This window comes from Lontra canadensis, unplaced genomic scaffold (genome assembly GCF_010015895.1).
Source record: "Lontra canadensis isolate GAN:19392208 unplaced genomic scaffold, GSC_riverotter_1.0 scaffold16, whole genome shotgun sequence".
Classification (NCBI taxonomy): domain Eukaryota; kingdom Metazoa; phylum Chordata; class Mammalia; order Carnivora; family Mustelidae; genus Lontra; species Lontra canadensis.
In genome coordinates, this window is record NW_022631010.1 from 687,779 (window position 1) to 752,636 (window position 64,858).

Sequence of the window (64,858 nt, forward strand, 5' to 3'; positions counted from 1 at the left end):
GAGTCTGCTTCTCCCTCTCCCTCTGCCCTCCCCCCTGCTCATTCTCTCTCTCAAATAAATAAAATCTTTTTTTAAAATTACATATAAAAGTGAGGATTCGTAGTAGTATTAACTGAGATTGGATGAAATAGCTTCCTTTCTCAAAAATCAAGAGTTCATTCTTTCATCCAGCCATTTGTTGTCTATCTTCCAAATGTGGCTATTCTAGATATTAAGGACACAAAGATGAACAAGGTTAATATTTCCCTAGAGGAGGAAATACATAACCTATTTAGTTAGCCCATAGAATTAAGTTTAACTTCTTAGCATGCCATACGTAATCTGGTACCCAGGTGTCTCATCCCATCTCCCACATTTCCTTGCATAAACTTAATTCAAAGCAGCCATATCAGACCATTTACCGTTCCCCAAACATACAGGGCACTTTCATCCCCTTTGCCTTTGTGCTGTTATATCAGTCCAGAATCCACTCATTATTCACTTACCAAACAAAGACATACTGGGCTCTTTCCTTATATGACGTAATATACTAGGTGTCAGGAACATGTTGATAAATAAGACCTTATTCTTTCCTCAAAGATCTTAGCCCAGGAGGAGAGAAATCTCTTTCCCCTCTTCACCTAGTAAAATTCTCTTTCTTCAAGGCTCAGATGGAAGATATGGCCCCTGTGTAGCTTTCCCTGGTCTCTTTTCCTCAGTACATAGCTTATAATCACTTTTTTACCTTTTTCATTTCTTCTGTGCTCAAACGACGTGGTTTGTATGCCTCTTCCTCCAGACCAGGAGCTCCTGGGCAGGGATCATGTTTTACCCCTTTCTGAATCCCTGAGAGCAGTTAGCACAATGCTTTGCATCAAACAGACCTCAGCAGTAGTTGGCTGAACTGGGTACAAAACCCTGAACCTCAGGCCAGCTGGCAGGAGGCATCTAATCATGAGACACACGTTGAATTGAATTAAAAAGTGGAGGAATCAGGGGCACCTGGGTGGCTCAGTGGGTTAAAGCCTCTGCCTTCGGCTCAGGGTCCTGGGATTGAGCCCCGCATCTGGCTCTCGGCTCAGTGGGGAGCCTGCTTCCTCCTCTCTCTGCCTGCCTCTCTGCCTACTTGTGATCTCAGTCTGTCAAAAAAAAAAAAAAAAAAAAGTGGAGGAATCAAAGTAATCCAAGCCACCCAGTAGGAGATTTTTAGGATACACTAGAGAGCCTCTTGTTTACATTTATTCCAGATTTGTTTATTTCTTGTGTAAACTCCAATATGACCTCCCGTGGTCTGTCAGGGGACAGGCCTAAGCCAAATATTCTGAGGTCATTCCGAGAATAAGAAGGGTACTTCTAGGACACTTAGAATTACCCAAGCACTAGCAGTCTGGGCTTAGGAACTTAGAATCCTAATTCTTAGACCTGGAAGATATTTTTAGAAATTATAAATTCCCTTTCAGAGAGGGGCCTCTGACTGATTATCCAAGGTCACACAGCTATTCGCAAACCGGCAGATGAACTTTCGATTCACTCTCTCCCCTGTTGTAGAACGTCCTGGAAATGAGGATCATACCTCTAAAGGACCAAGAGTTACCCATCCTACTGTTTTCCCTGACGCTTTTACCTCTCCTGGTTTTGGATGTGGACAAAAGCTTTTCAGAGAATCCTGTTACTCCTACAACTTGGGACTCTTGCCTCTCCTCCCCCCAGGACACAGTGTCGCAGCAACAACTCAGGGACTCAAGTCAAAAGCCCCAAACTCTAGCACCAGCTCTTGTCCCAGCCAACTGTAGAACCTTGGACATGCTGCTTAGTCCTTCCCAGCTTCAATTGCACCATCAGGACAAGTGCGTTTGCATCTAATATTTTGTAATTTTACCTCCTTATTCTACTTGTGGACACAGTGGAAGATTCATCAGACCGTGGACTGAGAAAGTATAAAGAGAGAATGTATCTCTCCCAACCTAACTCCAGAGGCTCACTCTCTCTCTTTTTAATAATTTTTTTTAAGATTAAAAAAAATTTATTTATTTATTTGATAGAGAGAGAGAAATCACAAGTAGGCAGAGAGGCAGGCAGAGAGAGAGGGGGAAGCAGGCTCCCCGCTGAGCAGAGAGCCCCATGCGGGGCTCGATCTCAGGACGCTGGGATCATGACCTGAGCTGAAGGCAGAGGCTTAACCCACTGAGCCATGCAGGTGCCCCCATCTTTTTAATAATTATTAACATTTTTAGACAGCCACTGATTTAAGCAGCCATTGCTTGCTTTCTTCATATTCAAGATTGTTTTCTCATGACCCCTTTGTAACATCTTTATTGAGATATAATTCATATACCATAAAGTTCATCCATTTAAAGTATGCAATTCAGTGGGTTTTTTTTCTAAAGATTTGTTTATTTATTTTAGAGAGCATGTATGCAAGCAGCAGGGAGGGGTAGAAGGAGAGCGGGAGAGAGAATCCCAAGCAGACTCCCCACTGAATATGGAGCCCAAGATGCGGGGCTTGATCCCACGACCTTGAGATCATGACCTGAGTTGAAATTAAGAGTTGGATACTCAACCCACTGAGTCGCCCAGGCACCCTGCAATTCGGTTTTTTAAAGCTATATTCAGAACTATGCCTCCATCATCATAATGTACATTTAGAATATTTTCATCACCCCAAAAAGAAATCCTGTACCCTTTAGCAGTGACTCTCTGCCACCACTCCATCCTCCCAGCACTACGCTCCACTACTCTATGTTCCATATCGATGGATTGCCTCTTCTGGAAATTTCATGGAAGTGGAATCATATAAGATGTGATTCTCTGTGACTGGCTTCTTCTTTCCCTTACTACGTTTTCAAGGCTCATCCATGTTGTAGCATAAATCAGGACTTCATTAATTCTCGGCCAACATGAGATTCCATTGTATGAACATACCGCATTTTGTTTATCTATCCATCAAGTAATAGACATTTGGATTGTTTCCACATTTTGTTTGTTATGAATAATGTTGCTATGAACATTCATGTACAAGTATTTGTGTAGACATGTGTCTCCCATTCTCTTGAGTATGTAACAGGAGTGGAATTGCTGAGTCAAATGGTAACTCTATGATAAATTTTTAGGGACTGTCAAATGTATTCCAAAATGGCTATACCATTGTACATTCCCAGCAGCGCAATAGGAGGGTTCCACTTTCTCCACATCCTTGCCAACACTTGTTATTGTCTGTCTTTTTTATTGTAGCCATTCTTGATGGTATGAATTAGTATCTCATTACAGTTTTGACTTGCATTTCCTTAATGACTAGTGATGTTGAACATCTTTTCATGTGCTTATTGACCTCTGGTGTATCTTCGAGAAGTGCCAATTCAAATCCTTTGCCTATTTTTAATTGGGTCCTTTGTCTTTTTATTGCTGTGTTGTAAGAGTCCTTTATATATTCTGGATACTAGATTCTTTTTTTTTTTTTAAGATTTTATTTATTTATTTGACAGAGACAGAGATCACAAGTAAGCAGAGAGGCAGGCAGCGGGGAAGGAGAAGCAGGCTCCCTACTGAGCAGAGAGCCCGATGGGGTCTTGATAACAGGACCCTGAGATCGTGACTGGAGCTGAAGGCAGCAGCTTAACCCACTGAGCCACCCAGACACCCCTGGATACTAGATTCTTATCAGATATGTGATTTACAAATATTTTCTTCTATTTTGTGGGCTGTCTTTTCACTTTATTAATAGTGTCCTGTGAAGCACAAAAGTGTTTTTATTTTGGGGAAGTCCAATTCATCTATTTTTTTTTCTTTTGTTGCTCGTGCTTTTTGTATCATAGCTAAGAAACCATTGCTTAATCTAAAACAAATATTTACATCTATGTTTTCCCTTAAGAGTTTTATGGGTTTTTTTTCTAAGATTTTATTTTTATGTAACCTCTATACCCAACATGGGAGCTTGAATCACAACCCCAAGATCAAGAGTTGCATGCTCCACCAACTGAAACAGCCAGGTGCCCCAAGCGTTTTATGGCTTTAGATCGTATATTTATGTCTTTGATCCATTTTGGATTAATTTGTGTATATAGGGTGATGTTGGGATTCCAACTTCCATCTTTTGCTTGGTGATGACTAGTTGCCCTAGAACTACTTATTGAAAATATAATTCCTTTTTCATCAAATTTTCCTAGCATCTTGTAGAAAATCAACTGACCACAAATGTAAGGGTTTATTTCTGGAGTCTCTGTCCTATTCCATGTCTGTCTTTATGCCAATAAAACACTGTGTTGATCATTGTAGCTATGTGGTAAATTTTGGCAACAAGAAGTGTGAATCCTCAACTTTTTTTTTCTTCAAGATTTCTTTGGGATCTATTCTGGATCCCTTGCACTTCCATATGAATTTCAGGATCAGCTTATCAATTTCTGCAAAAAAGGCAGCTGGGATTTTAATAGGGATTGCAATGAATCTGTAGATTAGCTTGGGGAGTATTCCTGTCTTAACATATTAAGTCTCTGGTCAATGAATACAGGATGTTTTTCCATTTATTTAGACCTTTAATCTCTTTCAATAAGTATTTATATTCAATGTAAAAATCTTACACTTCTTTTGTTAAATTTATTCTTAAGTATTTTACTTTTTCATTCTATTGTAAATGGTTCTCTCTCTCTCTTTTTAAAATAGGCTAAATACCCAGTGTGGATCTCAACATGGGGCTTGAACTCATGATCCTGAGATCAAGAGTCAGATGCTTGGGATGCCTGGGTGGCTCGGTCAGTTAAATGTCTGACTCTTGATTTCAGCTCAGATTATGATCTCAAGGTCATGAGATCAAGCCTCACATCAGGGTTCGTGCTCAGTGCCCAGTCTGCTTATCCCTTCCCTTCCCTCTGATTGATTCCTCTCTCTTTCTAAAATAAGTAGAGAAAAAAAAATTTTTTTTTTTGAAGAGTCAGATGCTTAACCAACTGGGCCACACAGGTGCTCCTGAAATTCTCTTTTAAATTTCATTATTGGGTTGTCCATTGCTAGTGCATAGAAATACAATTGATTTTTATATATTAATATTGTATCCTGCAACCTTACTAAACTTGTTTATTAAATCTAATAAATAAGGTGGGGTTTTATTGGTAGCTTCTTTAGGGTTTTTTATATACAAGATCATGTAATTTCAGAATAAGTATACCTTTACTTTTTTCTTTCCAATCCAGATGCCTTTTATTTCTTTTTCTTGCCTGAGTGTGCAGGCTAGAATCTCACATATAATACACAGTGAAATTAAGTAGAAAGAGCAGAAATCCTTGTCTTAGTTCTGATTTTAGGGGAAAGTTTCAAGCTTTCATCATTAAGTATGATGTTTGCTGTGGGATTTTTTTCCAAAATTACTAAATCAGTCTCTTTACTTGATATATATATATATATCTATTTAGAGTTTCTATTTCTTCTGCATATGTGTCAAGCATGGATGTCTATCTAGGAACTTGTACATTTCATCCAAGTTATCTAATTTATTAGGCATATAGTTGTTTGTAGTATTCCTTATAATCATTGTTATTTCTTTAATGTAATTTCTTTTTTTTAAGATTTTATTTATTTATTTGACAGATAGAGATCACAAGTAGGCAGGGAGGCAGGCAGAGAGAGAGGAAGGGAAGCAGGCTCCCTGCCGAGCAGAGATCCTGATGTGGGGCTCGATCCCAGAACCCTGGGATCATGACCTGAGCCAAAGGCAGAGAGGCTTTAATCCACTGAGCCACCCAGGCACCCCCTAATATAATTTCTGTAACATTTTTATAACTTGATCTTCTCATTTTTTAAATTGGTAAGTCTACCTAAAGTTTTGTTAATTTTATTGATCTTTTCAGCAAAAGAGGTTTTGTTGATTTTCTTTACTGTTTTCTGGTCTCTATTTTACTTATCTAATACTTATTCTTTCCCCTTTTCTGTTTGATTTAGGTTTGGATTATTCCTCTTTTTCTACCTTATTTAAGTGAAAAGTTAGGTTTTTGATTTGAGGTATTTCTTCTTTTTAATATAGGCACTTAGAACTATACATTTTCCCCTAACCTTGCTACATCTCATAAAATTTCCCTTTTCCCCTCTTTCAGCTAAGGCAAAGGCAGCATGATTTAGGCTTGGTCATTTGACACTCTCATCAGGACTTTGAATCTTGAACAAATAGTGTAAAAACACAGGGACAGAGCAGAATTAATTTACGATGGCAGTATCATAATGATGCTCATGATGAAAGCAATGGTTCCAGCTGTGGCCCCCTTACCTAGATCATTCCTCTGTTGTGACATTGGCTGATATTCCTGGTTCTATTCTCTGAGCTTAATTAGCTAACCTTCCTATCAAACCGAGGATTTCTTGATAACCTTCCAGTATGTTTATTTCTTCCTTAAGTTGGTGGAGTTGGTTTCTTTTGCTGGAAACTAAGAAACCTGGCATACTATTGAGGTAAGGGTTAGGGAGAAAGAGAAAGCATAGGTCTTTCACTTTTCCCTTTGCAAAAACTTTCTTTGTAAATTTCTGTGTTGCTAGCATTGTCATATTACTTCTGTTATTTAAAAATATACTTTTAGGAGCGCCTGGGTGGCTCAGTGGATTAAAGCCTCTGCATTCGGCTTGGGTCATGGTCCCAGGGTCCTGGGATTGAGCCCCACATTGTGCTCTCTGCTCGGCGGGGGGCCTGCTTCCTCCTCTCTCTCTGCCTGCCTCTCTGCCTACTTGTGATCTCTGTCAAATAAATAAATAAAATCTTTAAAAAAAAATCTTTAAAAATATACTTTTAGGGTGCCTGGGTGGCTCAGTGGGTTAAAGCCTCTGCCTTCAGCTCAGGTCATGATCCCAGGGTCCTAGGATTGAGCCCCGCATCAGGTTTTCTGCTCAGTGGGGAGTCTGCTTCCCTTCCCCTCTCTCTGCCTGCCTCTCTGCCTGCTTGTGATCTCTCTCTGTCAAATAAATAAATAAAATCTTAAAAAAGATAAAAAATAAAAATAAAAATATACTTTTAAAATCGAGAGCCTAAAGCACAGTGTGGGGAAGAGGAGTGGTAGGATGTAAATATGAAACTCAGGATGAGGCCAGATTATACAAGGCCTTGAATATCATTTTAAGGATTCTGATTTTAGCTCAATAATTACTCTGCTTTACAAAGTAGAGCAACGATGACATGAGAGATCTTTGTTTGTTTGTTTATTGCCATGTAGATGGATAAGAATTCAGAGAAATTAGAGGACAGGAGAGTAGTCAGAAGGAGGCTATTGCCATAGTCCACATACAATATTGAGCAAATCTCTCAATCTAGAGAAGGAGGGAGAGAGAAAGAGGAAGGAAGGAAGGAGGAAGGAAGGAAGGGAGGGAAGGAAGGAAAGGAAGGAAGGAGGAAGGAAGAAAGAAAGAATAAAGATTATCAGTCATAGGCTGGAGTTTTCTGGAAGCAGATGCTGAGACAGTTGAGGTAGAAGATACTAACTGGGGAAAGGAAGCAGGGTTGAAGAGGAGAAGTCAAACTACAGTGTAGATATGACAATGACAGAGACCCAGCCCCCCTGGCAAGGAGCTCTGGAGTTAATACTGCTTATCAGAATTGTCCTGCAGTGGGCCAGAATGGCTGAAACTTTGCATCTTTGCTTTGCTCAGTCACCAGATGAGTACAGCCCCAGGAGGAACGTGACCTCCTGCAGGACTGTTCTCTGCAGGTGAGGCCAACAGGGAAGGAACTGAAGCAGCTAGAGGCTTGCTATCTGCTGCCTCTACGCCCTGTAGCTAAATGGCTAGACTTTCCCTGAAGGTAGGACTGAGTGGTACACCTCCCGGCCTGCCACAGAGAAAGACATGAGGGACCGTCCGTATCTTGGGGAAAAAAAGCAAGAGAGTGGAAAAAGTGGATTAAATTCTACAGATACTCTATTTTCTAGGTAGGGATGAAAAGGGAGTAAATAAAGGTTAACACTGAGATCTCTACACTGATATGATTTGATAGTAATTCTGTTTAACTGACAGCAAACAACAGAAGAGAGAAAAGGTTTGGGGAGAAAGATAAGGAATTTAATTTACAACATGTTGACTCAGATATGTCTGCAAAATATTAAGGTAGAGATGATTTCAAGAATCAATGTAAATGGGGGGTCTGGAGGTCAGCAGCGAGTGCTTTATATCTATATTCTTTTTTTTTTTTAATTTTGAATGCACTTAGTACTTCATTTATTTTAATTTACATTTGGGGAAAATGTATACCTAAGAAGTATATAAATTTAAAGGAAAACAGTACATAAATAGTCAGGGTGTGATGCTATAGCAAAATCATGAAGGTGGGTCACACATGACCAAAGTCTGAGAAACCCTGGAGTGGCTGTCCTTGGATCCAGTGCCCACCCTTAGACAAATCAGTGTTCATGGAAGTAGGGTTGCCTGTTATGGGATGTGGCTGCCCAAGTTCTGGCTCTTCTCCAGGGACTGAGGACAAAGCAATTTCTTTGGGAAAATTCTGTGGGCAGGGGCAGCTTGAGGTGTTACTATGGACCTCTAGGTTGAGTTGTAACTCTGGGGGCCACCCTCTGGGAGTGTCTGAGGTGGGCGTGTGGTTTCCAGCTTTCTGTGACCTTACTCTGAGGGGAGGTTGTGAGAATTGAATGTGATCATTGATACAAAGGTGCTTTGAAAATCAAAGCAAGGAGACGGTAGGCAACCTCCCTCATCTCTCCCGACTGTCTCTTTATGGGACATATATCTATATTCTTACTTCATACTGTAATGCCGCAATGAGGTAAAGGCAGGTGTTATTTTTATTATACTCTTTATTTATGAAGAAACTGAGACTTGAAGAAGTTAAATTCCTCAAAGTAGTAAAACTCAAGTCTGACGATAAAACACTGGCTTTTAAAGACAAGATTATATTGTTTTCCATGGAAAACACCGCAAGTAGATGGCATTTGAAGCCATAGCAGGTCATCCACAAAGGGTACAGTTCAAATGGGAACAAAAAGAGCCAAAAAATGGAATTCTAAGGAAGCCACATTCCCAAGGCAAATGGAGTAAGATGACAAAGGCAAAGGGATTGACTGAGTGGCCAGAACAGTTTCTAAAAATTAGAAGTATGGTATCTCAGAAGTCAAGGTTCTAGTCCACAAAGGAAAATGTTACAGATATCATGTGGGATGAAGCATTTACAATTAGAGGTCACTAATGATCTTAGAGCAGTTTATAAGGAAGTCAGTTTGCAGTGGTTTGGGAGTGTACAGAGGATGAGGAAGTAGAAGCAAAAGGTAAGGCTACTTTCCCACAAGTTTTGCAAAGTAGAGGGAGAAAAAAATAATGTCGTATACATAAGTAAGGAATTTATTAATAATATTATTAAGTAATTAATAACTCTTTGCTCCCATATTACTTATATTTTACACTTTCACCATTTCTATGGTTATTTCTGTCTACCTCTATTATACCAGCGTCCCTTCCCAAGTCTGATGTGCCCAGAAGCACCGAATGTTGTTTATTTTGGTTGTGGATGGACTTCTTGTATTTGTTAGGTGTTTTGAATGCCTCAGGTGATTCTGTCCTTGAAGGATGTGCCATAGACATCCCCCAGCCCCACCCAACTCCATCAACTGTTTTCCACAAAGATAGATAAGCATTCGCTTCTCAGACCAATTCAGCAAAGCATGCAAGCTCTTAGGTGCTCAGCAAACCAAAACCTCTGTCTACCTAGCTTCCTCCCTTCCCTTCCCCTCCCCCAGACTCTGGGTGGGCAGATCAGAGAGAAGGAGCAGCCACTCCAAACCTTCTGGGATGTAATGTCCCAGGTGGGGGACTCTGTTTGGTTTTGTCGTGAGCTGAGGTCTTCCCTTGCCAGCCCACATCAGTCCAGCCCTTTCTCAGAGGGGGCTGGAGAGTAATCAACACCGCCGTCCACCTGTGCACAGAAAGATGCCTACGGCCACACCAGCGATGATGAAACTGCCCACCAGGACGCCCAGGACCAGCGAAGTGTAGGAGCGGCCTGTTTGGCTCCCTGCAGAACACGCACAGAGTTAGCCTGAGGAACCTACCTCCAACATTCTCGTCCATGCTCTGAGTCACACCCTAAGGGATTCCCACCCCCAAAGGAAGGAGCTAATTCACCAAGTGATGGAAGTTGGGTATACTCTGTCCCAAACCCCCAGCCGGGGGCCTCCTGTTGCTCAAGGCACCCATCCTTCAGGTCCACCCATTTGCCTGGAACACACCCTATACCCAGCCCTTCCCCCCTTCCCATCCTACCTTTTGAGTTTTTCAAAGTGACATACTCCTGCATGTACTGCACACAGAGGTCCCGCAGATATTCTTGCAGTTCGTACCGAGTACGATTGTAAAAGTTGAGCTGATGCACAGTGAAGGTGACCACCTTGGACGTTGCCTGGGGCCCTGCCACCCATAAGGCCGTCTCTGGCTGGTAACTCACAAAGGAGCTCCCATTCATAGTCACTTCGAAGAAGACACGGGCTGGAGAGCCCTCAGGAGGCTGCTCACAGCCCAGGAAGCAGCGAAAGGTCAGAGGAACTGTGGATGAGGGATTCAGGGTGAGACAGCTGTGTGGAGAGGGTGTCAGGTGTGGGAGGATGGCCACCAGGGGGAACATGAACTTTTGGGGTTTAGGATGGATCAGGGACAGGACGTCCCAACAGGGTCTACCCCGAGGTCATGCCAGCAAGAAGAGGGCCTGACCGAGGGTCCGCAAGTAGGACTCCTCTTCAGGCTCAAGCTCCCACCCAGCAATCAGCAAAGGCAGGTACCCTGGTGCCCTGACACCTGGGCTCTTCATGAGCAGCCCGCTCACAGAGACCCCTCCAGGAACCCCGCCTCTTCCTTACGCCCCTCCCCTTTCTCCAAGGCCCGCCCCCACCAAGTCCCTCCCACAGGCCACGCCTCCTAGCCGGAAGGCCCACCTTCGCCGGCCCCGCCCAGGCTGCACCAGTCGCGAGCGAGCGCCACTCACAGGTCAAGTGCCGCTCCCCGTGCACCAGCTGCACCAACATTTGGAACTCTCTCAGGTATGTCTTAAGGCGTTCCTCTGTGTGCACCCAGCTCTCGGGCGCCTCCAAGGGCTGCAGCTGGATGATCGTGACGTTGGTGCCCTGGCCTTCCAGCACGTGCGTCGTCAGTCCCCCCAGCGACGCGTTGCCCCGGTGCCACACTTGATAGGGGTCACGGAAGTAGGAGATCTGGAGCATGTGGAGGCCTGCAGGTAGGTGTCCGCGCGTCAGCTCTTGGGCCAGCGTGAAGCTGGAGATAATAACCCCCTACCCAAAGGCCGGCCGCCCACCTTCCTGGCTGCCCATAGTTATAGTTTTAAAGTGTGCTTTCACCCTTCCTCCCACAACCCTGTCCGGAGCGCAGGACAGGGATTATTATCTCCGTTTTACAGATAAGGAAACTGAGGCTGGGGAGAGCAGAAGCCACTTGCCCCAGGGTAATCCAGTCAGTGGAAGAGCTGCTCCGATCTTTCTCTATCTCACCCCTAACTACCTCCATTTCCGGTTGGTCAGCACAGGCTGACCCACAATAAAATCCCTTCCCTCTCCAGTACTCGGCCTCCCCCGCCAATGCCCTACTTTAGGCCTCATAGGTGCTCATCTGGACTGGGGTAGTAACTTCTTTCCTCATCCCCCCGTCCTCATTGTTCAGTTTCACTCCTTCCAATCTGACCTCCATCTGGCCCAGAAATAAGATTATGCCCTTCTCCTACTTAAAATGCTCCAGTGACACATTCGCCTATCAATAATAGTAATAATTGCTGTTAAGTACTTATGATGAACCAAACAGTGTACCTACACACATTATCTTATCTGTGCTTTCCTCCCACTAGCTCAATGCAGTGGCTGCTGTTATTAACCTCAGTGCATAAGGGAAGCAGGCTAAATGGTACAGCAGAACCAAGGTCTGAATGTAGGCAGTGTGAGTCTGGCACGTTTAGCCACTCAACCATACTGTCTTCCCATGGGATGTCTGTCCACAGAATGAAGTCCAAAGTCTTTTGCTTGGCATTCAAGGCTGCAGGAGACCAGGTCCCAACTGGCTTCTCTGGCCTCTTCCTGTCCTTAGATACAGTGAGCTACTTGGAGTTGCTCGTGCTGCCTTCTGGCTGACATGAATAGCATGTCCAGGTTGCTCTGCCTCCAGGCAAACTTCTTTTCGTGCCTAAAGACCCAGCTCTGTTGCCATCTCCTTGTAAAAGTTTTCCTAATGCCTCTCCTCTTTACCCTCCCTGACACAGGGACGCCTGGGTGGCTTAGATGGTTAAGCGTTTGCTTTTGTCATGATCTCATAGTCCTGGGATTGAGCCCCACATCAGGCTCCCATCTGTTTCTCCCTCTCCCTCTGTCCCTTCCCTGCTTGTGCTTTCTCTCTCTCTCTCTCTCAAATAAATAAATAAAATCTATAAATAAATACTTACATACCCTCCCAGACACAGTGGGTCTGTTTCAATGATCTCAGATTTCACTTAACTGTCTTCAAATACGTAACTGTCTCCGAAAATACAGACTACACTGGGCTCCACTAGGCTATAGAATTGTGTTTGGTTATCTGCCTTCTACATCTATTAAGGGCCTGGCACAGAGTTGATGTCCAGAGAATGTATGAGGAGGGGTGGGTCTGGGGTTGTCAATCTGTGGGTGTGTGGTGTGTGTGTCTCGTCCACATTTGCATATGAAAAGTGCTCTGCGTCTGCAGGTATGAATAAGTAGGTCTGTGTGGGTAACCCTAGATCAGGTTCTTAACTGCCCTGCACCCAGTCTCCTCTGCTGTAAAATGGAGATAATCATATTGCTCGCCATAGAGATATCGCGGGGGTTAGATGCGTCACTGCGTGTATTAACGCTCGTAGAATAGTGAACGCTCGTAGAATTCTGGTGATTTACTCCCTCTCTAAGACAGGAGTTGGTGGGGAGGGGGAGTCTATAGCCTGGAGATTGTAGGAAAGGAGAGAGGAGGTCCCTGTGCAGTCACAATACAGAGCAATAACTCCTTTCTCCACTTAAAGAGCCACTTAAGGCAGCTTGACCCCTGTATGTCCACCCATGGACCACAGCTTCCCTTTCCCCAGACTTTCCCTCCTGCCACCCATCTTCCACCTTCTCCAGTCTCCTATCTGCCTTGCTTCTCTCAACCCCAGTCTCTCCAGTAGCTTGCCATTCCTTCCATCTCTCATCTCTTCTCTGAGTCTCTTCCCATCTTCCGTGGACTCACCTCTATCCACATTACTCTCAGCACTCCCTCTCCAGACTCACCCCCTCTCCCCCGGGCTAATCCCCTTACCCTTTCTACCCATCCCTTTCCGTTTCTCCAGTCCTGTTCCTCCAGCCTCTTCCATCACCCCCTTTCCCAGGCAAACTGTACTTCCTCACCTTGGCTTTGGGACACAAATCAGTCCCCAGGACCCTGCCTGCCCCATAGAGAGATCTGGCTGGCTGCAGGCACAGGCACTGTGGGAGAAGTGCTCCGCTCGTCTTCCCCATGTGCCCCAGACAAGCTGAGAGTCTCCAGAACCATCCCGAGGAAGGAGATGTGCCCCTGACTCACCATCTGAGGCATCCTGGCTACAAAAGGCCCAGCCAGGCAGGAGCAGTAGACGCAGCAGTGGCAGCAATGTCGTCAACATCCTCGGGCTGAGGTTCTTACCCCACCTGGGCTCCTGGCTCCGGCAGGCTGGGGGCTCTGGCTGGCTGCAGCCTAGAGGGAAAAGAAGTGAGGACTGTCTGGAAGGGGAGGAGGCTGAACGGAGGAGGTTGGAAGGTGGCCAGAGGATAGGAGGAGGAAGAAGGCGGCAGGCTTATAAAGTGTTATTCCTCCCCTGTCTCATTTCCTACTAGGGGGCCGGCCTCCCTCTTGCCCTTCCCTTGCCCCGCCCTGCATCAGCCCTCTTGCCCAGACCTGCCTTTTCCCTTTTCCCTGGGCCTCTTCCAAACAGGGAGCGGAAAAGGGGGAGTCAGATTCAGAGAGAAGTTCTGCCCTCGCTGAGTCAGGGGGTGGGGCATCTGCTTTCAACTTGGAGCACACTCTAGGGTGTAGCGATCAGCAGGTTATTGATGGGGAAACTGAGGCCCCAAGAGGTGCAGGGACTTGCCCAATGGAAGTTTATATGTCATGCTGGTAACCGATTGGGATTAGAGTTCAGTTTTCCAGCATGCTGGCTACGTTTTATCAGGATTATAGTAATTACACAATCAAGGATCTTGCTCTCAGAAATACATAGTTACAAAATGAGTATAAAACAGCTCACTGCAGTGCTCTTTGTAATAGGAGAGAATTATGAACAATCTAAATCTCATTAGGGGATGGGTCACTTAAAGCAGTATTTTTCAAACAGGTCACAGTCTACTCCTGGATGATGAAAACAGTTTAGCAGATGATGACTAGCAGCAGTTTTTTGTTTGTTTTTATGAACTGGAACAGAATACAAATTTTCAGTGCCTCCTTCTGGGTCAGAGTAAGCATTATTTTATGAAATAGTTGTTCAGTTGTACACATGCCCGTTCCAGTTTTGTGCATGTATGTTTCCGTGATGGATTTTGAGTGGCAGTTTAAAATGTATTTCTTACTCCAGGAAGCAAGTGGAAAAATTTGGAAGACACTCCACCCAACTATGGTAATCCTATAGAATTACCTTATTAATCCTATAGAATTACCTATGGAATACTATGTAGTAGTTAAAAAAAAAAAACACCTCCCCTGCCTAATCTCCACTCTATTTCTATATTACTTAATACTACCTGAAATTATATTACTTACTCATTTACATGTTTCATGTCTGAATGTCCCACCAGAATGTGAGCCCCTAAGAGGTTGTCCGTCTTGTTTGCTCCCTTGCTTGGAAGGGAGCACATAATAAATACTACAATCCATAATCACTATCAGCTAACAGGTGATTGAGATAGTGACTCAGTGATCGCTGACTGAGACAGTGAAGATATGCATAAATCTCAAAGAGTAAGTTGCAGGACATCAGGTTTAGAACCATGTATGTATCTGCCACACACTAAACAACCTATTTCTTTATGGAAGGAATCTGGAAGGATGTGCATCAAATATAACAGTGATTTATCTCCAGTGATTTATTATCAGGGAGGATCCCGAGGTTAAAGGTATACGGATGTGTATGTATATGTGTATGGGGTGTGTATGTGTGTAAGCACGTGTGTGTGTGTCTGTGCATATGAATGTGTGTGGGCACGTGTGTGGGCACATGCGTGTGTGGAATGTGTGTGTGTGTCGGGGCGGCAGTCTTTTTTTTTTTGAAGATTTTATTTATTTGACAGAGAGGGATCACAAGTAGAGAGAGAGAGAGAGGAGGAAGCAGGCTCCCTGCCTAGCAGAGAGCCCGATGTGGGACTTGATCCCAGGACCCTGAGATCATGACCTGAGCTGAAGGCAGAGGCTTAACCCACTGAGCCACCCAGGCAGCCCTCAGGGCAGCAGTCTTGTGGAAGGCCTTTTCCATCTATTTTGTGAAGGGTTTTATCACTCTATCTATATTGTTTGAAAAGTTTGTCCCTAACATGAGATGATATATCTTGTGTGGAATTAACAATAAAAGTTTAAGTAATAAACTATGGGGGAAGAAGGTGGCAGATCACGTGAGCTGACGTACTGACATGAGACATTGATAAGTGAGAAAGGGGAGTGTGAAATTATATGTACAGGATAATTCCATCTAGTTTTAGTTCAGAATGATACTTCTGTCTGAGTAATACACCTGTATCTGTAGGAAGAATACCAGGTGCGGGATGTCAAGAGAGATTAGCTCTGGGAAACGGGATTAGATAAAGGGCTGAAGTGGGGGTTTTAACTTCCTTATTTTATATACTGTTCCTTGGAGGGAGAGTTGATGTCCTAATGGTTTCAGGGCAAACCCTGAACACATACCAGCCTCCAATTCTCTGAACTGAATATAAGCAAGAGTGTCTGTGCCCACTCCTCAGTCATTGTAGGTAAGCTTAGAAATAACCAAGTGTTGGGGCGCCTGGGTGGCTCAGTGGGTTAAAGCCTCTGCCTTTGGCTCAGGTTCTTATCCCAGAGTCCTGGGATCGAGCCCCCGGGTCCTGGGATCAAGCCCAGCGTTGGGCTTTCTGCTCAGCAGGGAGCCTGCTTCCCCCTCTTTCTCTGCCTGGCTCTCTGCCTACTTGTGATCTCTGTCAAATAAATAAATAAATAATCTTAAAAAAAGAAAAGAAATAATCAAGTGTTTTTCCAGCTTGCCAAAATGGTCTAGTCAGGAGGCAAATGGGGGCCTTGTTTTCCTGGACTGGTACTTAGGAAGAATGGACGGTCTTAAATCACTGCCAGTTAACACTGTTTTGGCTTTTATAAAATATGATTATGAAATATTCCATATTTGAAGAATTTTTTTCATGGCTGAAGAATTTTATTACAAACCTACTTGTCCTCACTACCCAGGGGAAGAAATAAAATATTACCAATATAATTGAAGACCCTTAAACTCCCTGACCATGACTTTCTCCCCCCTGCCCTGTCACCAAAGCTACCACTAATCAGAATTCACCATTTCTCTGGGCTCCTGGATGGCTCAGTTGGTTAAGCGTCTGCCTTTGGCTCAGGTCATGATCCTGGGGGTCTGCTTCTCCCCCTACCCCCTACTCATGCTCTTTCTCTCAAATAAATAAGTTAAATCTTTTTTTTTTAAAGATTTTATTTATTTATTTGACAGAGAGAGATCACAAGTAGGCAGAAAGGCAGGTGGGGGGGAGGGGGAGTAGGCTCCCTGCTGAGCAGAGAGCCTGATATGGACTCTATCTCAGGACCCTGAGATTATGACCTGAGCTGAAGGCAGAGGCTTAACCCACTGAGCCACCAAGGCGCCCAATAAGTTAAATCTTAAAAAAAAAAAAAAAAAAAAAAGAATTTACTATTTCTCATTTCCTCATTTCTGGATTCTCTACTATATATGCATATATCCTTAAGCAATATGTAATGATGGTTTGCATATTCTGAGCTTTGTATAAATAATATTGAAGTGCGTGTATTCCTCTGCAACTTACTTTTTTCACCTAACATATTAATAAGATTGATCCATATTATTATATGTAGGTCCATTAATTTCCCCAGCTTTATAATGCCATCTTATGAATATACCACAATTTATTTATTCATTCTTCTGTTAAAAGTCCCTCCCCCCACCAGATTTTTTTTTTTGCTTATGCAAAGTGCTGGTATGACTTTCTTGTATGTGTTTTCTTGTGCGTACGTGGGAGAGTTCTTGTAGGTGCAAACATGGGAGGAGAATTGCTGAGTCATAGGTATATTCATCTTCAGCTTTACTAAAAATTGCCAAAATGTTTTGCAAAATGTTTGGGCCAATTTACATTCCCAACAGCACACGAGATTTCCCTCACTCCAAATCCGTGCCAGCCCTTGGCATTGTCAGATGGGTATAAAATGGCACTACATTTTGGTTTCGCTGTGCTTCATCTGATTCCTAGTGAGTTTGTGCATATTTTTACTTTGCCTTTTTTTCCTCCCTTGAGGACCTGAAAGCCACCTTGGGATGGAGGGTAATAAAGTATATGATTGGACCAGTTTAGAATTGGGTGCTGTCAGCCTGATCTGTGCAGGTAGGACCTATATCCCTGGGGTTAAAGTGATCCACACCTGCATCCGCAGAGCTAATCCCAGATGGGCCTTTCCCACCAAGCTAAGATCTGTCATAGACAGAGATGACAACAGCAATGGCTACTTCCCAAGCGTCCTCCTCACACACCAGTGCCCCAAAAATCAAATAACAGAGATAACAATTATTATTATAGCTAACATTTATAGTGGGCCAGGAGCAGTGTTAAGCTCTATACACAAATAATCTCATTTTATCTGTGTGCCAGTCTTTCGAGGTGGTTTCATTAACATCACCGTTTTCCTAATAAACGGAGGCTCTGAGAGGGTAAGTGACTTACCTAAGGTCACACAGCAAAAACTATAATTTGAACCCTTGTTTCTCTGATGCCAAAGTTTGTGAATTTAGCCACTACATAGTGTCTCAAAAGTTTTGGGGCATCACTCTCCAGCAATACATTTTTGAACACATACTTCCAACACTCCTGAATATTGATGTTATATATAATATAAAATATGCCCCAAATTCATACTGTGTCCTAGGCCTTTCTCATTTTCTCTGGGGAGGATAGCACCAGGCTCAATGTCTCCATGTTGCTGATGAGAGAACTCAAGCCCAGAGAGGCTAAGTAACTTGCCCAAGGTCACACACCATGAAAGTACAGAGCAGGGATTTGAACTCAAAAACAAAGGGGTATGGGTTGGGTACAGGGAGTATGAAGAGAATATTGGGGTGGGGAAGGTGGTGAGTGGGGACAGCTTGAGGGGCATCCTCATGTCCCCTTCTAAACTCAGGGCTGGGACGGGAAAGAGAAAAGACAGGTTGTGATTGGAGCCAGAGCCTGTGCTACATGGGGCCTGGGTGGACGAGGGATAGAAGATCACAGAGCATAGTGGGCATAGGGCCAGCAGCTGCAATTTGACTGAGATCTAAAGAATGAAGGTCCTGTTGAGCAGAGGGAAGTGAAGGAAGCCAGTAGTAGCATTTCCCACTCTAGAGAGCACATGCCAAGAGAAGATAAGGGAGACAGGAAGCTGGGCAGGGGCCAGTGCCGGTGCAGCCCCAGTGGGCGAGGAGAGGCTGAGCTGAGCCAGGGACTGGCGGTGTGCCCAGCGGGACTTCAGAAGACCAGCGCTCTCCTTCCCCTGTTAGCTACTGGAGAGTAGCTAACAGTTTAACCAACCAGACCCAACTCAGATAACAACGGAGTGTGGTCCCTTCAGAGATCACCTCCTGCTTACGATGCGGACTAGTAACCACACATCGAGAACTTACACATGTACTGGGCCCTGTATTAAGCAAGCAGAATACATGTGTTTTATTCTCACTAGTGCCCTATGAAACTTATAAAGAAACAGCCATTATTCACACCTCATAGATGAGGAAACAGAGGCAGAGAACAGTGATCGGACCTGTTCACCTGAAACATACTTTTGTAACTATCAGACCGTCCCATAAGGATAAATGAGGTTACTTTTATACAAAGTGCCAGGACAGAGTGTGAATTCAGTAGGTGGGAGAGGTAAGAAAGGGGCTCGGCTTTGGGTGGGGGGCAGCAAACGGAAGTGACCCTGCAGCAGGAAGAATGACCATTGACTTTAAGTATGATCCTGAAGGGGAGGCAAGGAAGATATGAATCTTCCTCAGAATTTTCCCCACGTAGTCACTAACGCACCCCGATTTAGGGAAGATGAAAAGAAGTCCGTAACGTCAGAGTGATTCCCGCTCTTGCCTCCTCAGTGGAAGCCTGGTATGTTCCTGGCTCAGCTCCTGCCTATCTTCCCAGCCTTATCTTTCCATGTACTCCAGTCTCAGCCAAATCTGCTCCTCCTGATTTCCTGAACACAGAACACACAAATATTATCTTTTCACTTTCCTTATCTTCTTTTTAGATAAACAGAAGTTCCTAATTTTAAGATGGTCAACGTTATAAATCTTTTCCATTAGTTCATGCTTTTTGTGCCTTAAGAAATCCTTCCCTATCCTGGGGTCATGAAGATGTTGTCCAATTTATCTTCCAAAGCTTTACAGTTTAGCCTTTTACCTTTAGGTGTATGCTGTGAAGTATAGGTCAAGATTAGTTTCCTTTATGTGGGTATCAGTTTCCCCAACACTGTTTATTAGAATTCTGCCCTTCCTCACTGATCTGCAGTGATATACCTGACAGTAAATGTGTTTATTCTGTTTCAATAGCCTATTTTTCTCTCCCTGCACCAAGGCTGTGTTATCCTAATTGATATGGTTTTATAATAATACGCCTTCATATCTTGGAAATCAAGTCTTCCCACTTTGTTCCTCAAGAGTGTCTTGGCTGTGTTTGTATGTTGAACTTCTATACATAAATTTTAGAATCACTTTATCAGGTTGATAGGATTTGGTTGGTATCCCATTAGATGTGTTAATGGTTTGGGGGAGAATTGACGTCTTCAGGATATTAAATCATTCAATGCATGATAGCGTCTATCTCTTCATTTATTTATATCTTCTTTGGTGCCTCTCAGAGTTTTATAAGTTTATCTCTAGACATCTTCCCCACCCTTTGACAGATTTTCCCCCCTAGGCCTTTCATATTTTTTTAAGAGATTTTACTTATTTCTTATGTCAGAGAAAGAGAGAGAAAGAGCACAAGCAGCGGGGAAGCACGCTCCCTGCTGAGCAAGGAGCTTGATGTGGGACTCCATCCCAGGACCCTGGGATCATGACCTGAGCTGAAGGCAGACTCTTAACCGACTGAGCCACCCAGGTGTCCCTGGGCCTTTCGTATCTTAAAATGTTACTGAAAATAGTATTTAAAAGAAATGCCATGTTCTAGCAGCTCATTGCTGGTATAAGAATATGATTATTTTGTTGCATTGATTCTGTATCTAGAAACTTTAATAAACTCTTTTATTTATTCCAATAATTATAGATTCTTTTGAATTTTATATATGCATAGTCATATCACTAATACATAGTGACTTTTATTTCTTCCTTTCTAATTTTTATAGTTTCTTTATGTGGGGGGGAGGGGCAGAGGGAGAGGGAGAGAAGGAGAGGGGGAATCCTAAGCAGGCTCCATGCCCAGCACAGTGCCTGATGTGGGGCTCAATCTCACAACCCTGAGATCATGACCTGAGCTGAAATCAAGAGTCAGATGCTTCCCCACCTGAGGCACCCAGGCGCCCCCATAGTTTTCCTTTTCTTAAGTTATTGTTCTGGCTAAAACCTCTAGTACAATGTGAATAGAAATAATTTTTTATTTTTTTTTAAGATTTTATTTATTTATTTGACAGAGAGATCACAAGTAGACAGGGAGGCAGGCAGAGAGAGAGGAGGGAGCAGGCTCCCTGCTGAGCAGAGAGCCTGATGCGGGACTCGATCCCAGGGCCCTGAGATCATGACCCCAGCCCAAGGCAGCGGCTTAACCCACTGAGCCACCCAGGCGCCCAGAAATAATTTTTTAAAGTATTCTTATAATTTTCTTGGTTTAAAATGGAAATTTTTCACCTTTTTACCATTAAACATGATGTTTGCTGTATTTTTTATGGATACCCTTTATTATATTAAATAGGATTCCTTTTATTCCTAGTTTACTGAGTTTTTATCATAACTGTTTTGAGTTTTTCAAATCCTTTACCATAATCTAATGAAATGATCATACAAGTTTTAACCATCTTTAACCTGTTAACATGGCAAATGCTTTAAGTTTATATTATCAAACTAACCTTGCGTTACTGAGATGAAACTTCTTTATGAGGTGTTATCCTTTTTATGTATACTTTACTCTTTGGTTCTTTTTCTCCAGACGTCTCCAAATTCTCCCCACTCCTTCAAAGCCCTGCTGTGGCACCACCTCCTTCTGAAAAGCCTTCCCCAATGTTAGAAATGACCTCTTACCCTTCTTACAAAACCAATAGAATTTGCCTCTGGTTGTAGCTCCATTGTCACCTTCTTTCCTTTGTCTTCTCTCCCGGACTCTAAATCCTGGAGAACATCCTTGTGTTCTCTTCTCAGCCCACTCCTACCTTCCAGGACCCAGAACAGAGGAGGTATGGAGTGTGACCTAGGATGAGAACATGAGCTTGGGTAAAGCTGCCTGGATTTACATCTCCGCTCTGCCACTTGCTAGCTGTTAGACTTAGGGGATGCCGTTTGGCCTCTCTGAGACCATCAGAAAAACAGGAAGAACAATAGTACCTGCCTCACAGAGCTGTTGTGAGAAGGAAATGAGCTGGTATAAGAGAATTACTTAGTACAGCTCTGGGCACATATTATTTCTGTTAGCTCACTCAGCAGTCATTACCACTACTTTATGCTTCGGCTACTGTAAGCCATTCACAATTTATTTCTAAACGCTTCTGGAGCCATCTTCTTTTCTTCCTTTATTTCCTCTAACGTGGTTCACCTGATGCTTCCTTCATTCTTTTATTTAATGGGCATTTATTGAGCACTTACTGTGTGCTAGGACCTGAAACAGATAAGATTTAGAAAGAAGGAAGGCAGGCAGGCAGGCAGGCAGGCAAGAAAGAAAGAATATAACAGGCTTGAGACATTGGTAGTACTTAAGGATGGCCAAAGCAGAACAAGTGTTGGGGAGTCAGATGTGATGTGAAGGGGGAGGCTGGAATCTGACGAAGAGGCTTTCCTGCTTTATTAAGGAATTGAGACTTTGTCTTGAGGTGATACTCACCTCCTTCTTTGGCCTCCCCAACACTTATTAGAGTAGGTGCCACCTACTCCAAGAAGTCTTTTTTTTTTTTTAATATTTTATTTATTTATTTGAGAGAGAGATAGCAAGAGAGAGCATGAGTGGGGGTGGGGAGAGAGAGAGAAGTAGGCTTCCCATTGAACAGGGAGCCCCATGTAGGGCTCGATCCCAGGACCCTGGGATCATGACTTGAGGTGAAGGCAGATGCTTAACCGACTGAGTTATCCAGGCGCCCCCCCCCAGGAAGCCTTCCCTAACTTCATACCCACAAGTCTGAGCTGGCAATTCCTGCTGTTCTACTATAGCTCTCTCTTTTCACTCTTCATAGCTCTTAATTATTGCCGTGATAATTGTCTGTTTAAGCATCTGTCCTCCACACCAAAAGCTGTAGGAGGGCAGGGAATGTGTTTTAACATTTCTGCGTCACCAGGCTAGCAGAGTACTTGGCACAGAGTAAGTGTTCAATTGATGTTTATTGGGTGAATGAACAAATAAATAGGACATCCAGGGAAGGAGAGAAAATTGTGACTCACAAAATGCCTGGCACGTAATTGGCCCTTAGAAGATTATCTAATCTTTTTTGGGGTGCCTGGTTGGCTCAGTCGGTTAAGGGTCCGACTCTTGATTTTGCCTCTGGTCGTGATCTCAGGGTCCTGGGATCGAGTCCCGCATCAGGCTCTCTGCTCAGCAGGGAGCCTGCTTCCCTCTCTCTCTCTCTCTGCCTGCCTCTCTGCCTACTTGTGATCTCTCTCTGTCAAATAAATAAATAAAATCTTTTAAAAAAAATCAATCAATCTTCTTAAAAAATAAAATTATCTGATCTTTTTTTGTGCCTCTGATTTCTCAGCTGGAAAATGGGGATAAAACAGAAATTATCCCAAAGGGGTGTCATGGGTCTGTGAATTGCTTAATCACAGATCTTATACAGTGTCAAGGATAATTCTCAGTATGCTAAAAACATCATTCTCATACAAACAGACACTGAACATGGGTCAAATTTTCATTTAGCTCATTAATAAAGGGACTAGCAGGATGGCAAAGCTAGTTCAAAATAGAATATAAAAACTGAAGTTTTCATAGTCAATGAAAAAGAAAAACATTGAAAAAAATGAGATTGCTAAATTATATGCAAAATGGATTAATGTCTTACAGGGTAATAAAACCATAATCTTTGGGATTGTCTTCACTACAGACGGGAAACGAAATCATCACAGTTTATCATTTTACAGAACTGTAAAGTGTCTGGGCCCTAGCCAGTTGTGTAAATAATGTTAAACTTCTCTTTACAAGCCGATGACTCTTAAGTAGACTTGCTGGTCCATGCTTTATTATGACACTAAAAGGTCTCATGGGGGTGGCTGGCTGGCTAAGTGGGTAGAGCATGCAACTCTTGATCTCCTCTGGGTTGTGACATAGAGGCCCACTATGGGTGTAGAGATTACTTAAAATATTAAAAAAAAAAGTCACACAGTCATCTTTTTATTTTAGTAACATGTTTCAGATAATTTTTCTTAACACTAATAAGTTTAATTATAAATACTGTTGTTGTTAAAGTTCTCAATAAATGTTTGCTGAATGATTTTCATTTGATTAGATTTTTTTCCTTTTCTCCAGCAGCAGTTTAGGGCCTACAGAGCAGGTTGGCTGAGAGGGGAAACCTGCAGGATACCTATGCTCTTCCCTCCCTCAACTTGGGGTGCTATCTGGCTAATTCTGTGTCACTAAATAGGCAGAGGGGAGTGTCTGCTTTGGATATCACAGAGGAGACACCCCCATCCCTAAAAGGACATACTTCCTTTGAAGGAACTGGATGTTTCTGAAACGCAGTTAAGTAGACACCATGGAAAAATCAGAAATGTGTTGAACCACTATCCGTTTATTTTTTCCTTTTTTTTTTTTAGTTTAAAAAATTGTGATAAAATATGTATAACACAAGATCTACTATTTAACCATTTTAATGCACAGTTCAGTGGTGTTAAGGACAGTCACATTGTATAACCATTACCACCATCCATCTCCAGAACTCTTCATCTTGCAGAATTCAAACTCTGTACCTGTTCAACAGTAACCCGTTCCCCTCATCCCAAGCCCCTGGCAACTACCCTTCTACTTTTGTGTCTCTATGCATTTGACTACTCTAGGTGCCTCATCTAGGCGATATCATGCAATATTTGTTCTTTTGTGGCTGGCTTATTTAACTTAGCATAATGTCCTCAAGGTGTGTTGTAGCATGTGTCAGAACCTCCTTCCTTTTGAAGGGTGAATAATATTCCATCGTATTTGTATCACATGTTGTTTATCCATTTGTGGATCAGAGGACATTTACACCATTTCCATCTTTGGCCTATTGCCTCCATTAATTTTATAGTATAGGATTATTTTTGTTTTAAATTGCACATGAGGGATGGACACCATTTTCAAGGCTTGAGATATCAAAGACTGTAATCTGGCCCAAGACCTGGGACAGACCAGATCATGAGACCATGTGTGGTCTCTTCTTGATTCTACACTTTTGCCTAAATACACCCAGGATGGCTAGGTTTCTCTAGGCAAGTTGCCATAGGTCCAAGTTTACTTGGAACATGAGCACTGTAAAACACGTTCTGGGGCTCTGTCCAAGGATCATTGTTCTAAATGCATGGACATGCTGGAGACGGGGGACATTCAAACATTTCTACAAAGCAACAGATGGAAACTTTCCCAGGAATAAACTAGTTATTTCTTGGCAGTCACAAAATATGTAGCATACAAGTTCTGCTCTGGGAAGTGGTTGAATCTGCTTGAACCACATGGCCCCCAGATGCTAGAAAAAGAATTCCCAGATACTTCCTTGCTAAAAGTAGTCAAGAGAACTGGGTCAAAGGAGAGTTACAGTGCCTTGACTTCCAGCTTCAGGGAACTGAACTTTTTACTCTGACTTTCCAGCAAAAAGAAAGGGAATGTTGAATGTAGAATTATATGCAGCTAAAGCCAGAGGACACTGCAGAAGTCAATCAAATCTCTACTTTTGGGGTGCCTGGGTGGCTCAGTGGGTTAAGCCGCTGCCTTCTGCTCAGGTCGTGATCTCAGAATCCTGGGATCGAGTCCCGCATTGGGCTCTCTGCTCAGCGGGGAGCCTGCTTCCTTCTCTCTCTCTGCCTGCCTCTCTGCCTGCTTGTGATCTCTCTGTCAAATAAATAAATAAAATTAAAAAAAAACTCTACTTTTTAAATTCTGTATTGGCCTTTTATCTAAACATTTATCATTAATTTCATCATAGACTGGCACCAAATCTTGGCTCTACCCCTCATTCAATTTTTAAAACCTGTGCTTCCATTTCTTTTAAATCTGTAAGATGATACTAATAATACTGTTCCAGAGGGTTGTGGTGAGGATTAATGGTGTTGATACCTGTAAAGTACTAAGAACAGTGTCTGGAACATAGTAAGTTGCTATATAAGTACTTGCTATGATCAATATATCTTGGCCATTTTCATATTAGCATTATTATGGTTATTATTCAGATGGAAAACAGTCAAATTTAGAGTGTTTTCCTATAGTTTTATTTGGCTTCATGATTGTTTCTGGGGGAAAATTCTGCAGTTGATATGTGTGGAATTCTGTTTTCTGGTTGTTTTTGTTTTTGTTTTTATTTTTTTTTTTGCAATAACTCTGCATGAATCTGTTAATATTTTCCTTGTGTTGAGAGGCAGTCTCGTTCTCTCACTTTCCAGATATGGAAACTGAATCCCCACAGGGGAAAACTGCTTACCCAAGATCACACAGAAATGATGGCTAAACCAGTAATAGAACCAAGGGCTTCTGACCACTAGTCCAAAGCTCATTCTGCTTGTCACAGAGACCAAGAACTTTCACCTTGGGGACTAACACAATCTGAGCATCCTCAAACTCTGTTCACCCACAAGAAGACTTGACCCTCTACGGTTCCAGGTATTTTCCAATAGATGTCTTTCATTTTTATCAAAATTGCAAGCACTTCAAAGGAAAGGATTGTGGCCTGACTACTTTGGAATTTTGATTGTATGCCATGCACTGTCCATCAGACTCTCAAGGGCAGAAATTATTGCCTACAACAACACATTTAATTAATAAGGGCAGATGTTCTGGTACTAAACACAGAATACCTGAAAGACTCCCCCCTAAAAAACTGCTACAACTGATAAATTCTGTAAAGTCACAGGATACAAAACCAATGTACAGAAGTCTGTTGCATTTCTATACATCAGTAATGAAGCAGCAGAAGGAGAAATTAAGAAAACAATCCCATTTACAACTGCATCAAAAATGATAAAATACCTAGGAATAAACCTAACCAAAGAGGTGAAAGATCTGTACTCTGAAAAGTAGAAAACACTGTTGAAAGAAATTGAAGATGACACCAAGAAATGGAAAGACAGTCCGTGCTCATGGATTGGAAGAACAAATATTGTTAAAATGTCTATACTACCCAAAGGAATCTATATATTTAATGCAATCGCTATCAAAATACCAAAGGCACTTTTCACAAAGCTAGAACAAACAATTCTAAACTTGGTGTGGAACCAGAAAAGACCCCAAATAGCTAAAGCAATCTTAAAGAAGAAAAGCAAAGCTGGAGGCATCACAATCTCAGGCTTCAAGTTATATTACAACGCTGTAGTAATCAAAATAGCATGGTACTGGCAAAACAGACATGTAGATCAATGGAACAGAATGGAAAACCGAGAAATGAACCCACAACTATGGTCACTTAATCTGTGACAAAGTAGGAGAGAATATCCAATGGGAAAAAGAATGTATCCTTAGTAAATGGTGTTGAGAAAACTGGACAGCAACATGCAAAAGAATGAAACTGGACTTCTTTCTTACATCACGTACAAAAATAAATTTAAAATGGATTATAAGCAGTAACTTTTCTTTATTTTTGAGTAGACTCTATGCCCAATGTGGGGCTTTAACTCATGACTCCAAGAACAAGAATCATGTGCTCCACCAATTGAGCCGGCCAGGTGCCCCAGGCAATGACTTCTTCTTCTTCTTCTTTTTTTTTTTAAGATTTTGTTTATTTATTTGACAGAGAGAGATCACAAGTAGACGGAGAGGTAGGCAGAGAGAGAGAGAGAGAGAGGGAAGCAGGCTCCCTGCTGAGCAGAGAGCCCGAGGCGGGACTCGATCCCAGGACCCTGAGATCATGACCTGAGCTGAAGGCAGTGGCTTAACCCACTGAGCCACCCAGGCGCCCCGGCAATGACATCTTTGACTTTAGTAATAGTGACTTAATCTTTCTAGATATGTCTCCTCAGGCAAGGGAAACAAAAGCAAAAATAAACTATTGGGACTACATCACAGTAAAAATCTTCTGCACGGGGGCACTTGGGTGGCTCAGTCTTTTGAGCACTGCCATTGGCTCAGGTGATGATCTTGGGATCCTGGGATTGAGCCCCAGATTGGGCTCCCTGCTCAGTGGGTGTCTGTCTCTCCCTCTGCCCTCCCACCCCTGCTTATGTGCTCATTCTCTCTCTCTCTCAAATAAATAAAATCTTTTTTTCAAAAAGCTTCTGCAGGGGCGTCTGGGTGGCTCAGTGGGTCAAAGCCTCTGCCTTCAGCTTGGGTCATGATCCCAGGGTGCTGGGATGGAGCCCTGCATCCGACTCTCTACTCCACGGACAGCCTGCTTCCTCCTTTCTCTCTGCCTGCCTCTCTGCCTACTTGTGATCTCTGTCAAATAAATAAATAAAATCTTAAAAAAAAAAAAAAGCTTCTGCACACTGTGTGTGTGTGTGTGTGTGTGGTGTGTATATGTGTATACACACCACACACACACACACACACACACACGGGATATTACTCAACAAAAAACCAAATATTTACTAAAAAATCACATTTCGCAAATGTGATTGAGTTGGGGAGGTTGTTATCTTGTATTACTCAGGTGGAACCTAAATGCAATCACAAGTGTCCTTATAAGAGATAAGTGGAGAGAGTGGTGAGACACACCCACAAGAAGGGGGAGATTGGAGTGATACGGCCACAGGCTAAAGAATACTGCAACTTTCTCTTCTCCAGGAGAAGCTGGAGAGGCAAGGAGCTTATTTTCCTCTTGAGATTCCAGAGGAATTTGATCCAGTGAAACTGATTTCAGACTTCTGGCCTCCAGAACTGAGAGAGAATCGGTTTCTGTTGCTTTAAGCCACCAAATGTGCGGTAAGTTTTTAGAGTAGTCACAGGAAACTACTGCAGTGCACCTGTGTTGTTATCTAAGTCTCCTGCTGTCCTCTGTCTTTAATGCTTATACGGTGGTTGAAAAAAATTATGTATTTAAAGTGTTCAATACAGTCGTAGCACACAATAAGTGCTCAACAAATGCTGTTACTAAGACATTAGTTAATTATAGTATCTGTAGTAGCCACTGTTTTTCAGCCACGTTCATTTCCACTTCAGGGACTGTATGTCCCAAGATGCTCTTTGCCTGGATTCCACCTCCCATTATATTCTGGGACTTGTAGTCCGGAAGTGGGTAACTGATTCATCAGCGCGCAGGCGCAGGGGCGCGGATTCCCGGAACAACCAGCAGAGGTTCGCAGGATGAGCGGGTGGCGGTGGCTGCTGCTGCGGCGGCCGCGCTGACAGGACACGAGCTCTATGCCTTTCCGGCTGTTGATCCCACTCGGCCTCCTGTGCGTGCTGCTGCCCCTGCACCATGGTGCGCCAGGCCCGGATGGCACCGCGCCCGACCCCGCTCACTACAGGTGAAGGGGGTCAGGCTCCTAGCCCTTCCTTAGTTGGGGAAGGGGAAGCTCACACCCGGTCCCTTTCCTTTCCCTTGGTCCCAGGACCCGCCACCCTGACCTGCTCGGACCCCGCCACTGGGCTCAGGTGGTGATTCCCCACTTTCCGCCCTATTTCTTGTCCTTTTCCCTGCCTCGTTTCGTTTTGTGGCCCCCTGACTTATTTCTTGTACCGCTCACCAGGGAGCGAGTCAAGGCCATGTTCTACCACGCCTACGACAGCTACCTGGAGAATGCCTTTCCCTACGATGAGCTGCGACCTCTCACCTGTGACGGGCACGACACCTGGGGCAGGTAGCGCGAGTGGAGGAGCGAGGGGGGCGGCTTGGGTGTGGCAGCCCAGTCCTGGGGGGCGGGTCTGCTGGCTCTGGTGGCTTCACGGTCTCCTCACCAGTTCCAAAAAAGCTCCTAGCGAGGGTAAGGCCACGTTCCCTCCCAATTCAGGCCAGCACCACCGGGATCCACCCAGCCTCCTGGAAAGTTGGTTCCCACCGTGGAAAAAAGCCTGAGTTAGCCTGGTGGACTGGACCTCTGGGCTCCAGCCACGAGAGTAACAGGCACCCGCAGTGGGGACTTGGACAAATGGACAGATCTCTGGAGTCCTAGGCTATAGAGGAAGGACTCCAAGAAGTCAGAAGACCCAACCCTTTCATTTTATAATTGGGCCAATAGGCCCAGGAGGGGGTGTAACTCTTCCAAACTCGAAACTTCAGAGCATTTGTTGGTAATAACTGAAAAACACTCTCCTTACTGACTGCTTCTTGAGATTTCAGCTCAAAATGTCACCTCAGGATCAGCTCCCTTAACAACCCACCCCCTACAGGTCACTCTCCTAAATCACCCTATTTATTTATTTTTTTATTTAGTAGCACTTCCCACTTTCTGATACTATCATTTTCACTTGTCTGCTAGTTTGTCTTTCTTACTTCCACTAGAATAAAAATTTATGATGGAATTCTCTGTCTTGTTCCTTGCTGAGTGAGTGAAGAATTATTGCATTTTGCTGAGGCTGACATTGATTAAACACTGTGCTAAGCATTTTACTTGTGTCTTCTCATGTAATTCTCTTAACACCCTTAGGAATTAAATGCTGCTTTCTCCACTTAACAAATGAGTATGCTAAGCACGGGAGACGTTAACTCAACAAAATTTGTGCTGGTTTTCCTTTTTTTTAGATGGGAAAAAAAAAAGTAAGCAAATGGCAAATCCAAGCAGTACCAAATCGTATACAATAAAGTCAGTCTCTCCCTTACCCTAGAACTCCAACCATTGTTGACTTTCATATACATCCTCCCCCAAATATTTTCAGTTTATACCATCATATAAGTATGTATATGTGTCTTTTTAAATCAGCTTTTAAAAGGCATAACTTATAAATAAGATGATCCCATTTAAAGCATATAGTAACCATTATCATAGTCAAGATAGAGTACATTTCTGTCATGCTAAAAAGTTCCCTTATATAGGAACTTAAAGTTGATCCCTCCTCCACTTCTGGCCCAAACAATTGCTAATCTGCCTTCTGTCTATATGTCTCTCTTCGAAAATGCAGATGGAAACATAACTCTCACTGCCTATTCTATTCCTTGTCTTTTCCATTTAACTATATAATTTGAATATTTTAACATTAATCCATATAACTCCTGATAACAATCTTTTCTGACAACTTCATAGTTTTGCACTATTCAAATGTATTGCAGTTTAGATAATTATTCTTCCAACTGGTGTATGTTTGGGTTATTTCTAGCTTTGTGCTCTTCTGCACATTACTGGATCTGCATTGTCAAACATACAGCTCTGTACACATTAAGATAAATTCCTAGATGGGGAAAAGCCTATGCCCTTAGCTATAATCTTATACTGCCTCCCTATGGCGGAGAAGAATGCCTGTGCATATAGATGCTGTGGTTAACCACAGCTGAGCAGTATCAGCCCATCCTCCCAGGTGCATTAAATGGGTCAGAGCTTCTTGGCAATTTTCACTCTGGCTTCTCTGCTGTGACTGGAAGCTGGGACAGGCAGAGGCGTTGCTGTGCCTCACTTACTGGTTTTGGGGGTATGTGATCTGGGGCAGCCTTACTATCTTGCGTTTGGTTTTCTTACTAAGCAGCTGGGATTTCTGTCCTTTTACAGTTTTTCTCTGACGCTAATTGATGCCCTGGATACTTTGCTGGTAAGTGTCTTGACAGTTGCTTTTCTGTACCACTGTTGTGTAACCGAGATCCTTCCTCTTTTGGCAGCTTGACTGTGGGTGAAAAACGAATTCTTCACTTAGGCCTTTTATTTTCATCTCTGGATTCTGAACCATCAGGTTCTGGTTGCCCAGCTAGATAGAGGAAAAGGATGAATTCCAAACGTGTTCAGGGTCATTGATTCAGCAGATGTTTATAGAGGACTTGTTATGAACACAGCACTGGGATAGGCCTGTATAACTGGGTGATACAGAGACTTTGAGACCCTCCTTGTTTTCATAGGCTTACATTCTAACTGGCCATGCTCGGTGATTAAAAAAAAAAAATAGTAGCAGTAATGAGTTCATGTGTTGTGTGTAGGGCTTATGCAAAGCACTTTGTATGTGTTACTTTGTTTAATCCTTCCAACAACCCCATGAGATATGTACCTTTACCGCTTCTTAGTGTGGGGAAATCTGATGCTTAGAAAGGTAAAAAGGGTTGGCCAGGGTCCAAGGCTATGAAACGGTGGGGCTAGGACTTGAGCTTAACTCTGAATGACTCTGAGTCTTATTTGTCCTCCTTAAAAAGGTCACAGGAGAGGATTGAACAACTTTCTCCCCACTTCACTATTTCTGGTTTTCTGTCACGTCTTCTCATCTTTTTTTAAAGATTTTATTTATTTATTTGACAGAGAGAGATCACAAGTAGGCAGAGAAGCAGGCAGAGGGAGAGCGGGAAGCAGGCTCCCCGCCGAGCAGAGAGCCCGATGTAGGGCTCGATCCCAGGACCCTGAGATCATGACATTTTTATATATTAATAACATTGACCTGAATGTGATCACCTTATAGATGTAATTTTGCCTTTTTCCCCTTAATGTTAACTTGTATGTACTTGTCCACTCATCAAATACTTACTGGGGGTTCCCTGTATGCCAAGCACAGTGCCAAGCTCTGGAGTTACAGTGTTAAGTTTAAAAAGACACGGTCCCTGCTTTCCTGGAGTTATGACTTCAGTGAGGGAGATGAGGAATCAAAAACTAATCTTAAAAGACATAGAATTACAAATCGAGATGAGTGCCCCAAGGGAGGGGAACATGGTTCTGTGAGTGGTCATGTAACAAAGGAAATGGAGCTAGACTGAGGAGGTCAGGGAGGACTTCCCTAAGGCAGTGAAATGACACTTCAAGTTGGGATCTGAAGGAGAAGCCAGTGTTGACTAGGGAAGTCCGGGACGATGTAGAGGTCTCGGCAGAGGGAACAGCGGGCATGGACAAGGTCCTCACGGCAGGAGAGAGCGGGGCAGATACAGGAAATTGAAGGAGGGCCAGTATGTCTGGGATGCAGAGAAGGAAATGCAGCAAGCAGAGTGGAGCTAGAAGCCTGGTTGGGGACCAGGATGATGGAAGCCCTTGTTCACTATGTTAAGGATTTTGATTTCTAATTTGAGAGGAATGGAAAGCCGCTGAAACATTTGAGTAGAGGGTGGGAAGTGCTGGGATTTCTGTTTTGAGAAGATCACTAACTGCATTGTGGAAAGAGATTCTTGTAATCATTCAGTAAGCATTTGTGGAGTAATTGCTGCATGGGTTGTGCTTGGCATCCTGGGGGAAGGTAGGGATGAATTGAGGCTCCTTCCCAGACAAAGGTCTCTCTTAATGTGGAAAGAAACAGATGCTGTAAGAGTTGTGGATAAAGTTACTGGAGTCTTTTAAAGGATGAAGAGGTTCATTTTAGCTGGAGGGATCAGAGGTTTCCTTCCTAGGAAGTGACATTCAGACAATCAAAGCCAGGTCGGATTTGGAAATGGGGAGACACATGATGGAGAATTTTCTGGCAGAGGGCACAGCATGTCTCAAGGCAAAGAATGGAGGCATAGCAGGTATGGTTTTCCTGAGGTAGGTGAGGATAGGTTACATGAAGACGAACAGTGAGAAACATAGACTGAGGGGCACCTGGATGGCTCAGTTGGTTAAATGTCTGCCTCCGGCTCAGGTCATGATTTTGGGTTCCTGGGATTGTGCGCTGCATTGGGCTCCCTGCTCAGTGGAATGTCTGCTTTTCCCTCTCCCTCTGCTCATGCTCGCTCGCTCTCTCTCAAATAAATAAATAAAATCTTAAAAAAGAAAAGAAAATTTGAGTCCAGATCACAGAGCAGCTTGAGATAATCAGAATTGTTTTGGCTCCAGGTGACAAGAGACCCAGTTCAAACTGATAAGAGACAAGAAGGGAATTTACTGAGTCAGATAAGTAAAAAGTCCAGATAAAGCCTGGCGTCAGACTTAGCTGGATCCAGGCATATCAACAATGTCTTCCCGAGTCCTTCTGTCTTTTATCTCTGCTTCCTTTGTTAGCTGTGTTCTTGGGCTCTTGGTGAGCTGGGCAGAGTAGCCAAGCGTATCTCCAGATTAACTTCCCACTCAGTGCATATGGGAAGAATCAGCCCTTATGCATTAATACCAGGAACTGAGTCTCATTGATTTGGCTTGGGTCACCCACTTATTCCTGAACCAGGCACTGGCCAAGGAATACAGTACAGTGGTCCACATCAGGCACGCATTATTGCAGCTGAGGGTATGGAGTCAGCCTCTCCCAAACTGCAGGAATAGCTGTAGAAGAGTGATTCCTCGAGAGAGAATTAGGGTACTACTAACAGAGTAAAAAGTATCAGAATTGCATTTGGCTGATGGTTTAAATGAAGAAGGCTAATTTTCTCAAGTGAGAGGAAGTCTGGAGGTAATTTCTAGCATGGGGTTAGCTGTCCACCTGTGCCATCAGAGACCCAGGCTCTTTGTATGTTTCCATTCTACCATCATTAGTGTATTGGCTTTCATTTTCATGCTTAGTACCTCAGGGTCTAAAATGGCTGCTACAGCTCCAGAAATCAAGTCTGCTTTCAAGGCAGAAAGAAGAGTAAGCAGTGTCCCTTTTTATTAGGAAAACCTAATTTTATTAGGAAAACCGAAGCTTTCCCAGACGTACCCTCACTAGACTTCTCAAGGCTTAGCATTGGCTAGATAACATGGTCACCTCTAGCAGCAAAGGAGGTGGAGAAAGCAAGTATCTGAATTTCTGTCCTCTGTAGTGGAAGACTACCAGGGTAAAGGAGATTGGAAATCAGTATTGGACGGACCAATCTGCAGTGTTTCCCACAAGGATGAAGGTGATCAGAGAAGTTTAAAAATAACAGATACCGGGCGCCTGGGTGGTTCAGTGGGTTAAGCCTCTGCCTTTGGCTCAGGTCATGATCTCGGGGTCCTGGGATCGAGTCCCGCATCGGGCTCTCTGCTCAGCGGGGAGCCTGCTTCCCCCTTTCTCTCTGCCTGCCTCTCTGCCTACTTGTGATTTCTCTCTCTGTGTGTCTAATGAATAAATAAAAAATCTAAAAAAAAAAAAAATAACAGATACCCACAGCAAATGTCAAACTAGTTTTTCCTCACGTGGTCTACAGTCTTTTTTGTTTCCTTAAAGTGGGTACATAGTGACTCTTTGTGGTCCCTAAGAATTTACTTAACCGGTCTCCTGATATTGGGTGATTTCTAGATCTCAGTGTTTCCTTCTCCTGTCACCAGTCCTAGAACAGAAACTGGAGGTCTTAAGTTGAATAAGTGAAGGCCACACCAGTGTAGGATCCCATACTCTTGATCCAATGTCTTCAGGGCTTTCAAGCCTGAGAGAGCCTCACTGTCAAGTCTCTCTTTGCTTCCAGATTTTGGGAAATGTTTCAGAATTCCAAAGAGTGGTTGAAGTGCTCCAGGACAACGTAGACTTTGATATTGATGTGAATGCCTCCGTCTTTGAAACCAACATCCGAGGTGAGGGCTGCCTTCTAGAACCTTTGGAAGAAAAGAGAGTGTGGAGTTTTGCCTCTGTGTAAACCAGGAAGTAATATATAGGATCATAAGGGTCAACCTTGCCAGACCAGTGACTGACAGAGATCTTCCCTGCGGAGGGTGGGGTGTGGAGGTCTCAGGATCCCCCATCAGTTTTAGAAATGAGCAGGGGACAGAGAAAAGACTGGAAAAAATTGTGCCAGAACGATTCCTGTATTTGACGCTAGGCTTACAGCCAACCATGAGTAAGAAGGATGTAACCCTTGCCTTCTTGGATCTTATTGTCTAAGAGGGGCTATCCAATAGAACTTTCTATGATGATGGAAATATTCTGTATCTATGTTGTCCAGTGTTGTATCCACAATTACACATGGCTATTGAACATTTGAAATGTGTCTACTGCAACTGAGGAATTGAATTTTTAATTTCATTTAATTTTTAACAAATTTAAATTTGAATAGTGACATATGGTGGGGCACTTGGGTGGCACAGTCGGTTAAGTGTCCGACTCTTGTAAATGAAACAAGATGAGATCAGGAGGGAGACAAACCGTAAGAGACTCTTAATCTCACAAAACAAACTGAGGGTTGCCGGGGGGGGGGGTTATGGACATTGGGGAGGGTATGTGCTATGGTGAGTGCTGTGAAGTGTGTAAACCTGGTGATTCACAGACCTGTACCCCTGGGGCTAATACCACATTATGTTAATAAAAAAAAAAAAGTGTCTGACTCTTGGTTTCAGCTCAGGTCATGATCTCAGAGTTGTGAGCTTGAGCCCTGTGTCAAGCTCCATGTTCAGAGTGGTCTGCTTGAGACACTCTCTCCCTCTGCCCCTCGCCACTAAAATAAATAAATAAATCTTAAAAAAAAAAAAATAGTGGCATGTGGTTCATGATTTACTGCATTATACGGTACAAGTCTTGGGCATTAGTTTCCAAAGCTGGCTGCGCATCAGAACCACTTGGGACCTTTAAAAAAGTTCAATGTTTAGGTTCCACTCTAAACCTAATGAATGGGGATTTCTGAGTTGGGTCCTAGCATCGATATTTTTATCAGGTTTCCAGTGATTCTTATGAAGCTAGTATAACCCTTACTTTCAGTGAACCCCTAGACCACCAGTGGCTTAACAAACTGTCACTTCTGGAGGCCGAGTTATATTTCTTCCCCTTATTTTGTATGTGTTTTGCAATGAAACTTGTATTTCAGGTCTGTGATAATGTTTTTGGAAAGATGAGGGACAGCATGATACAAAATCTGGCTGAGGGATCAGACCTGAGTTGGAGGCCATGCTCACTGCTGTGTTCACAGCTTGTGAGTCTAATTTATCATCTGTGATTTATGAGTCTGTTACACTTTTATTGCCGATATGAATATAATTATACCAGCTTTCTTTTGGTTAGCATTTGACCAGGATCTTTTTCTACTTGTTTACTTTCAATCTTTCTGTATTTTTATGATCAGATAGATCTTTTATAAATTACATATTATATTTTGTTTATCCATTCTGACAATCTTTTCTTTTAACTGAAGCATTTAATCCATTTACATTTACTATAATTACTTAGGTATTTGCATTAGTTTCTGTGGTATTATTTTGTGCTATTTGTCCCATCTTTTTTTTTTTTTTTAAGATTTTATTTATTTATTTGACAGATAGAGGTCGCAAGTAGGCAGAGAGGCAGGCAGAGAGAGAGGAGGAAGCAGGCTCCCCGCTGAGCAGAGAGCCCGATGCGGGGCTCGATCCCAAGAACCTGGGATCATGACCTGAGCCGAAGGCAGAGGCTTTAACCCACTGAGCCACCCAGGCGCCCCTATTTGTCCCATCTTCTCTATATTCTTTTTCACTCTCTCTCTCTCTCTCTCTCTTTTTTTTTTTTGGTGCCTTCTTCAGATTGATTTTTTCCCCTTATTCCATTCCCTTATTATTAATGTAGGAACTATGCTCAGTATCTAGCTTTTTAAATAGTTTTCCTGAAAATTTAACATAACATAACAAAAGTCTAGAGTTTATGAGAATCTTTATTCACCTGAATAATACAAAGCCTGGCTCTAAGGATATCCTGACCTGTGTACTGTAGTTTGCATTTTTGTTTTTTTGTTTTAAGCCCTCCATACATGATTGCTGTTCTGTACAGTTGAGGTTTTAGATTTACTCATATTTACCATTTCTTTTTTTTAAATAACTTTCTAAAAAAGATTTTTATTTATTTATTTGACAGAGAGAGACACAGCAAGAGAGGGAACACAAGCAGGGGGAGTGGGAGAGGGAGAAGCAGGCTTCCTGCTGAGCAGAGAGCTCAATGCGGGGATCGATCCCAGGATCCTGGGATCATGACCTGAGCTGAAGGCAGATGCTTAATGGCTAAGCCACCCAGGCACCCCATATTTACCACTCTTTGACCATCTTTCCTTCCTATGTCTCAGACTTTACATCTGTGATCCCTTTCCTTCTATCTGAAGCACTTCCTTTAGAATGTCCTCTCTTGCAGATGTGTTCTTGGCAGATTTTCTTTTTTTTTTCTTTAAAGATTTTATTTATTTGACAGACGGAGATCACAAGTAGGCAGAGGCAGGCAGAGAGAGAAGGGGGGAAGCAGGCTCCGTGCTGAGCAGAGAGCCCAATGCGGGGCTCAATCCTCGGACCCTGAGATCATGACCTGAGCTGAAGGCAGAGGCTTAACCCACTGAGCCACCCAGGTGCCCCTCTTGGCAGATTTTCTCAGCTTTTGTTTATATGATATGTCTTTATCTCACTGCCTTTCTTGGGTCTTTGAGGGATAATTTTGCAGGACATATGGTTCTAAATTGATGGGATTTTTCTCTTAGCACATGGAAGAAATCTTTCCATTGTCTTCTCATTTCATTGTCATTATTAAGAAGTAATCTGTCAGTCTCATTATTATTTTGCATGTGGTTGGTTTTATTTATGCTCATTGTCCCCTCCTTTTAAAAACTTTTTATTATGAAAGTTTTCATAAATATATAAATGAAAGTTTTCAAAAATATATAAAAATAGAGAAAATAATATAATGAACTAGAGCTACCCATCACCCAATTTCAATAATCATTGTTACATGGGGGTCGCCTCAGTGGCTCAGTGGGTTAAAGCCTCTGCCTTCGGCTCAGGTTATGATCTCAGGGTCCTGGGATCAAGCCCCGCATCGGACTCTGCTCAGTGGGGAGCCTGCTTCCTCCTCTCTCTCTGCCTGCCTCTCTGCCTACTTGTGATCTCTGTCTGTCAAATAAATAAATAAAATCTTTAAAAAAAAAAACAGTTAACATGGACTCTTAATTTTTTTTTGTTTTTCTTTCAGTGTTCTGCAGTTTTACTGCGATGTACGTAAATGTGGATTTCTTTTAATTATCTTGCTTGGCATTCCTGGATCCGAGAATCGGTGTTATTCATTAGTTTTCATAAGTTATGAACTTTTCTCTTTAAGTAGTGCCTCTCCCCCATTTCCTCCCTCTTCTCTTTTTAGGACTCCAGCCAGGGAGATGTTATACCTTCTTACTGTATCCTCCAAATCTCTTTGGCATATTTTAAAAACAATTTTGTCTCTTTATGTTGCATTTTGGGTAATTTTTTGGAATCTGTCTTCAAGTCCACTAATTCTCTCTTCAGATATATCTTATTTGCTATTGAACCTATCTATGTAATTTTTAGTAATTTTTAACTCCAATTATTACATTTTTCACTTTTAGAAATTCCGTTTGGTTCTTTTGTAAATAGGCTTGGTCCTTTTTATAATTTCTTGCTACTTAGTCGCCTGTTCCAGACCTTTCTTTGATTTCTTTAAACATTTCCACATAATTATTTTGTAACGTGTCCAATAATTCCAATATTTGATATACTGGTAAGTCTTGTTCTGTTGTCATTTCTGCTGGTTTATACTCCCAATACTTTGTTTCTTTGTATGTTTTATGATTTCTTTAGATTTTAATGTACATTCATTCCCTGGACTTTATCTCTGGGCTTCTTTGAGGCTTAGACTGAAGGTTGGTTCTTCCAGGTATAGTTTTTGTTTACTTCTGCCACTTGGCTGGAGGCACTGTTTCCCAAAAACTGTTTAATGCCAAAAGTTTGTGTTGTCCTAGACTACACAGTTAGTGTGAATTCAAGCTGTAAAACTTAGTGAGTGTAGTTACTAATTCTTAGGGAAGTTTTTTTGTTTGTTTGTTTTCTGTTTTCCCTTTCTTTTACTTGGCATCAAGATCTGAGGCATGCAGTTTTCCTTAAAATATCTTGGGGGAGGTGGGTAGGGTTTATTTTGAATCCATCCTTATACAGGCTATATAATTCTTTCAGATCCCAACTTTGGGGAGGTACTTTTTTTTTTTAAGATTTCATTTATTTATATGATAGAGAGAGCAAGAGCCCAAGTAGGGGAAGGAGCAGGCAGAGGGAGAGGGAGAAACAGGCTCCTTGCTGAGCGGGAGCCTGACTCGGGGCTCGATCCCAGGACCCTGGGATCATAACCTGAGCCGAAGGCAGATACTTAACGACTGAGCCACCCGGGCACCCCTATGGTGGTATCTTTTATCAGACTTTGCACTTTCAGTAGGTTCTGGCTTTGTTTCTTATTCCCCCTCTGACCGGAGGAAGGGGAAACTGAAGCTCAAGGTCACCAGTTCTTTTCCAATGAGAGGGCCATTCAGTGTCTCTATTTAGTCATATTTCCAGATACAGAACACTTATGTCTTTTTATGTTTTATTTTTTAAGATTTATTTATTTATTTATTTATTTATTTTTGGACACAGAATGAGAGAGAGAGCATAAGCAGGGGGAGCTGCAGGCAGGCAGAGGTAGAGGGAGAAGCAGGCTCCCCAACAAGCAAGGAACCCAACATGGGGCTCGATCCCAGGACCCTGGGATCATGACCTGAGCCAAAGGCAGCCTTTTAACAGACTGAGCCACCCAGGCACCCCATATTTATGTATTTTTATAAGTCCTAAATATTGTGTCAGAAATTCAAACAGATGAATTAATGCAATGAAGGTAATAACTATTCTGACCCCCACCCTGCCCGTCCAGGTCTCGGGGGGCAGGGGTGGGGATTGGGAGACAAAGTAACCAAGTGAAATGAGCATGGGTTTTGGAATCAGACAGACCTGGCCCTACCACTTGCTAGATAATGACCCAGGGCAGGTCACATTACCTCTCTGAACCTCAATATCTTCACTTAAAGAGGGGACAGTAGTACCTAGGGCTTGGTATACAATAGGGACTAAAGATAAGTGATAGTCATTGTTTGGGGGATCCACCAAGAGCAAAAAACTTTGTAAGCTTACCAGTGTACCAGTATGTGGGATTAAGGGATTCTTTCACTAGGTGGCTCTAGCCCCTTCCCGGCAGCCACCCAACAGAGTATGTAGGTTTCATTTATGCAAGGGAAAGACTGGTCTTTGGGACTCTGACGCTTGTATTTCATGTTCTCTGTAGTGGTAGGAGGACTTCTGTCGGCTCACCTGTTGTCGAAGAAGGCTGGGGTGGAAGTGGAGGCTGGCTGGCCCTGCTCCGGGCCTCTCCTGAGGATGGCTGAAGAGGCGGCCCGAAAACTCCTCCCAGGTAAGACATGGGGGGGACAGGAAGTCCAGTAGGTCCTGCTACTCTTGCTGGAGACCAGGATGGCGATGCTGAGTTATTTTCTGCTGTTTCTCACCCAAACCCTTGCAGTCTCTGCCTCTGGACCCCCACCATAGAAATCAGCAGAGTCCTGGGCATTTTAAGGGCCTGCTGGGACCTGGCCCAGGACGGATGAGCTGACCTCATGACTCTTCGCAGGGTGGCACTGAAGGCCAGCCTGGGGGGTGGAAGGCTCTCTTATTTGAGTGAGCCCTTTGGCCTCCTCCCTGCCCCACACTCTGCTGGAATAAAGGGATTCCAGAGAAGAGGCTCGATCAGTGCAGTAGGAGCCCCTGGTTCTGGACTAGCCAATGTCTTGACCAAGCCGCTCTTCTTTCCCTGGTTCAGTTTCCTTGTCTCTCAAAAGGGAATCATAATCCGTGCTTGCCTGCCACATTGGCTTTTTGAGAGGCCGAAAACCAGGTCAGAAAGAAGAAAGTGCTTGGAGAACCGCTGAAAACACCGCTGAAACACAGGGGACTTGTTTGTAGCTCAGCTATGTCTGGGGCTGCGGGCCAAGCCTCGGTGCATTTGTCTGGCGGCGCAGTAGCCGAGCACGGCCACATGAGCTGGACACTGTGTTCTCTTCGGGGCGTGGTGGGGACTCTGGGACTGTTCACACCCAAACACATCACCCGAGGCGTTCACCAACCTCTTGGCCTTCTCCCTTTCTGGAGAAGAGCAGAGAAAAGTGAGGGAGCTGGTTCAGATGCACTCAGGGCTTACGTAGCCTCAGTGTCTCCTTAAAAACATCATATCCTGTGTGATTCATTGGTATGGCACACTGCTCAGTTGCTCCCCCCTCCTTTCTTTTACGGTCATTAAAAACCAGTTTGTATTGAGAAATACACAGGCTGGAAAGTCCATATTGGAGCAAGCCCCCACCGATCTGCCATTCAGGTGAAGAGGATTTTGTCACTCCCCCTCTTTTGAACACTGCCTGACTTTTCTGAAATACTTCTTTGAGCCCCGAGGTTGTGACTTACGTTCTCCTCGCTTGCCACTTGGGCCTGCCACACACAAGTCTGCCACTCATAATGAAGTCGCTGGGCTTTGCGGTTCTTGGAAGTTTTGATAACTTTGTTCACAGTTGGGTGACGCACGGGCTGCTCTGGGTTTATTTGACCTTTAGGCCTGGAGAGGAAATCTCTGCCTCTGGCTGTTTATCTAGCTCCTTGCCCTGAATCAGAAGACACAGGGGTGGGAGGGGCAGAGCGTAACAGAGTGGGCACGAGGTGGGCATTCTCATCCCAGCTCTGTTTGGCTCCCTCTCTATGACCTTTGAGTCACTTCCTTACAGACATGACTTTTCCTACCTACAAATTGAGGGTTGAACCACATCAGTAGTGAAGCAATTTATATCCTTTTAAAAAAAAATTGTAATAGTTCACCCCCTAAACTGTTTAAAGCAGGGATCTCAAACTGCCTCCTCTGGGACTGCTTCGGGTCTGCAGGTAGGTTTCATTTGGTCATACTGTGTGTGGAAAAGCATAGGGGAATCGGACAAAGGTGGTCAAAGATACCAGCTTCCGGTTATCCGTAAGTGCTGGGGCTGTCACGTACAACACGATGACCATAGCTCACACTGCTATACGATATGTTTGAAAGTTGCTAAGAGAGTAGATCCTAAAAGCTCTCATCATAAGGGAAAAAACCAATGTTTTCTTTTTGTATCTGTATGAGTCGACGGATGTTAGCTTTCTGCATTCATCCTCTCACCATATAGGTACGTCAGGTCTTTGTGCTGTACGTCAGTTGTATCTCAATAAACTCAAAAAGAGAGAAGCGTGTGAAGGGCTTCTCAGGGCGCTTGCTCTTCAGGGTGCCACAAACCCATCCGCTTCCTACGGCTTAAACCCTACATTCCTCCCATTACGTTTCCTGCCTGCCTCTGAAGGCATCATGTAAAATACTTAAAAATGGAGCTTCTCTAGCCAGAGTAGGCCTGCCTGGGCATGGCAGCCTGGAGCACAGCCTACTGCTTTCCTCCTCATCATGGGCAAGAGCCCAAGGGCCCCACTGATCAGTGCTTGACAGCATCTGGGCTAGGTGGCCACGAAGGGCCTGTAGTCATGACCTCTATCCCTCTCTGTCTTCATCTCTAGCCAATCACCCAGGAGACAGAGAGGGAAGTGCCGGCTGAGGCCTCGGGTTTTGGGCCTGTGTGTTGAACCATCCCTATGTCCCCACTCCTGTCTGAGATCATTATTTTGTGATTATTCAGCATTTCAGACCCCCACTGGCATGCCATATGGAACGGTGAACCTGCTTCATGGTGTGAACCCGGGAGAAACCCCTGTCACCTGTACGGCAGGCATTGGGACCTTCATTGTGGAATTTGCCACCCTGAGCAGCCTCACTGGTGACCCCGTGTTTGAAGATGTAGCCAGAGTGGCCCTCATGCGCCTCTGGGAGAGCCGGTCGGATATAGGGCTGGTAGGTCGGCTGCCACCCTTTCTGTCTGAGTCAAGTTGGCCACCTTAGCCCCTGCTTGTAAGACTCGAGCAGTAAGTTGCAGCCCAACCAAGGGACACTTAGGGTGTCCTCAGCAGTGACCTAGGACTTTGCATCAGGACACTAAAAGTTAACCAAGCCTCCAGTTCAAGTTTTTGCACGGGGGAAGAGGGCATGAGAGGGCACACCCTCTGTCAGGGAGGGGGGCCCTGTTGAGGTTTGACTCCTTGAGCTTCTTGATTTTTAGTAAGTGGGTCATACGCTTCTTGCCCATGATTCGCATGGTGACCTTGGATGGCCAGCCCATCTGGCCCTCATTTTTACTGTCTATTTGTGTTTGTTAAACTGGGTTTCTTGGAACACCAGTGCTGAGAGATGTTGAATGGTTAGCTGTTCTATGAAAAAAGTAATTCCTAGTCAGTTAAGTTTGGGGAATAGTACATAGACCGTTAACCCTTGAGAAACACAGTTTTGAACTCCGTGGGTCCACTTAGACACACATTTTTTTTTAATAATGCAGTACTATAAACATATTTTCTCTTCTATATGATCTTTTTTATTTTAGAATATAGTACATAGGGGCGCCTGGTGGCTAAGTGGGTCGAAGCCTCTGCCTTCGACTCGGATCATGGTCCCAGGGTCCTGGGATCAAGCTCCGCGTCGGGCTGTCTGCTCGGCGGGGAGCCTGCCTCCCTCTCTCTCTCTCTGCCTGTTTCTCTGCCTGCTTGTGATCTCTGTCAAATAAATAAATAAAATCTTTAAAAAAAAAGAATACAGTACATAATACATATATGAAGTTATGTGTTAATTGACTATTTATGTTATCAGTAAAGCTTCCACTCGAGATCAGGCCATTAGTGGTTAGGTTTTGGACAGTCAGCAGTTAATAACAGATTTTCGACTATATGAGGCTTGGCACCCTAGCCCCTACATTGTTCAAGAGCCAACTGTAGTGTCTTTTTTTCGAGAGTCATAATGAATATGAATAGGCTAAAGGTTATGAAATCCTATGGTAAATAAATCTATTTAACTTGGCTTAACTCAAGGTTTTCCAAATTTATTTGACCCCAGAGCTTCCCTTTCTTTTTCAATACCTATGAATCCATGGAGATTGAACACCCTTTGAGCCAGATGATCTCTAAGGCTGGTTTCAGCTCTTAAATCAGATAATCCGGTGAAACTAACAGTAATTGAGCCAAAGCTATCCAGGAAATGGCACTAGATTTAGTCAGAATTGGGTTTGATCCCTGGCCTTGCTACACTGAAACTTTGCAACCCTGGACGAGTCACTCAACCTCTCTGATCCTCAGTTATTGGAGCAGTAATGCTGATGTACTAATATACTTTTGGTGAGTCATTATGACTTGGAAAGACTGAGTTGTCTGAAAGTGATTCAAGCAGGGACACATTTTATGCAAGTCTGGTTCTAAGCTTGAAAAGTGAAACTTGTATGAGGAATCCTTGAAAATCCCTTAAGAAGATGTCACTGTGGAGACCTACAGTAACTCCCTTAGTAGGTCCAACACCAGCAGGTTTTTCTCCAGCCCTGGAACACCACAGTGGACTTTATATCCTCTCAGCCCTTACCATGGCCTGTCTTCTGACAGTGTCTCTCCCTGCGGGCCTTCTCTATGCCCAGGGTCTGCTCTGTTTGCCTTCAGCTGGAAGTTCCAGAAGTTAAAACTACCTGGAGCAGTTCCCCAAATCAGAGACTGATACCGATAGGAGTCTGTGGCCTCCAAACCCCACACCCCAATAGCCTGCATGTCTTCTGAGAGTATCAGCCTGCCTGCCTTGCTTCTGACTGGCTAGTCACGGGTATGGGGACATCCATGTTTGGTCTTGAGCCCTCCCTTGGGACTATGTGTGTGTGTATGTGTCTCTTTCCTCCCAGGTTGGCAACCATATCGATGTGCTCACTGGAAAGTGGGTGGCACAGGACTCAGGCATCGGGGCTGGCGTGGACTCCTACTTTGAGTACCTGGTGAAAGGAGCCATTTTGCTTCAGGATAAGAAACTCATGGCCATGTTCCTAGGTAAAAAGGGTGGGGTAGGGAGGCTTTTGCCATGATTTTTCCCATCAACAGGTGATTTACTTAGAAATTTTCAGTTGCTCCCAAGTGCAGACAGCATCTGAGTACCTGAGTCTGCATTCAGAGCCAGGATGGACTGAACATTGCCCCCTTGGTGCCCGCTGTAGCTCTTCAGGCCTTCCTGCAAGATCCCAGTGAACTGTGCTCCGTTCTCTGTGTGTGGCTCTGGGTTTCTTATTTGCTGACCATTGCACATGGGTTCCCTTTGCCTAGAACACCTTTTTTCCCTGTTTTCATGTGTCCAAATTCCATTCACCCTCTAAGGCCCAGCTGCAGTGTCACCTTGCCCACGAAGCAGCTTGATCCCTCCTTAGAACTAAGGGCCTTCAGTACCTTTTGTAGAGTTAGCTTTTGTCCACAGCTAACAGCTCTAACTGCTGAGTGCAGGGTCTATGCCGTATTCATCTTTCTGTCCCCCACAGTGCTTTGTGTGAGGTAGGTGGTTGATTAATGCCTGTGGAATAAAAGCGTTTTATCCTCTAGGCCCTTGGACTAATAATAATGAAATTGAGGAATTGTTGAGCACCTAGTAATAGTTACTGTGAGGGCTACCATTCATTCATTCAGCATATACTTAATACCATTGATCTGTCTAGCACCACGCAAGCACCCAACGTGGACTATTTCATTTCATCTTTATGGCACTATTTGAGATTGTCTTATTAATTTGCGTGTGTATTTGGTACTTCATTTGGATCATAATTTATTGTGCGTATATATTATGCACTATTGTAGCATTGAGGATTCTGCAGTAAGCAAAACAAAGTTCTGTCCTTCATGGATTTACAATCTAGAGAGAAGTGTAAGTTCAAGTTCCCACCAGAATGTAAGGGCCCCAGGGCCTGCCTTTTGTCTTGTTTGCTACCCTCTAGGTACCTGTACCTAGTAGATGCTCAGTGAATGTTGTTGAGTGAATGAATGACTGAACAATCCCATGAGGTGTGTACCATTACTCTCCCCACTTTAGAGATAATGAGAGTGAGGCTTAAGAAGGAAAATCTTACCCAAGGTCACAGCTAGCAAGTGGTAAAGCTAGAGCTGGAATTTGAGTCTGGAAGTTTGGCTCCAGAACCCATGCTCTTTTCTCTGTGCCTTGTTGCTTCCTAGTCTGCTTTGAAGCTACACCATCATATGGTCTTCCAAAAGTGTAAGTCTGTGCTTCTGGGGTCAAGACCTGCCTTTCATCTCCATGATCACTGATGTGTCTTATTGCATCTCCTCTGCAGAATATAACACAGCCATTCGGAATTACACCCGCTTCGATGACTGGTACCTGTGGGTGCAGATGTACAAAGGGACTGTGTCCATGCCAGTCTTCCAGTCCCTAGAGGCCTACTGGCCTGGTCTTCAGGTAGGAATGATCAGAGAGGTGATTTTTTTTTTCTGGAAACAACAAAGCAGGCTCATTCTTTTTTTTTTTTTTTTTTTGAACTTAATTCTGTTTTATTTTTTATTAACGTAAAATATATTATTTGTTTCAGGGGTACAGGTCTGTTGGTTCTTCAGTCTTACACAATTCACAGCGTTTACCGTAGCACATACCCTCCCCAGTGTCCATCACCCAGCCACCCTACCTTTCCCACACCCCCTCTCCTCCAGCAACCCTGTTTGTTTCCTGAGATGAAGAGCCTTAAGAGACTCTTTTGTTTGTCTCCCTCTCTGGTTTCATTTTTTCCTCTCTTCCCCTACTATCCTCTGCTTTGTTTCTCAAATTCCACATACAAGTGAGATAATTGTCTTTCTCTGATTGACTTATTTCGCTTAGCATAATACCCTCCAGTTCCATCCATGTTGTTGCAAATGGCAAGATTTCAGTTTTTGATGGCTGCATGATATTGCATCATACATATACACCACATCTTCTTTATCCATTCATCTGCTGATGGACATCTAGGTTCTTTCCATAGTTTGGCTATTGTGGACATTGCTGCTATAAACACTGGGATGCACGTGGCCCTTCAGGTCTCTACATTTGTGTTTTTGGGGTAAATACCCAGTAATGTAATTGCTGGGTTGTAGGGTAGCTCTATTTTCAACTTTTTGAGGAACCTCCATACTGTTTTCCAGAGTGGCTGCACCAGCTTGCATTCCCACCCACAGTGTAGGAGGGTTCCCTTTTCTCCACATCCTCGCCAACATCTGTCATTTCCTGACTTGTTAATTTCAGCCTTTCTGACTGGTGTGAGGTGGTGTCTCATTATGGTTTTGATTTGTATTTCCCTGACGGTGAGTGATGTTGACCACTTTTCCATGTGTCTGTTCGCCATTTGGATGTCTTCTTTGCAGAAATGTCTGTTTATGTCTTCTGCCCATTTCTTGATTGGATTATTTGTTCTTTGGGTGTTGAGTGTGATAAGTTCTTTATAGATTTTGTATACTAGCCCTTTGTCTGATACGTCATTTGCAAGTATCTTCTCCCATTCTGTCAGTTGTCTTTTGGTTTTGTTGACTGTTTCCTTTGCTGTGCAAAAGCTTTTGATCTTGATGAAGTCCCAATAGTTCATTTTTGTCCTTGCTTCCCTTGCCTTTGGTGATGTTTCTAGGAAGAAGTTGCTGTGGCTGAGGTTGAAGAGGTTGCTGCCTGTGTTCTCCTCAAGGATTTTGATGGATTCCTCTCTCATGTTTAGGTCTTTCATCCATTTTGAGTCTATTTTTGTGTGTGGTGTAAGGAAATGGTCCAGTTTCATTCTTCTGCATGTGGCTGTCCAATTTTCCCAACATCATTTGTTGAAGAGACCGTCTTTTTTCCATTGGACATTCTGTCTTGCATTGTCAAAGATTAGTTGACCATAGAGTTGAGAGTCTATTTCTGGGCTCTCTATTCTGTTCCATTGATCTATGTGTCTGTTTTTGTGCCAGTACCATGCTGTCTTGATGATTACAGCTTTATAATAGAGCTTGAAGTCCAGAATTGTGATGCCACCAGCTTTGCTTTTCTTTTTCAATATTCCTCTGGCTATTCAGGGACTTTTTTGGTTCCATACAAATTTTAGGATTATTTGTTCCATTTCTGTGGAAAAAAAGTTGATGGTATTTTGATAGGGATTGCATTAAATGCATAGATTGCTCTAGGTAGCATAGACAATTTCACAATATTTGTTCTTCCAATCCATGGGCATAGAATGTTTTTCCATTTCTTTGTGTCTTCAGTTTCTTTCATAAATGTTCTGTAGTTTTCTGAATACCAATTCTTTGCCTCTCTGTTAGATTTATTCCTAGGTATTTTATGGTTTTGGGTACAATTGTAAATGGGATTGACTCCTTAATTTCTCTTTCTTCTGTCTTGTTGGTGTACAGAAATGCAACTGATTTCTGTGCGTTGATTTTATATCCTGACACTTTGCTGAATTCCTGTATGAGTTCTAGAAGTTTTGGGGTGCAGTCTTTTGGGTTTTCCACATAAAGTATCATATCATCTGCAAAGAAAGAGAGTTTGACTTCTTCTTTGCCGATTTGGATGCCTTTTATTTCTTTTTGTTGTCTGATTGCTGAGGCTAGGACTCCTAGTACTATGTTGAATAGCAGTGAGGATAGTGGACATCCCTGGTGTGTTCCTGGCCTTAGGGGAAAATCTCTCAGTTTTTCCCCATTAAGAATGATATTTGCTGTGGGTTTTTCATAGATAGCTTTATGATATTGAGGTATGTACCCTTTATCCCTACACTCTGAAGAGTTTAATCAAGAAAGGATCAAAGCAATTTCATTCTGGTATAAGTCAAATGAGGTATTTTAGTTGCTTGAGTACTTGGGTTGGAGACAGAAGAGAGAGTTAGAGTGAATTAGACAGACTTGAGGCTCTGCCAAGCTGAATTTTCCAAAGGGAGCTTTAAGGTGTCAGGAACCGAGCTTCCAGTGTGCTGTGAAATGTGATACCATTTAAAATGAAGTAGGAAGTGTCTTTCCAGGCTGGCTGGTAACCGCCATTGGCAACAATTGTTTCTCCACTGGACAGTTCTGTCAAATCTCTTCATTCTTGACAGCGGGCCTGAGAAAATACGTGAAAGCAGCTGGGGCTGCTCTGTGTGCCATCATTATTTTCTATTACATAATCTGATGGAGTTACAGCTGGGAGGGCGGGATCTTGGAGCCCATCTAACAGGCCCCTATGTATACCACAATATTTTTACAAGCTAGTTTCTTTTTTTATTTTAAGAAAAGGTAATATCATGTAGATGGTGGTAAATTTTAAAAGCACATAGAGGAATACAGTGAAAAGTAAATCTTGAGCAACCCCCCACGATGCCCTCCCCAGTCCAGCTTGTATTATGTTTTGTGTATAGCTTTCTAGAAATCTATATGCATAAATGTATGCATAATTTATATTTACCTTTTTTCTTGACATAGATAGGAATATATCATGTACCTTTTCACTGAATATGTCTTGGGGATCATTCTTTATTGATACATATAGGTCAGTTTTACTTTTTTTAAGATTTTATTTATTAGAGAGAGTGATCACGGATAATAGGGAGGGTTAGAGGGAAAAGCAGACCCAGTGAGCAAGGAGCCCATTGCAGGGCTTGATCCCAGGACTCTGGGATCATGCCCTGAGCCAAAGGCAGATGCTTAACCAACTGAGCCACCCAGGCGCCCCTCAATTTTACTTCTTTTTAACAGATGAATATATTCCATTAAATTGATAATACTGCAATTCATGTACTAGTCCCCCATCATGTACTTTTTGCCATCCTTCTTATTTTACAGATGGGGAAACAGGCTCAGAGAAAACTTGTTGACAATATTAAATATAGGTCCAGCTTTTCTAAGATATTCAAATTCTGTTGCTTGGATGCCCACTAAAAGAATTTTGAAGAACCATGGAGTTCCCTGCATGTTTTTAACTTTTTTCTCCTCAAACTCATATTTTCATTTTCCTCCTCCAACAAGATTTTATACTAATTGTTATATTTTATGCTAGATAAATTTTATTGAAACCCTCTTATATCTTTGTAATAAAATTTCTGTATACATAGAAATTTAAAATACTTTAGAATTTCCTATGCCCATAGGCTCTGAGTATTAAATTTGTTTTCTTCTTGACTTGGTTATCATTAGTATGTAAATGAGTAAAGCAACATTAATAGCTTACATTTTTTGATAAATAATTATAAAACATAAAGGCAATTTAATCAGAAATATACTTTGTGAGATTTTGGGAGCTTTTTAATTTTTAAGTAGTTTGTATTTGTGCGTGAATAACACATATTGCTACAATGGGACATGGTTATGTATCAAAAGTTTTGTTCCTGTTTTCATCTTTTAGCTGTAAGTGCTGAGTAGCCTTATGCATATAAATAAGTAGATAGGAATGGAAAGAGTTTGATTATTGCAATGTCATTCAGATCTTTTTTTTTTTTTCCCCCGAGCATCAGGGAGGGAGGAGGAGGGGCCAAGGGGGAGAGAGAATCTTAAGCAGGTACCACACCCAGTGCAGAGCCTGTGGGGTTCCATCTCATGACCCTGAGATCATGACCTGAGCCAAAATCAAGAGTTGGACTTGTAACCAGCTGAGCCACTCAGGTGCCCATCATTCAGTTCTTTGTAATCATTGACTTAATAGATTGATCCATATAAAACTGCCAGTATTTCATTGTCTTACCTACAAAAATGGCAGTATTATATGGTTCATTCTTTATATGATGAAAATAGTCACAGTCTGTCATCAGAAATCATTTTTAATGATCCCTCTGCTGACAACTTGACCAGTTCCTCTTCCAGTTTTTTGAAGACAGAGTATTGGGAACCATCTGATACACAAAAGAATTTGTTACATGGTGGTTAGAGTCATTTCATTTTTTCAATACCTGCACCAGTATTTTTTTTTAAGATTTTATTTATTTATTTGACAGAAAGAGAGAGAGACAAGCAGGGGGAGTGGGAGAGGGAGAAGCAGGCTTTCCACTGAGCAGGGAGCCTGATGGGGGGCTTGATCCCAAGACCCTGGGATCATGACCTGAGCTGAAGGCAGACACTTAACAACTGAGCCACCCAGGTGCCCTCTACACCAGTATTTTAAATTTAACCTAGTTTTGTGCTCAGGAAGTCTTTATTCCCCAGGACAGTGTTCATAGAATGGGTAGAGATTGCTGGTCGGTACCCTTTGGAGAAGGTAAAATGGCAGAAGGATAACTGTGAAGGAAACACTGATAATAGATAGCCTGCCTTTGTGTTATAAGCATCTTTTCAGGCAGATCCATTTTAGGAAAGTGGACGATCTAGAACTCTGTTGCCTTAAAACTATTTGTGACTACATTCCTCTTGGGAAACCTGCTTATACAATCCAGCCATATCACTGATCACACCCTTTGACCCTGCCAAATTCCATTTCTCTGCATGCTCCCCAAGAAAGTAATTCAAGAGGGAAAGATGCATCACGTATACAGATATTCCTAGCAACAAAGTTCATGACAAAGAAAACCTAGAAGTGATCCAAATACCCACTAATGGAGGGGCAAATGAATAATTACATTAAAAAAAAACTTTTTAAAGATTTATTTATTTGAGAGAAAATGAGAGAGAGCGAGAGAGAGAGAGCATGAGAAGAGGGAGGGTCAGAGGGAGAAGCAGACTCCCTGCCAAGCAGGGAGCCCAATGTGGGACTCGATTCCAGGACTCCAGGATCATGACCCGAGCCGAAGGCAGTTGCTCAACCAACTGAGCCACCTAGGTGCCCCTGAATAATTACATTTTAATGGAATGGGTCATTATACAACTTTAAGAAATTAATATGTAAACTCCTGTGTTACATGAAGAGGTAGCGACAAGAATTAAGAAAATGTGAAGGAGGGGCGCCTGGGTGGCTCAGTGGGTTAAGCCGCTGCCTTCGGCTCAGGTCATGATCTCGGGGTCCTGGGATCGAGCCCCGCATCGGGCTCCTTGCTCAGTGGGGAGCCTGCTTCTCTCTCTGCCTCTGCCTGCCCCTCTGCCTGCTTGTGCTCTCTCTCTCTCTCTCTCTGTCAAATAAATAAATAAATAAAATCTTTAAAAAAAAAAAAAAAAGAAAATGTGAAGGAATGAAACATACTGTTGGACTATAGTGAGAAATTAGGTGTGATAATTAAATTTTTAAAAAATTCTCTAAGTAGATTTAACAATAACAAAATACACACAAAAGCATTGTATTATGTATAAACTGATTACAATTCTAGAATTTTGGTTTTGGTACGTTATGAAATAGGAGACAAAAATGTAAACAGCTTCTACTGCAGAGGTGATTACCTTTTTATTCCTGTATGTTGTTAAAAAAATTTCTATAACTCTGAATAGAATATCAATTAGGAAGGTAGATATCAAAACTATGTTATCTGTGTGTTAAGGTTAGGAGTGACTTTTTTATACCTTCATTTTTCAAGTTTCCTAAAATAAAAATAAGAAAATAAAAGGGTGTGATAAGGAAGGAAAGCATTTCATCTCCTTTGGTGTGGTACTTTTCCTGGCTTGACCAGGGATCATGGGTTCATTCTCTGTGAGACTATAAAAACACTAATAACTGACATTTATTGAACATCTAGTCAGTGCCTTGTAGTGTGACTGACACACAGAGGAGATAAATATTTATAAGAGAATGATTTCTGTGTCAGACACTTGACACAGAATTATCACAGCACACTGAAGTAAATGTTGCTTTATAGATGAAGAAAGGAGGCTTAGATACGTTCAATTTGTTCATTCATTTATTCAACAAATATCTGAATGCCTGCTGCGTTCCAGGTGCTGCCCTTGTTTGGTTTATAGGGTGTGAGGCACAAAATAAAAAATTGAGCGGACAAATGCATAAAATAGTCAGTTGCAATGAAGGACACAAAGTGAAAGGCTGAGAGAAAATGTTGGAGGGGCACCTAAACTTGAGGGAGTAAGGCCTTTCAGAGATGTGATGCTAAAGCTGGTATTTCAGGAATCAGAGATAGGGGATGATGTTCCAAGCGGAAGAAACATCATATGTGAAGGTCCTGAAACAGGAAAGAGTTGGGTGTTTATCAGAAACAAAGAAAAGCAGTTTGGCCACAGTCCAGGGGAGGGAAAGATCAGTCAGTGGAAGTCAGCAGCGCCCAGGTCATGCAAGGCCTTGAGGGCTATGAGGAGGTATCTGGACTTTATGCCGAACCCCTGAGAAGCCTTGAGGTCTGGTGTCTGTAGGAAGGCAGTTACTCTGACTGTATGGGGAGAGAGCACTGGAGAGGGGCATGAAGACAAGTGGTGGGAAAAGTGAGAGGACTGTGGAAGTGATCCCAGTGTGAGATGCTGGTGACCAGACGGGGTGGCGGTGCTGGAGCTACAGAGAGACAAACCATGATGGTTTAGAATGGAATTGACAGGAGTTGCTGACGGAATGGATATGGGGAAGGGGGGGAGGAAGGAGTCAAGGATGGCCACGATTTGCTAAGTGCCGTTTACTAAGAAGGGAGAGGTGACAGTAAGGAGGCAACTTTGTGGGAAAGTGAGGGAACCAAGAGCTTTCTTGGGGAAATGTTAAGTTTGTCCTATCCACAAGGCACCCACAGGAGATGTCAAAAATGTCAGGTCAAAAAGCTGTCAGTTAAATGGCTGCCTTTGGCTCAGGTCATGATCCCAGAGTCCTGGGATGGAGCCCTGCATCGGACTCCCTGCTCAGCAGAGAGCCTGCTTCTCTCTCTTCCTCTGCCTGCTGCTCTGCCTTCTTGTGCTCTCTCTCCATTAAATAAATAAATAAAAATCTTAAAGAAAAAAAAAAAAAGCTGTTTCCTTGCAAGCTTATGTTACTATTACTAGCTGCTTAGCAACAGCTAGTAAAATTACAAATGCATATACTTTCGGACCCAGCAATCCTAATTCTGGACATTTGTCTTACAGGTAAATTTGGCATATGTTTGAGGTGACATATGTACAAGGTTATTTACTACACTGTTGGTTGTTCTAGCAAATAGCAAAACATTGGAACCAATCCAACTAGCTGTTAATAGGGAACTAGTTAAACTGTGGTCCAGGCGGTGGAGTACTACGCAACTGTATAGATAGGGGGGAGACAACTTTTTATGCACTTAGATGAAAAATTAATGAAAGTTGTTAAATAAATAAAAGCAAGTGCAGAACTGTATGTTTAAATAGTGATCTTTTATGTCAGGGAAAATAATAGAGTCTCACACATATTTATGTTTACAAACAAATACAGATTCGTTTGGGGTATGGGATAGGAGTGAGACTTAGTAAAATTAACCTTTTTCCTATTTTTAGAATTTTGAACCAGACCGCTGACTTACCTGTTTAAAAACTGTAGTAGCTTAGTAGCTCAGGGACTGAGCAGGGACTTTGAATACAACCTCTGTCCCTCACAGTAACTTCGATGTTTTTGTGTTTTGCATGGGAGAGATGAGGCTCAGAGAAGTTAAGTGTCTGGCCCAGGGCCAAACAGTGAATAAATGGGTGACTCGGTTTGATTGCAGGCTTTTGTGGCTCCAAAGCCTTTGTTGTCTCTTCCCCGAAGTTGTACGTGGGGTGTGGTATGTGAGTTCTTTTTTGTATGTGGGTTTTTATGCCTGGTGGCTGCCGGCTTGACAACCACTTTTGTCCTACAGAGCCTCGTTGGGGACATTGACAATGCCATGAGGACCTTCCTCAACTACTACACTATATGGAAGCAGTTTGGGGGGCTCCCAGAATTCTACAACATTCCTCAGGGATACACAGTGGAGAAGCGAGAGGGCTACCCTCTTCGGCCAGGTAAGCAGGATCTCTGGCTCATCCCAACCCAAAAGCTCTGGTTCTCTGAATCCCAGACCCTCATGTTTCTGTGAGGCTCCATGCCTCACAAGTGCTCACAAGCTAATTTTTTCCCACCTGATGCTTCTGGCAGCTCTGGGTGGTTTTCCTGGTAGGAATGATCTACCCTTATATTTTCAGATAAAGAAACTGAAGCTTAGTGGGTTGAGCTGGCTTGCCCAAGACTAAGTGTATGAGGTGGGACTGGAACCCAGGCCTCTCAGCTAAATCTTAGGCTCCTTCAAACTTGAGCCAGCGAGGGCAAAGGGAAGAGCCAGGTTGTCTCCTTTTGAGTTCTTGCCATCAGGATTTCAGAAGTGTAGACAAACTTCCTAAATCACTGGGTCAGGTGAGTTATGCTTCTATAATACAGAATGTTAGAATTCTGGAATGGACCTTAGGAATGAATCATCGGGTCTTGTCCACCTCCCCATTTGCATCTCAGAAATCAAGGCTCAGAGAAGGAAGGTATTACACACTCGATAACTGTCTTAGAGTTCCTTTCCAGCCCCGAGCCTCTGATTCACTACAGGAAAGCTACACACTGCAATGTGGAGAAGGGGAAGGGGGCCAGAGGAAGGAAGCTTAGTCAGCACATATAGTCATCCCCCACCCCGAAATGGGTTACATTCCCATTGTTAGATTCTTCCCACCTTCCCACCTGAATGCCTTTGAGCTGCGGGACAGGCCTTCTCATGTCTTCTGCGCATTCTGCCCTATTCTATCCCATTTCCTTCCTCCGGCTCAAGAGGTTGTTGTGGGAGTTGTGGAGGGGGAACAGAAGAGGAAGTAAAACAGCAACTGCAAAGAGCAAATTAGTCCTCGAGTCTGCCGTTCTTGGTATTTCTTTTTTGTTGTTGTTCTTGGTATTTCAATGCATTTGTTCTTACAGCTTTTTCTTTTCTTTTTTTCTTTTCTTGACGTTCTTTTTCTTTTCCCTTTTTTAAAATTTTTTTTCTTTTTCTTTCTTTTTTTTTTTTTTTAAAGATTTTATTTGACAGATAGAGATCACAAGTAGGCAGAGAGGCAGGCAGAGAGAGAAGAGGAAGCAGGCTCCCCACCGAGCAGAGAGCCCAATGTGGGGCTCGATCCCAGGACCCCGGGACCATGACCTGAGCCAAAGGCAGAGGCTTTAACCCACTGAGCCACCCAGGCGCCCCTCTTTTTTTTTTTTTTTTTTTTTTAAAGAGAAGACTCTCAGAAGGTATCCTACCCAGTGATACCGGTAGATGAGATGAAGACCGTTTGGGGCTAAACATAGGACGGAAGCTTGCGCATTCTCAGAGTTAAAGGGAACCCAAGAGGCCTTCTAATTGAGGTCCCCTGTCATTGCCCTGGCAAGTGGTTATCTGGTCTTTGTTCAGTTAGCACCAGTGACAGGGAGCTCACTACTTCCAGAGGCACCCTGTTCCATTTGCAGGATGGGCTGGCCGGAAGGCCTCAGTGGAAAGTAAGGCAGCACAGCCGGGAATCCAGTAATCGCCTTAGTCTAGTCACCCTTCCTACCCTAAAACAATAGCGAATGGGAGATAAGGGAGTGCTTTTTCATTAGTTTGACGAGTGTCCTATGCTCTGGTACATGCATCTGATCAGCAGTATTGTAGCATAGAACCTGGCCTCAGAGTCTGAGGGCCTTTACCTCCCCCTAAGTCCAAGTCTAGGCCTTGGGCTGTCACCCTGTTCTAGAGAGTTGGTCAAAATAGAAGAAATTAAAACCACGATAGCCCATGTAGGCCCATGTATGAGAAAGAGAAAACAAAATGTCTGGGCCCTGGGGGCACTGAGCCAGCCCCTGCTAGCAGTAGGACAAGAGGTTTCCCTAGCTTTTCTTTCTTTGAACGCACACAGCATGTTCTCTTACCACTAGATGTGCCCCCACCTGTGCTTAGAATATGAGCATTCAGATTAGCAATTGTCTAGAGACCCGTGGGGAAAAGGAGGGAGAGGTAGGGGAGAACTGGGGGACAGGCAGAGGTCTTTTTTCTGAAAGTAAGAAATAGAGTTTGTAGTAATAGAAGGGAAAAAAGTGCTGACCAAGGCCCAGGAGGGAACAGGGAAGGAGATCAGGAGGAGAGGTTGGTCTAGGAAGGGGAGAGTTCTCTCCTCTCTGAGAAGAGATGGGTGAAGAAGTAGAAAAGTCTGTTGGGCTGTACCTTCCGCCCGCTGGCGTCACTCTGGAAGTCAAATCTTCTTTTCTATACTAGCTCTATATCTGAAAGTAGTATACGCATCCTGGGTTTTCTTTTCTCCAGAATAAACTTCCTCATCAGGATCAACTTCTGTTGCCCAATATTCATCTGAAAATGGGGCCCATGTCTGAATGTCCAGTTCCGGTTGTGCGTATAGAGTCGGACAAGACTATCACCGTGTCTGGTCCTGGTGAACTGGTGGCCCCTTCTTTGTTAGATTGAAGATTGGCTCTTGAATATCTTAACCTTCATCTTTTTTTCCATCCCGTCTCAAAAGGGCCTCATAATGACGAAGGGCCTCATACTTTTAAGTTTTAGGATTAGGTTAGGCTGTGAGTGACAGAAAGTAAGTAGTAGCTTGGGGCGCCTGGGTGGCTCAGTGGGTTAAGCCTCTGCCTTCGGCTCAGGTCATGATCTCAGGGTCCTGGGATCGAGTCCCGCATCGGGCCCTCTGTTCCGCAGGGAGCCTGCTTCCTCCTCTCTCTCTGCCTGCCTCTCTGCCTACTTGTGATCTCTGGCTGTCAAATAAATAAATAAAATGTTTTTTTAAAAAAGTAAGTAGTAGCTTAATTAAGATAGACATTTATTCTTCTCTCACTTCTGGCCTTATATGTCCCTCTATGGTGTCAGGGACCTTAGTCTCACACCTGGCCGCTGGGTGTACGTGGCTATAGTTAGGGATGCTGTTACTAAGGAAGAAGGAGAGGACAGATACTGGGAGACAGGGAGTAACCTTTGCCACCTCCCCATCCCAGAACCTAAAGGCCTCTCTCTCCCTTGGGATTGGAAGTCCATGGTCAGTTTTAAGGCTGATCTCCACTTCAGGCTTTGGGTATATCGGGTCTGGAAATTCAGCACTGTGTGAGCTATCCCCTGTTCTTCCTGGTTGGGGCCCTGTGGACAAGGTATGGAGGGAAGGAGTCTCTCACTGCCTGAAATGGGCCCTGAGCCTTCCCTGCTCAGCCCCTGGATGAGAAGGGTCTGCCTTGGACTTTACAGAACTCATTGAGAGCGCAATGTACCTCTACCGTGCCACGGGGGACCCCACCCTCTTAGAACTCGGAAGAGATGCTGTGGAATCCATTGAAAAAATCAGCAAGGTGGAGTGTGGATTTGCAACAGTAAGTGTTTCCATGGGCCCAAGAGTTGAGAAATGTCTCCTTCTGCTGCTAACGAGCCTCTGGCATGTGAGCACTGAAGGGATCTTAGACATGTGCATATGCCTTTATTTTACTGGGGCACATTTTGTAAAAAGTTTTATGGAAAAGCCTGTAAGGTGGATTCTAGAAGGGAAATAGAGTTCCATGGCCTTATATTCAAACCTGGCGGTCCTTAATGAAATAGTCCAGTATTTTCACAGATGTTTTCTGAGTGTCTTTTATGTGCCAGGCACTATGCTAGACCGAGGGTTCTAGCAATGAACAAAGACCAAGCCCCCGAGCAGATATTTTAGTAGGAAGAAAAACAAACGTGTAGTTGGGAGACAGAAAGAAGGCCAGTATGGCTGGAGTGGAGTGAGCAAGGAGGGAAGAGGAAGAGAGAAATCCCAGAGGGAGGAAGGGGTTAGATCGTATAGGGCTTTGGAAGAGGTGCTGGGGAGAGATTGTGTTTTGTTCCGCTTAACAGGAGAAGCCGTCGTAGGACTGACAGCAGAGCAGGGACATGGTCTGACTTGTATTTTAGAAGGATCACTCTGGCTGCTCTGTGGAAAAGGAATTGAAAGGGTCAAGGGTAAGAGCCATGTCACATCCTTAGAGGACCTAAGCAGGCAAGATATTAATAAACCATCATTATGGACATGTAAAAACCAGATGTGTAGGAAAATTGTCTGGAAGAAAATTCACCAAAAAGTGTACAGAGGATTTTCAGGGTATGGGATTAAAAACAGACCAAAACCAAAAATCCTTCCTTTTTCAAAATTTTGTGCTGTGGTTATATTCTACAAGTAGAATATAAATATGTGTGTGTGTATATACATATATATATATGTATATGTATATATATACATATATATATTTATTTAATTTAAATATATTTTAAATTTTATATTTATTTTAAAAGACCTATGTATGTAGGGAGAAAATAAAGCAGTGGTATGTTTTAGTGTCTAACATATTGTATTTTGTGAAAAGCCAAAGTGGATAAGCCCAATGGGAACTTCTTAAAAATATTTGACTTATTTCCATGAAAATGAAAGCCCTCTGGAGGTCTTCCAAGGCAAATGATGGGAATAGGCGTCAGACTCCTTGGCCTTTGACAAATAATAATTCTCGGTACATCAAGTCCATATTTTAGTCACATTTTTTTGGTGAAAAATAGAAGGCCACCGAGAATTAGTTTTAAGAAAATGTATCTCTAATTCTGAGACGCGAATATAAATGTAGGAAGTAAACTTACTCATCCATGACTGTGAACTTAGTATGAATTTTTCTTCTTACAGACTTCTAATTGGTTATGACAGTAGCAAAAACTTGGTAACCGCCTTAAGGCTCATCAAGGGAGATTAGCTAAGTAAATGACGCTGTATTTTTAGTGTCATTCAAGGGGATGACTCGATCTGTGTATGGTCCCCACAAGGGTAGGATCAAGGCCAGTGTGCGCGTGCTTGCTCACGGAACAGCCCGTTGGCTGGACCCGTGAGATCAAGGGAGAGAGCCCGGGCCAGACCTGGAGGACCGCTCAGGCCATGATCAGGACTTTGGTTTGAGTCTTCATGAAGTGGGATGTCAACAGAGCGCTTTCACGGAAGGAGTGACCCCTAAGCCTTACCCTATAACTATAAATTAGGGTTCCAACCCCTGGGTTGGCGCTCAGCTGCTCACTAGCGAAGCGGAAATGGCTAATGGCTCCGCGGCCCCATCGGTTGTCCCCTGCCGCTGGTTCTGACTCGCTTCCCTCTTTCTCGTGGCAGATCAAAGATCTGCGAGACCACAAGCTGGACAACCGCATGGAGTCTTTCTTCCTGGCCGAGACCGTGAAATACCTCTACCTTCTGTTCGACCCGGCCAACTTCATCCACAACAACGGCTCCACCTTCGACGCGGTGATAACCCCCTACGGGGAGTGCATCCTGGGGGCCGGGGGTTACATCTTCAACACCGAAGCTCACCCCATCGACCCCGCTGCCCTGCACTGCTGCCGGAGGCTGAAGGAGGAGCAGTGGGAAGTACAAGACTTGATGAGGGAATTCTACTCCCTCAAACGGAACAGGTCGAGATTTCAGAAAAAAACGATGAGCTCGGGGCCGTGGCAACCGCCAACACGGCCAGGCACGGTCTCCTCACCCGAAAGCCATGACCAGGTGAGGGAAAAGAAGCCTGCCAAGCCGAAAATCCCACTGCTCAGCTGCCCGAGTCAGCCCTTTACCTCCAAGTTGGCATTACTGGGACAGGTTTTCCTGGACTCCTCATAACCACTGGATGATTTTTTTCCTTTGTGTTTGAACTGTGACAATAAACCTGCTTTTGACAATCTTGTTTTTCTGGGGTTTTTTGTTTGTTTGTTTGTTTCTTAAGGTTTTATTTATTTGACACAGAGAGAGAGATCACAAGTAGGCAGAGAGGCAGGCAGAGAGAGAGGGAAACAGGCTCTGGGCTCGATCCCAGGACCCTGAGATCGTGACCTGAGCCAAAGGCAGAGGCTTAACCCACTGAGCCACCCAGGTGCCCCCTGTTTTTCTGTTTTACCTATCGGGTTGTCTTGGGAGATTTGGTTCAAAGAAAAGATGTCATGGCTAAAAAAAAAAAAAAATTTGTGAATCTCATTTCCTTTTCTCATACTGTTAGAGAAACAGTTGAACCCAAAGTCAGCCCACTGCACAGACCCCAGGGGGTTGATGATTGAATCTCCCTTCCTTTCAAGGCTCCCCTCTTCTGGTATCTCTGGGGAGGGTGTGGTTATAAATGGGTTTGTCACATCTGGCCCAAGCCTATGCTCCCACCCTTTAGCACAAACACGATTGCACCCCAGCCCCAGCCATAGTGGCCAGTGTGGACGAGGCAAGGTTTTTATCTTCGGGAAAACTAAATTCTAGCGGAGAGAAATAAATTAGTAGATAATATAAAATCACATTGTGGGAAGTGCCAGGAAGCTAACGGGATGCATGTTAGAAAATAATGAGGGGAGGTAATCTTAGCTTACCTTAGACAGGGAGGGCAGGGAAGGCCTCTGAGGAAGTGAGGTTTTAAACTTTTAATTATTGAAAACTGACAATGAACAGAAGCGTGGAGAACAGGATAATAACCCCCTATCCATACTAGATCATTTCACCCATTAAGTATTTCAGAATGTACCTCCAAAACACACCTACAAACATTAACAATTGAGGCACCTGGGTGGCTCAGTGGTAAAGCCTCTGCCTTCCGCTCAGGTCATGATCCCTGGGTCCTGGGATCGAGCCCCACATCACAGCGCAGGGGGCTCTCTGCTCAGCAGGGAGCCTGCTTCCTCCTCTCTCTCTCTGCCTGCCTCTCTGCCTACTTGTTATCTCTGTCTGTCAAATAAATAAAATCTTTAAAAAAAATTAACAATTATTCCTTAATAATCTCCAAGGCTCTAATTATGTTCAATTTTTTTGTTGTTATTTTATAAATACAGTTTGTTCGAATCAGGATCCAAGCAGGGTACATGTATTTACAATCAGATGATCTGTTTCTGAATTGTCTTCTGGTCTATAGGTCTTCTCTTTATTTTTTTAAAAACCCGATTTTGTTGAGATATAATTTACATACAATTAATTGCACCCAGTTCATCCTTTTTTGTAAGCTTTTGCAAACTTGGACATCCATGTAACCACCACCACAATGAAGATACAGAACCGTGCTCTCTTACAGACTGTTCCAAGTTGATGGAATGTTCTAATAGAACAATTAGAATGAGTGCATTGTCCCATAGAGTAACCACTACATGGGGCTGTTGACGTCTGGAAATGGGGCTCTGTGACCGAGGAAATGAATTTATCAATTTTTAGTAGACTTTATATTTTAGAAGAGTTTTAGGTTCATTTCAGTCCTAACCAGAATGTATAGAGAATTTCCCATATACCCATTTCTTCCACGCCTGCATAGCCTCCTCCAATACCAACATCCCCTACCAGAGCTGAACATTGTTATAATCAATGATCCTACACTGACAAATCGTTATCCAGAGTCCATAGTTTACCTTAAAGTTCACTTTTGGTGTTGTACGTTCTCTGGGTTTTGACAAATGTGTAATGACATGTATTCACCATTACAGTATACAGAGTAATTTCCCTGCTCTAAATTCCTCTGTGCTTCCCCCATTCATCCCTTTTTACCCCAAATCCTGGCAACCACCGATCTTTTTACTGTCTCCATAGTTTTGCCTTTTCCAGAATATCATGTAGTATACGGCCTTTTCAGATTGGCTTCTTTCACTTAGTAATATACATTTAGTTTTCTTCCATATCTTTTCAAGGTTTGATAGCTCATTTATTTTTTTAGAACGTTGTCTGATTGTACTGTTTATTAAACCATTCATCTACTAAAGCATCCTGGTTACTTCCAAGGTTTGGCAAATTATGAATAAAGCTGCTGTAAATATCTATGTGCTGGGTTTTGCGTGAATGTAAGTTTTCAACTCCTGTGGGTAATTATCAAGGAGCATAATTGCTGGATCATGTGGTAAGAGTAGGTTTAGTTTTGTAAGAAACTACCAGACTGTCTGCCAAAGGGGTTGGGCCGTTTTGCATTCCCACCGGTAATGTATGACAGCATTCCTGTTGCTCCACATTCTCACCAGCATTTGGCGTTGTTAGTGTTTCAGATTTTGGCCATTCTAATCGGTGTGTGGTAGTATCTTGTTATTTTAGTTTGCCTTTCCCTGATAACACATGACGTGGAGCATGTTTTCATATGCTTTTTTGCCATCTGTGTATCTTCGTTGGTGAAGTGTCTGTTAAAGTCTGTGACCACTTTTTAATCAAATTTTTTTTATTGTTCAACTTAAAGTGTTCTTGGTATATTCTGGGTAAAAGTTCTTTATCAGGGGGACCTGGGTGGCTCAGTGGGTTAAAGCCTAGGCCTTCAGCTCAGGTCATGATCTCAAGGTCCTGGGATCGAGCCCCACATCGGGCTCTCTGCTCAGCAGGGAGTCTTTCTCTCTCTCTCTGCCTGCCTCTCTGCCTACTTGTGATCTCTGTCTGTCAGATAAATAAATAAAAATCTTAAAAAAAAAGTTATTTATCATGTATGTCTTGCAAATACTTTCTCCCAGTCTGTGGCTTGTCTTTTCATTCTCTTGAATTACTTCTTAGTTTCATTGAAATTTGTTTGTTGAAGGAACTATGTTGTCAGTTTCGTTTTTTGTTTTTGTTTTGTTTTTTGGTAAATTGATATTAAGATCTAGAGACTTCATCATTCAGATTTTTAAATTTTGTTTTTATTTTGCAAAAATGGTTCATAAGTGGTGTTGTATACTTCAGTCGGGAGACACATATGTTTGTCTTTATAACAGCCATTTTTTTTTACCTTTTTTAAAATTTAATTTTAATTTTTTTAATTTAATTTAATTTATATAACACTATGTTATGTAAGTTTCAGGTTTACAATATAATGATTCAACAATTCTATACATTTCTCAGTGTTCATCAAGATAAGTATACTCATATATATATACATATATTAGTATATATAAATATAAATATATAATTTTATGAAGCTTTTTAAATTTTAACTACAGTATAGTTAACAGTGTCATTTTAGTTTCGGGTGTACAATATAACAATTCAACCATTCTATATATCACCCAGTGCTCATCATGACAAGTGTACTCTTTAATCCCCATCACATATTTCCCCATTCCCCACCTCCCTCTGGTAACCATTAGTTTGTTCTTTAAAGTTAAGAGTCTATTTCCTGGATTGTCTTTCTCTCTTTCTTTCTTTTTTCCTTTGTTCATTTGTTTCGTTTCTTAAATTCCACATATGAGTGAAATCATAAGGTATTTGTCTTTCTCTGACATATTTTGCTTAACATTATACTCTCTAGCTCCATATGTATTGTTCCAAATGGCAAGATCTCATTCTTTTTTATGGCCAAATAATATTCTGCTGTATATATGTATATATACCACATCTTTATCCATTCATCTTTCAGTGGGCACTTGGGCTGCATCCATAATTTGGCTATTGCAAGTAATGTGGCAATAAACATTGAAGTGAATTAGTGTTTTTGTATTTTTTGAGTAAATATCCATTAGTGCAATTGCTGCATTATATGGTAGCTCTATTTTTAACTTTCTGAGGAACCTCCATACTGTTTTCCAGAGTGGCTGCACCAGTTTGCATTCCCACCGACGGTGTAGGAGGGTTCCCCTTTCTCCACAGCCTCACCAACATCTGTTGTTCCCTGTTTTGTTAATGTTAGCCATTCTGACAGGTGTGAGGTGATATTTCACTGTGGTTTTGATTTGTATTGCCCTGATGATGAGTGATGTTGAGCATCTTTCCATGTGCCTGTTAGCCATCTGCATGTGTTCTTTTTTTTTTTTTTCTTTAAAGATTTTATTTGTTTATTTGACAGAGAGACAGCAAGAGAAGGAACACAAGCAGGGGGAGTAGGAGAGGGAGAAGCAGGCCTCCCACTGAGCAAGGACCCCGACGCAGGGCTAGATCCTAGGATCCTGGGATCATGACCTGAGCCAAAGGCAGATGCTCACCGACTGAGCCACCCAGGCACCCCATCTCTGGAGAAATGTCTGCTCATGTCTTCTGCCTGTTTTTTAATTGGAT

General features: G+C 43.1%; 2 protein-coding genes across 2 annotated transcripts; one reads left to right on the plus strand and one right to left on the minus strand.

The window, feature by feature from the left end:
- Positions 1-9,278: 9,278 nt before the first annotated feature.
- PROCR (protein C receptor) lies at positions 9,279-13,868 on the minus strand. The gene is made up of 4 exons (XM_032858811.1): positions 13,513-13,868; positions 10,928-11,170; positions 10,213-10,491; positions 9,279-9,964 (listed from the first exon to the last, which is right to left on the minus strand). The coding sequence occupies exons 1-4, from the start codon at positions 13,589-13,591 to the stop codon at positions 9,849-9,851; spliced, it is 717 nt and encodes a 238-aa protein (XP_032714702.1). The 5' UTR covers positions 13,592-13,868; the 3' UTR covers positions 9,279-9,848.
- A 14,913-nt stretch (positions 13,869-28,781) lies between these two features.
- EDEM2 (ER degradation enhancing alpha-mannosidase like protein 2) lies at positions 28,782-60,584 on the plus strand. Its single transcript, XM_032858812.1, has 11 exons — positions 28,782-28,972; positions 29,195-29,305; positions 31,145-31,184; positions 34,891-34,996; positions 40,455-40,580; positions 42,862-43,073; positions 44,986-45,127; positions 46,411-46,535; positions 54,736-54,880; positions 58,108-58,229; positions 60,020-60,584. Exons 1-11 carry the CDS (start codon positions 28,866-28,868, stop codon positions 60,518-60,520), a joined length of 1,737 nt encoding a protein of 578 aa, XP_032714703.1. The 5' UTR covers positions 28,782-28,865; the 3' UTR covers positions 60,521-60,584.
- Positions 60,585-64,858: the final 4,274 nt, after the last annotated feature.

What these genes read in the sequence shown, in the direction of transcription:
- EDEM2 (XM_032858812.1), top strand. Translation starts at nt 28,866, where the DNA reads ATGCCTTTCCGGCTGTTGATCCCACTCGGCCTCCTGTGCGTGCTGCTG. An exon ending in ATGCCCTGGATACTTTGCTG is followed by an intron (nt 31,185 to 34,890) that starts GTAAGTGTCTTG and finishes CTTTGCTTCCAG; the next exon opens with ATTTTGGGAAATGTTTCAGA. An exon ending in GGCCCGAAAACTCCTCCCAG is followed by an intron (nt 40,581 to 42,861) that starts GTAAGACATGGG and finishes GTGATTATTCAG; the next exon opens with CATTTCAGACCCCCACTGGC.
- PROCR (XM_032858811.1), bottom strand. Translation starts at nt 13,591, where the DNA reads ATGTTGACGACATTGCTGCCACTGCTGCGTCTACTGCTCCTGCCTGGC. An exon ending in TAGCCAGGATGCCTCAGATG is followed by an intron (nt 11,171 to 13,512) that starts GTGAGTCAGGGG and finishes ACCTACCTGCAG; the next exon opens with GCCTCCACATGCTCCAGATC. An exon ending in CGGGGAGCGGCACTTGACCT is followed by an intron (nt 10,492 to 10,927) that starts GTGAGTGGCGCT and finishes CCTCATCCACAG; the next exon opens with TTCCTCTGACCTTTCGCTGC.